The 60948-nt window shown below is 32.7% G+C and overlaps 2 protein-coding genes, 1 long non-coding RNA gene and 2 other non-coding genes across 5 annotated transcripts; all 5 read left to right on the top strand.

Moving 5' to 3' along the window:
* The first annotated feature begins 1127 nt into the window (after positions 1–1127).
* LOC148619512 (4-aminobutyrate aminotransferase, mitochondrial-like) lies at positions 1128–15348 on the top strand. The gene is made up of 13 exons (XM_088579479.1): positions 1128–1349; positions 3745–3866; positions 6006–6123; positions 6834–6883; positions 8480–8560; positions 8763–8855; positions 9517–9643; positions 9929–10077; positions 10341–10478; positions 11111–11278; positions 11641–11787; positions 13535–13646; positions 14278–15348. The coding sequence occupies exons 1-13, from the start codon at positions 1283–1285 to the stop codon at positions 14439–14441; spliced, it is 1536 nt and encodes a 511-aa protein (XP_088435605.1). The 5' UTR covers positions 1128–1282; the 3' UTR covers positions 14442–15348.
* Positions 15349–15496: 148 nt separating this feature from the next.
* Positions 15497–21580, top strand: LOC148619513 (uncharacterized). Its single transcript, XR_015921606.1, has 5 exons — positions 15497–19397; positions 19861–20069; positions 20288–20364; positions 20684–20771; positions 21133–21580. It is a non-coding gene; the product is annotated as an uncharacterized LOC148619513 (long non-coding RNA).
* A 3207-nt stretch (positions 21581–24787) lies between these two features.
* LOC148619514 (H(+)/Cl(-) exchange transporter 7-like) lies at positions 24788–60467 on the top strand. Its single transcript, XM_088579480.1, has 23 exons — positions 24788–24885; positions 27818–27943; positions 28623–28688; positions 35544–35676; positions 36720–36829; positions 37239–37382; positions 38648–38731; positions 39196–39354; positions 41633–41743; positions 42647–42701; positions 43135–43195; positions 43934–44075; positions 47121–47214; positions 48121–48290; positions 49038–49089; positions 49781–49908; positions 50421–50506; positions 51801–51930; positions 53596–53679; positions 53941–54033; positions 56051–56134; positions 58013–58093; positions 58381–60467. Exons 1-23 carry the CDS (start codon positions 24817–24819, stop codon positions 58480–58482), a joined length of 2364 nt encoding a protein of 787 aa, XP_088435606.1. The 5' UTR covers positions 24788–24816; the 3' UTR covers positions 58483–60467.
* On the top strand, positions 30672–30790 carry LOC148619515 (U5 spliceosomal RNA). Its single transcript, XR_015921877.1, has one exon. It is a non-coding gene; the product is annotated as a U5 spliceosomal RNA (small nuclear RNA).
* On the top strand, positions 34597–34714 carry LOC148619516 (U5 spliceosomal RNA). The gene has a single exon (XR_015921876.1). It is a non-coding gene; the product is annotated as a U5 spliceosomal RNA (small nuclear RNA).
* Positions 60468–60948: the final 481 nt, after the last annotated feature.

Raw genomic sequence — 60948 nt, forward strand, 5'->3', positions numbered from 1 at the left:
TATCCACAAAACCTACATGTTTTATAATTTTTAATTGTTGATCAGTTCTGAGAATAGATATCTTGAGACGTGATCCAATACTTTGGAGCCATCGTAAATTGTTGAAGTTCAGAAGTCTGTGATTACCTTGGATATATTTTAAAGTTGTATAATTATTAAAAAACACGAAGGAAACAAACAAAAAGTTGTGATTCCAACGTCTAAGATAAAGGTCACCAATCCTGGCATGAGAAATATTGTCTTGGGGCCTAGACCTACTTTGTTACAGACAGGAGGACGCTGACGCATGGACAGACAGACTGATCTATAGAGCGTCCGCCACTTTTTTATTCGGGGCCCTAATTTTACACACAAAAAGTATGATCTTTCTGAATATCCTTGTCGAATTTCAAATACATAATGTGACTACATCATAAGGCACAGACCATTTTCTTCTTAAGGTGGGGGAGGAGGGCTGGGATTTTAAGTAAGCTAGAATATTATTTTCACCCAATCATGAAAATAATTTTTATTCAGAAGAAGACAGAGCAAACAAGCGTTATTTGAAAACCCACACTGTTAAGTACTAGGGGAAATATGGAAATATTGAATCATATTTTTTTTCTATGGCTGAGTAAAAAAAAATTGGTTAAAATTTGGATTAATTTTTTTTCCAAAATAATCCCAGTCTCCCCTTTTTCAGTATAAAAATGGTCAGTGCATAAGCTACATACGTAACATTACTTTTGATTTTATATTTGTAAGAATTGTTAAATCAATCCCTGTAATCACTTTACTATAGCGAGAAAATTAACACTATATCAGCAATTTCCCCCCAAAATCGTTCACGAAAAGTTCATTTAAAAGGATTTTCCATTTCTGCTTTGGTATTCAGTAAGTAGACGATTTTATAATCTCGTATAAATCTCTTAGGCTAAGAGCTGATACCTGGGGCGGATCCGAGATTATAGAAATAAATGCCGAGCGAAGATAGTCAAGTTAATTGGGGGTATGAAAAATTTCGGCTGTATGCAAAAATATTTTGCTCCAATTTCAGGATGACGTACGCCCGATACACCCGTCCTCGGATCTGCGCATGGTTTTGTCATAGATCTTTGGGGTTAGGGTGATATCAGGGTCGATATGGATCCCTTCTTTCTCATTCTACGAGTTAAAGATAATTTAAATAAAGTTAAGATAAAAACCCGTGGTTATACCATTTTGTAGGGGTTGACAGGTTTGATTGTGGAAAACAAAAACAACTGTTTGTCTTATTATACGCATTATACGAACATACGAAAGAATGATGCGCTCGCTTTTGTACAGATACCTTCCTGGAGTTAAATGCAAACTGTTTCAAAGTAGTCAAGGTAAGATGCATAACTTTGCATAACAAAGCCTCTGATAGAAGCCTAATTTATTTGCATGAAACATTATAATTAAATATAGATTCTCCTTCATACTTCTACACTCGAGATGGTAGAATTAAAATTTACAACGTGCGAGTTTTAGCGACCTGTTATGAGCTAAATTTTACCATAGAGAGTTGAGAATTGATTAATATCAAGAATAGACTTAAGGAACAGCGGTTTCTCCCATGCAATCTATAGAAAACAGAAAACGTAAAATGGCGGGAAAATTTAATCACCACCCAGTGATTTATAAAAATGTCAGTTGTATTTTTAATCACCGTCATAGAATGGGAGAAAACTGTAAAAGCTGTGAAACAATCATAAGGTTATTTTTTACAATTATTAAAAATCATAAAAAAAATGATCATAATTATAATGTTGGCAATGGATAACAGTCATTCATGAATACAGTATGAAGTTGTTATTTGGTATATGATATACCACAATAGTTCTAGAATATTCAATTAAGTGAAGTCGGTTCCGAAATTGTCAAGCAAAAATGAAAAAGGTTTGGAGGTAGAAGTATTTAAACTAGTATCTAACTATAGTTGTAGTAAAAATAGGAGACAAGGACAAGATAAATAAGCTAGTTCTAAGGAATTCGTTGAATGAGAAAAACAAAAAATATTGCCCCAAATGCCTGGATGGCATTTTAGAAAATAAAAAAAACTTTTAAAATGTAAAATAAGTACTTACTTCAACATAACAAGCACAAATTTGGGTAAACCCATATCCTTGAGTAATTCGTTTTTAATTTTAATAATCATAAAAATTATTAAATAAATATACGACAGGACTGCAAGCACGTTGCTCTTTCCACGTGCAACTATAAATATTGGTTGTGATAAGGCGAAATCAGAACAGGCCATCTTCTACGCCCAGCAAAGAGAGCGGCCCAAGGGTTTCCCTCTACCGGACCGATCATTTAACTTCAAAGACAGTGGATTGGTGTTTATAAATTTTTGAATTTTTAGATTATAATATTCGTGCGCAACACGCATTTTTTTAAATTATTTCCACACTGCAGCAAATAATATTTTTCTATATTATCATAGCGTTCAATAGAAAAATTTTTGTTTCACATTATTATTTCCAACCCTTCTTCTCAAAATTCATGATACTCAGAATTTTTTGCCATACACAGGTTTGTACTTTTTTTTTTTTGGTGTCAAAATTTTTAATTTTAGTATTTTTGGGGGTCAAATTTTTGTTCGTGGAAAGTCGAAAAAATTAAGGTAATTTTATGGGAGTAATATGCATTTTCAGGTCGTTTTAAGGGTTTGTAAGAGATTTTTAAGAGTCGAAAATTTGTCCCTTGACCTAGCCTACGTATGGGTAAGAGATGAGTACCCCCCAACACATACACACTAAATGAAATGATCATCTGGGAATCAGGACAAAAACAAAACAATAAGAGCAGTTCATATTTTTTTTTCACACAAAGCAATATTGTTTTTCCTAATCTATGGAGCTAAACGATACTCCAAAGTTATCATAAGAAGAAAAAAAAGCAACCGACCGCAAACTGTACCCCTTCCAGAAACGAAGTTGTAATCACGTTTTTCACAAATTGTCATGCTAATATAGACCAAAGATCACAGCGCATTAAAATACATTGGCGTTTGTTAGTAAACATAAGAAAATATAGAAACATGCGTTACCCACGTGTGGCTTCGAAAATGCAAACCAAACTTTTATTAAAACAAAAACATACATGTGATAAAAAATGAAGACAATTGTCGATGAAATATATATTATAAGACATACAGAGTAGACTTTTTAAACACGAATCGATGCATTCACAACTTTTTAAGAGCAATCATGGCTACCAAAATAAGTAGTGGTAAAATTAAGCATCAAAATAAATATTCAATAGACCCTCTTGTGCTAACACTGGGGTAGTCGATGAGCATGCGTAGAGCATGCTCAATATACACTTCCGCGAGGAAAATTCTTTTGTTCTACCCAAGCTCTACCTGGCGGAAGTGTATATTGAGCATGCTCACCAACTTACCACAAAAAGGTCTATTAAATGATTTCTTTAAAGTTTTTTTCTTTTCAAAATTAAATACTCATGACAAATCATCATGTCTAAATGAAAAAAAAATACATTTCAGATCAGACTGAGTCTTTATCATCTACAAAGAACCATCACTATGGACTATATTTGTGTATGCATATTTTAATACCACTCAGTAGTTCGGTCATGAAAACAATTGTAATCCTTTATTCGCAACGATACGAATTACAGTAAAACAAATTAGGAAGTTTTGATCATACGCATCCGCTATCGGGTGTACGAACCCCTCCCTCTTAAATTTTTAACTGATATGAAAAAAAACTTGTATTTCAGGGTTTCACCAGTCAGTCGCGTTACAAAGAATTGCCTCAGTTGAACCGGAGGCTCCTATAATACGCACAGACATTCCCGGACCCAAATCACAGGCTCTCATCAGTGCTTTATCTGCAGTTCAAGTACGTTTCAAATTAAAATGATAACGACCTAAAAGACATTTAGCCAGTATTATCTTGGTTACCATTTGATTTTAATTTTCAACTAACATATGCTCTATAATTAACTACATTCGTCGCTTTTTGGTTAAAGCCTTAACAAACTCTGCCTGACTGTGTTCTTATGTTGCCCATTTCATGATTGTGAAATAGGTCTTTTTTTCTACACTGTACGGGGGGGGGGTAAGAGTAGTGCTGGTCGATTTAAACCAAAAAAATCATGAGAATCACGTGTATTCATATCATAATCAACATTTTTAGACTACATTTTTAGACAGTGCACAAAATTGTTTTGCTATTGGGTTCTTAAGTTTTAAAGTACAAAATGTACATTATTGCAAAATTACAAGGAAGGAATCAGTGCGATGAATTTACTATTGTAAATAGATAATATGGTTTATCTAACAGGGCCCTGTATATTGGTACTAATGAACAAGAATTACAATAAAAGGCCAAAAGTTCACAGCAAGGCTGGGACATAGGTCAAGTGTGAGACCCATTCGACAAGTAGAAATTCGTTGCATAATTCTTTTTATTCATTCCTACAAAATATACAAGAAACTAGGTTTTTATTTGAAAATTAACTTACGGTTACATACGACAGTCGTGGGATTCAACCATTTGTGGAGGCTTATACCTCTTGATATAGACAATTACTTATGGATGCTAATAGACAATTATATCACAAACAATGTAGAGTAACTTTCAGTAGGCCACATGCAAGGACAGGGCAAAGGTTATCAGGGTTAGCAAACATCTATTATTGTTGTTATTGTACTTTATCTCGATGGCTTATCAATGAACTGTAGAATGTCAAGGTCTGATAAAGGACTTATAAACGTTCTATTGTTTATCAAAAATGATAACAATTATATTTATGTAGGACAAAATTGTTAACCACAAAATATAGTTTCCCCAGTCTATTAATAAGTTTCGATAGTATATCCTAAGGGAAATGAATTCAGTTGATTATATCATATTGGTTACTATCATATATAACCTTATGATGTTTTACCTACATACCCAAGAATCAAACAGGCTCTGGTATTTTGTGTGGAACTTTTTATTGCTGAAATGCATTCAGTCGGAAACATTTCGCCTTATACGTGAAGATATTGTTGATGCAGAGAATAGTCCCAAGATCGCGTGGTAAAAGAGTGGTGAATAGTTTTGGACTAGTTATATAGGAAATACAAAACAGCTTCATCTTAGTTTCTAAATAAATGGCCCTAAAATGCGTCGATTACAATGGCCAAAATAGGGGATTTTACTTCAGTGGTGTTTTACCACGAAGGAGGTGCACGTCGGCTCATGTTGAGCTTGTGTATGTGCATTCATTTGTGGGTCTTTACCCAAATTCTAACATTTGTAATGTATTGTCCGCTCTGCTTAACATTATATTTTTCAGGTGACAACGATCGCAGTCAACAATCATTAGAACTACTTGAAGTTTTCAGGTGATAGCTATGTAAAACGCTACGCTGTTTATCCGCTCTTTAGGTGTTAAAATGATCATTTTAATTTCCGTGAGGACCGTTTCTGTGTACATGTATAACTTTATTCATAAGTAGATAGCAGGGTTTTTACTATCGTAATACAGAACTTTACCTTCTGACGTCAAATTTCGGGTTCTTCACATTGCAAAATGCTCAAAAGGAGTTTTCGGTTTCTTTCCTAAATTATATTATTTTTGGCGCCAGTCATATAATGCTCGAGTGATGTTGAGTTCGTGGTTAATTAAGTGGTTACTTAGTGCATGTCCAATCAATGCACTGTTATTACAAGTACTTACTTCGTTTCCAGAAATAAATGGATCAAGTCCTAGCTACATTATACCACTATTTTAAGGACTTACTTTTGTGGAAAACAAACGGAAATTTAGTACCGTTAATACCTTTTCTGTTCTGGAACACAACATAGTCGATTAGAAGCATAAATTACCTCCATCACAACGGTGAATTTAGCTGGAAAAAGGGGGCACTTACAATACCTAATTCGTTCTGGCGTTTCATTATTTTTATTTCATTGTTTTTGTCTGTTTATTAAAGTTTTTCAATTTGAATTAAAGCTCATTAATTTTTTTATATTTTTTTTTTATTTTAGAATTCAAAATCAGTCCAATTTTTTGTCAATTATGACAAAAGTTATGGCAACTACCTTGCAGATGTTGACGGGAATGTGCTGCTTGACCTCTATACCCAGATAGCCTCTATTCCAATTGGTATGTGCGCCCTGTACGTCCCGTGAAGGTTTAATGATATGCATTACAAGTCCTTTACCACAGAAGCTAAGTCAACAGCAATAAATGTACAAATATTAATTTTGAAAAAGTAGTTAAAAAAAAATTCTTTAAACATACATAGGTTATTAGTTTACAGCTAGACACAAAACCGCTGTACGGAAAAAAATGTTATAAAAGCTTTGCGTTGTGGCAAAAAGGCAATAACCAAATGACAAAATCCATTTAGCAATTGTATGAGGGATGGTTAAACAAATGAGTGGTCAATACGGCGGTCAAAATCATGTGTACACGACCGGATAAAGGCTTTCGAAATTTGTTACGTGGTTTGTTGAGAAAGAATTAATGGAGAACCAAAGCTCTAATTGACCTTTCTCTACAATTTTGGAGTAAAATCAATCAAGATTAAATTATGTCAAACCCACCGTAACACAAGTAGATCTTTTTTACCAAGATTCTGCTACATTTCACGTGTTTTTATGTCCTTTACTTCTTTGTTGTTCTTTTGTCGCATAGTTCTTTTTTTTTCATTTGAAACTTGAAAATTCATGAGCAAGTCTATTCAGCAACTTTATATTCTTGTAGACTTTAAAATCCGTGGAATGTTCATCCAGTACCAATTTGTAAGAGGTGTCTGTAAAAAGGTATTGGAAAGAAACAATTTTTATTTGATGTATTCAAATTTCTTTTAGGGTACAACCATCCCGCCTTGATTAATGCATACAGGAATGAAGAAAACATGGTAAGAAAAGCCGTAAATATATATATAATTTGGAAAAACATTTCCGTGACGAAATTAATTGACAACAATGGCAATGCCACGGGTCTGAGATTCTGTTGGCAGTTCTGGGTCTTACCTAATTCCGGATTTATATACCAGTTGAGCAACTACTAATTGCTGCTATTTTAACAACAGAAAGTCGGTATTAAAAACATCTTAAACTAGATGTCAAAGTTTCTTAAAATTTATATAGAATCAAAAGGGAAATTAATGGAATCAGGATTCGATCGGTAATCAAAAGAACTTAATCCAGGGATACTGACTAAACTAATAAAAAAGTGCACACACAGCAAAGAACACGAAATAATCAAATAACATGCGCATAGAAACGGAAGTAAATGAGAACAGAGGTTGTTAACTTCAACATTTAATAACACGAAGCCTGGCATTGTGGAACTGTTCCAATAAAACATCGAATAAAACGAAGCACCGGAACGTACCGAGAACTGAAATAAAATATACCTTGTACAATTAAACCAGATGCAATGCATATAAATAATTAAATACAAATAGCCCATCTACGCAGTAGCAAAATTGGTATTGATAAACATGAAACCGATATATGCTTATTTTAATTTCCATCAAGTATGGCCTAACATTCCCTACTTAGTATTCTGGACAGTGTTCATGGAATAAAATTCTACTTCAAAAGTCATGTGTTTACAATTAAAGAGAGTTAGGCACAGTTATGTATTATTTTTAGTTAATCTCTAAAACTATTAATTTCTGTCGTAACAGGTACATACTGGTTCACATTCATGCGCATTTCGTTTTCAAGGTCGGTGAACATTGCGATAACTTATATATAATGTCCTTGTCTTAATACAGGATTTTGCATTTTTGCATGAACGGAACAAAAAACCTTAAGTACTCATGAACTGTGGTAAATAAACACAAAGAAACCATAATTTGAACAAGGGACAAAACGTACTAACACCATAAATAACACAACTTAACTTCAAGAATACACATATGAAATAAAGAACATATGTACAATTCAGACTCCACCAAAAACCAGGAGTATGAACTTGGTGCACTGGTGAGCGTCTGCAGCTAGCTGAAATCTCCAGAAATTGTCTTAGCTTGAAAGATGCATCGCGCAAGCCGCTAAAACTTCTTTTAATAAATAAATGGTTTTACAGACTATGTGTATTTTAACTAAATTACTGACTTACAATTGTAATGATTGGCGAGTTTCAAAATAGGCCTATTCTGCTGGGAACAGCTTGAATAATCTAAATACAACAATCGAGTAGTTTAGATAACGGAACAATCTTAGTGGTATAGACATCATAAAGTGAAAAGATGCAATAGTGATACAATCATAAAAACTTAAATACTGTAATGTCTGTGATGAAACACAATTGCAACGGATCTGGGGTCCCGAACTCCATTCAAGGGAAATGTAAAAAAAAATTAAATAATCGAGCCAAACCAAAAATAAAACCAAAAAAAAAGATGAAGCGAACTCGAAAAAGGAGTCTTATCCGTCACTTGTACCAAGTTTCCTTACTTGAGGCTTTTGTATCACCAATTCGTGACTTTTAACATTTCCAGCATGCATTTATCAACAGACCTGCCTTGGGTGTTCACCCACCGGGTAATTGGCCGAACAGGTTACAGTCTTCCCTTCTGGAGGTAAGGAAAAAATATATTATATTGTCTTAGCATGCATTTATTCTAATTTACTCTGCAAACGTTGGTGCATAGTATGATTTTTTTAAATGACACAATTTAGATGTTCCAAAATTTATGTATGCATGAGTTGTAAATTAAAAATCTTAATGGCGACGGTGAAGAATTTTGCAAATAAGTAGTCGCTTATCTTTTTATTTTTCAGGTTGCGCCTACGGGGTTATCAGAAGTACAAACTATGGCTTGTGGAACATGTTCCATAGAACATGCGCAAAAGGCAATGTTTATTGCCTACCAGGTAAAATTAAAGGGGTGACCAGGTAAAAATCAGGCAGTGGGTGGCACATGACTAATTTTTTTTCACTCATTTCACATCATAAATACATACTTTCTCACATTTGGATATTGGTTTTAGATTAACTAAAACAATAAAAGAGAAATGAATTACATAGTGGGATAAAATTTACCCTGTGCCGTACATAAACTGATTTTTACATGCACAGTCTCTTAAAGTTTTGAAGGAACATCAATTCAGATTTCTGTTGGTCTAATGCCCGTCATAGGAAATAATTCTTAACTTTCTCTTATCAGTAATTTATCGTCATAAATGTTTATTTTTCTTCTTTATTTCTTTTATTTTACGGCAAAGAAAGGTTCCTCCTATTCTAGTTGACATCGTCTCGTCTGTACCGGTGGTTATATCTCCAAACTTGTGTGTATAAAATATCAAGTATCATTAATTTGAGAAGGTGTATATACAAAATACAGGTAATATACAATTAATCAAACCATTCGGCTTCTTTGGTGTTGTTTTGTTCACTTTGTCTTTGTTACTATACTATAAGAAAGACATACAAACACAACACAGATTCACAATAATAAACGGTGTACACTTGTGAATGTTAATAATTACCAAGAATAATATTCGTCTGCATTTATTTGGAATGAAATGTTTTCAGAGAAACAAAAGAGGGGGTTCACCTCCTACTCAAGAAGAACTTCAGACGTGTTTATCAGGAGTACCCCCGGGTAGTCCCGATCTCTGTATACTGTCATTCACCAATGGACTTCATGGTAGGACCATGGGTAAGTACATAAGGGGGTAGGAAATTGTACTTTATCTAACGAAAGGCCCCTTGTTTTTTTTTTTTTTTTTCGTTTTTGTTTTGGGCTGCTCTCTTAATTTCTTTTACAAATAAGATAAATTGCTGTCTATCTGGTGGATAGAAACTTAATTACATGTAAAGGAGTCTGGTGTTGTGTACGTAAATTTGAAAGTGTATGAAAGCTTAATTATACATAGTTCGTAAAGACGTTTTGGAAACAATCTCGAAATAAGAAAATTAAATAAGACACCTTTCCGATTTTTAGGTGCCTTAGCTATGTCACACAGCAAATCCTTTCACAAACTTGATTTTCCTGTACCGAAATGGCCAATAGCACCTTTCCCAGCGCTGAAATATCCATTGGAAGATTTTGTCAGGGAAAACGAAGCGGAGGAGAAAAGATGTCTTGAGGAGGTACATAACTAGTATACATAAGAAAGAGAAAGACTAATGTAAAATTTAAAGCTTAAAGCCTAAAAGGATCAAAGAGTCTAAAAGTGTGGCAACTTAATAATTTTTTAATTGAGTATTTGAAACTTATAAACGTTAAGAACGTGCGTGTTAGAAGGTGCAAACACAACATGCCTTCAAAACGGGCACCTAGTTTAATGAGCAGTAAAAAAAATGCATCTGTGCAACATATATCTATCAATTTACTATTTGATTAATATACATAGACAGAAGATTTGATTGTGAAATGGAACAAAGGAGGGAGGCCGGTGATTGGATGTTTTGTCGAACCGATACAAGCTGAGGGAGGCGACAATTTCGCATCGCCAGAGTTCTTCCAGGGACTACAGAACATGTGTAAAAGGGTGAGATTATAAGATCATGCTGCTGACTTATAGTCACAGATTTATGGACCAATCGGATAATCTACCATCGTCGGTGCTTAGCTTCCGAGTGTGCTAGGTAGACCATTCGGATAATCGAGTGTTTCTTTAGAGTTCTTATCGAAAATTACTGGTTCTTGCCTCGATTGACATATCATTTTCATACATTGTACATCGTCTGAATTCAAAAATACAAATCACAATAATATCTTTTAAACTGTACACATGTTTCACGGAATAACCTCTAATCGACAGCATTTGATATGACCAAATACGGAACTTATCGAAAAATTAATTGTATACATAAAACAATATCGATTTGGAAAGCCAAATCCAGCACCAAGAGGTTCTACCATGTGTAAACAATGAATGGTCCCTCAGTGCTTAGTAAGGCTTTCCCTAGGTGATTGCGCTGCCAAAGTTGGAGATTTAACCCTAAGCTTTTATTTCATTGATTAATACCTCAAAAATAGTACAATTCGAGCATTTGAATGTATTTTGAAAACGAAGCATTGTTATAGCAAACCATAAAAATCGGAACTGAAGCTTGCATATATTTTCATTAAAATACTTCCTTGCTTATTGTTGATACATTAAGAATCTTTCTTTTCCAGCATTACGTCAGTTTAGGAATGGATGAAGTTCAAACGGGGTGTGGTTCTACGGGTAAAATGTGGGCACATGAACATTTCAACCTTATTGAGCCTCCTGATATAGTTGCTTTCAGTAAGAAAATGTTAACAGGGGGATTTTACTACAAGACGCACTACAGACCACAAGAGGTAAACTCATGTTGTAGCATGCATAGTCTGGAATACATATTCCAACAAATAATTGTAACACGAAAACAACTTACTATTAGCAAGTCTACTTCTCAATCGACGAAACCACAAGCTTCATTTTCATAAAGGTACATTTAGTTCATCTCCCCACGAACATGAAAGGGATGCAAAGTATTATTTATGAGAGATCCTATACTCTGTTTACCAGAAGGGACAATGAATTATACTATTGTCCTTTTTCCCTGTCTGTTATGGATTTATTTCGCTTCATGGTGTCCATTCTACACAATTCAACATTAACACAAATAGTTTCGTTGACCTTGAAATTTACTGATCCAACATCAAAATATCTCAACTTGCAGCCATTCAGAATTTTTAACACATGGATTGGTGACCCTTCAAAGATCATTTTGCTGGAGTCTGTTGTCAAGGTCATTAAAGAAGAGAAGTTACTGGAGCGTGTCAATGACACAGGAAATTACATGTTTGCTGGATTGAAAGATCTACAGGTAAAATGGGTTGATTGTAAATGGTATGTATACAAGGGCTTGCTCCCACTATCAAATATGCAGCCACACAAGTGTATCTATACTACTTAAGAAAGAGACCGATTTCTTTGAGCCGCAACCCCTCTGAAACCATACAAGGTCGAATATATTTGTGATATGAGGTATAAATGTAGCGTTCAGTGCTTCCTAAATTTGTCTTTGAAACAATCTTTTTTGTGTTTTAATATGTCGCGCATGCAAAATCGACGTACTGCCCGGATCATGTGTACATGTGTTACACGAGTATTGTATGTTCATTATTTTGCTTAATTAAACGACATCCACCATTTTTCTGGGATGCGAAACATCTGCACCCGAAGTTCGGACCCTCCCCCTTTTTGTGTGTAAACTGACATGACTGGTAAACCCCGTACCCATTGTTTTGAGTGATTTAAGAATTTATTATGCACCTTATAACTGGGTGGAGTGGAACTTTCAGAACATTAAAAGGGTGTTCAATCCAGCTCCCCCTTACAAAAAAAAACACTGGATCTTCAAACAAACAAACAAACAAACAAACAGGAAAAGACATTTTCACACATTTAGAACGTGTCAAAGTAAAGTTTAACCTTCCCCTTATTATGTGTAAGAACACCTGCCGCCGAAGTCCGCGGCTAAACCTTCCCCCTTTAATGTGTAATAAAACACATGCACCTGAAGTCCAGGGGTAAACCTTCCCGTTTTTTATGTGTTAAAACACCTGCACCCAAAGACAAGGTCAAAGTCCGGACCCCTCCCCCTTTTCATGTGTAGATCCCCTACCCATTGTTTTGAGAAAAATATTGAATAATTTAAAATTTACGATTTTATTTTCCAACCTTTTTATACTGGGTGGAGCAGAAAATTAAAAGGGTATTCGTTACCAACCTGATCATCTTATCCCTCCCCCCAAATAAAAAAAACAAAAACAAAAACAAAAATAAAACAAGTACTATCTTTGAATAAAGATATCCGGCGCAGTAATTTTTTTCCTTTTTATTTATAATTTTCTACATTTCATTCAGGAAATAACACATGGCACGCAATTTAAATTTTTGATACTTTTTTCGATCGCCTGTAAGTTATTAATATTGGACCAGTCAGGAAACAGAAATTCGATCAGGTAACTGGCGTTTCCATGGAAGAGCGTCTTTAAGGTCAAAGGGTAAAAAAGCGAAACTATACCGACTGCGTCGGAAAAAAGACTGGATCATTGATAACAAACAGAGTCAGAGGATGACAGTCATGCCAAATTTCCCCCGGACCCAAAGCAATGTCATTTTGTTTGATTCCGTCAAATTAGTAGTGTGTTCACACTTTGCTCAATAGACCGTGATTTCGCGGGCATCCTCTAGTAGGTTATTATTATACTAGTAAGGCTGCATATTTGATAGTGGGAACAAGCAACTGTGGTATATCTTTATAATCAAGCAATGCAGAAAATGTAAATGCAATGAACAAAATCCTTTGACAAGACACACCGGGATCACAAAAAATACAACACACAGGCAACAAAACGTACAGCAAATACTACTTGACGCGATGCTGGACGACAAAGAAACATACGTATCTCTCATCATGTCGGATGTTACTATTAAAAATTGAGTATAAATCTGTATTTCGATTTGAACTTCTATAGAACATTTTATATCGCTATGTTAGATGGCTACACTTACTTGACGAACTTAAGGTATATCGTTTATAGTAAGTTATGTGGATAATTTTGTAGAATAAATATCCTGATTTGGTCAGCAGGCTTCGGGGCCTGGGATCCTATGGATCATTGGATTTGCCTACTCCTGAAACGAGAGACAAAGTCATTTTCAATCTCCGGAGAAAGGGTAAGTCTTTCATATTTCTGTGTATATATTCCGACAGGTAATTTAAAAAAAAGCTGATCCGCATCGAGTGACTACTTTTCATCCCAATATTTTATTTAAATTTTCATTCATATTTTTCATTTAAATGTTAATACGTTAGGGAGATTTCTGAATACATATCATATCTAATAACTTATAAAGAGATCATCTGTGCTGTGACAAAATGACCTCATCCTCAACTTTGTCTAATGTACAGTACAGACAATTTCTATTTTAAGTTTATGTTTATGCGGTTTTTTTTCTGCCACTCGAAAAGGGGTACCAGCCAGTTTCCACCTTTAAAGTATGACCACTTATTCTTATTTAAAAATCGAAAATAAACCCCTTGCAATTTTCTTAGAAGTTTGCTTGTCTATAAACAACAATCTCTTTTGGGATTCGGCACTTGAAATATCATTGTTTTGTTTTAACCGTTCCAGTAACGAATCCAAAGTGGGTTTTTTGTAAACAAATAGACAAGTTTGGCTTCCTAATTTCCTAATAAAAGAAAACATGGAGTTACATATTTAGTACCGGGTAGTATTTTTTCGTGTACCATTTTTTGTTTAGTAAATGAGTTTGTTAGTGTGTTATTAATTTCATACTTGTTTAGGTGTTCACACTGGTTCATGTGGGACAAAGTCCATTCGAATTCGACCCACTTTGACTCTGCAAAAATATCATGCCGACATCTTTCTGGACAGGCTTAATTCAGTTTTGCGTGAACTTGACGAAGAGAGCCACAATGAGGAGAGAAGGAGTCACTATGCATTGTAAAAGAAAGAGCAAAAACAAAAACAATGGATGGCAGACTTGAAGAACTTTAAGTGTTGTGTGTAAATATCTGACTGTTTTATTTGACATAATTTACAATTTATATTATCACAAATGCTTTGGTTGTTCGTTGGATAGAGCTATTATACTTTTTTTAATGGAGTCACTGAAGGAAATAGGGAGGGCAATTTCCAGTTGTCAATTGAATGTCACTAAATATTGGGACAAGTTTGAACTGACAGCTGTTGCAATTTCCAAAAACTGAATGTTTGAAAAGATTTCACAGAACCAAATAGATTTTTTTGTGATATTGCAAAATTTACAACTAAATTTAGCCAGATTATTACAATTTTTTTTTTAAATAAAAAAAAAGCAACAGAAATTCTTGTATTTTTAACTGAATCACACCATATACTCAGTTTAAAATCGTGATATTCATGTAGACTTTTGCTCAGGATGGAGAGAGGGCCCACTCGAGTGGTTCTCAGTATAGTTAAGAGTAGAGTGAGTTTAGGTACATGTATGATCATTTATTCAGAAGCACTTAGTTGGATGTATAGAAAACTAGCTCAAAGTTAATGGGTTAAGGGTAGATCAGATGAAGAACACTTGTTTTGTTGTACTGAAATGAGATGTATATACTAATTCAATGGTGAAGTACTCCCTTGTGATGTGGACAATAGTTACTCAGCTGTGAGCACAAGTCAATTAGTAAACAAGACTTAGTTAGTGGTTTTAAGTTGAAGAAAAAAAAACATTGAAATATATTACGGCAATACTTTGATATTTTATAACTTTATTGCACAAGTTTTATATGTGTAAACATGTTGGTTTTGGTTTGCAAATTCGCTGTAAAATCAACACATTTGTTTTATGTGCGCCATGAATAATAAAATGCTCCAGAGCAAGACATTGTTTTGTTTTTTTTTTCTTTTTTTGTATGCGTGTGTGTATTTTGGTATATGTTATATTGGAATGTGATGGAATTATGCATTTATCTGGAATGAATATTTGATTTCTATTTTCCCTGTTTTCTGTAACAATCAGCCTCGTGTAACTTAAATTTTACACAAACAAAGCTATAATTCATCTTTTTTTTTCCTTTTTTAACAGAAGTGACAAGAATGAATTAAAAATATAATTGAAAGAAAAATATAATCCATATTCGTATTAATATGTACAAACAATTCCAATGACTTTGTGTTGAACGTGTATCTATATGTCCCATCTTTCTTTTCATCTCTCTCTGCACTGATCTCTTTTGGTTCTACCTCTCTCTCATTTTCCCAGCCGGAGTCCATTGTAATACTACATTTGTGATGGCGGTCGATTATTTCCTAAGGTAGCATCTCTTTTTTGTTTTTCGTGTGAGATTGTATTATTCAAGTAGATGCATGTTGTATATTGTGGAGGCACTGAGTCAGGTCCATAGAGGTCTCAAAGTAGACTTTGGCAATGTTGATTAATTTATGACTTCCGGATGTTATGACGAGCAGCATATTTGTAGGCTCTTGTTGCTTTTGTCGAACTTGCATATCGACCTCAGTCTCCATCAATACCGATCTTTTCTTCACAAGCAAACAGAACTAGAAACATTTTCAGTGTTTGTTCCTTGTGGAGTAATTGGAGCGTCTGCTCATGAATTGAAAAAAAAATGGGACCATTGACCTGTAGACTTATTTTTATTGCTGAAGAATCTAGTTGGTTCGTTATAACTCATATTTCGATGTCAAGGTGACAATAGTGTGATTCGATTCCAATTTCAATATGAGTCAGCTATTCCTGTCTTCAGTTTATTTCTGGTAGGGGTTATGAAAGCTCAAAGTAGATCTAATTAATATCTGAATGTGTGTGCGTTTGAACATCTGATAGATAAAATTAATTGTTTTAACTTGAGTTAAAATTACGAATCTAACTTTGTAAAACTTAAAATAAAGGAGTATGTTCAGAAAATGTCAAAATCAGCCCCCAAAACTAAAGTGTTTCAAATAAATTTGATAATTGCAAAATTTACTATTTGAATATATGCCTTCGTTGAAAATAAAGTTTCATTGCTGTTAATAACAGTGTTTCACTAAAATTGTAGATGAAAATAAAGCAAAATCAGAAAATAAAGCCGAATTTTGTTAAAATAGCTTATTTAATGAGACATTTTTATTTAGAAAATATAGAGCGCATTTGTCGAACTCTTTGATATTAATGCAAAAATAGCATTCACAACTTCTGACAAAAGATTTTGTTGTTCATAGCTTGCGCTCTATATTTATGGATTAAAAAACTACCCCTAATCCTCACGTTTTGTGAAAATTCTTTGAAAACTGTGTGGAAGTAGAATATTGTACCCTCCTTGTGACTAAATTATGACACAAGAGCTTGTATTTTCTGTATATTAGTATTCAGACAATATTTCAGCTTTAAAAAAGGCAAATAGAATATTTCAAATAGTAAGTTGAAACTTTGGGAAAATAGTAGGCCTGAAACTAAAGTTAGTGAATTTTCTCCTTTTGTAAAATTTAAAAACAAAGGTGAAACTTTGTGGAAATATTGATTGTTGGTAGCAGAGCATTCGTACATATATGGATGCAATACTTATGAAGGTAAAGAGTGTAAAATCCATGCTTTAAGCTATCCGGAAAGATTCAGGTCCTCGCCGGATTAGGTTCTTTTCCGTGTACCAACTGGCTGTTTTTCAAAAATGCAAAATTTAGCGCGAACTTTAAGAATTAAAATCATGAACAAATGAGACGAAAAATGTACACTTTTTATTTGTTTTTTTTACAATAATGCCATACCGCTTACTTTTTCTAACAGTTTTTAAAGTGTCTGATATTTTAGGAAACTTGTTTTTGACAATTAATTTTGGGAAGGCACACAAAATTTGTTATGAAAACTGATACATTTTTTTTATTATGTTACCATGGCTACGGATATTCATGACACAATAGAAAAGAATATTTATCTTTTTTCTTGGATCTCCATAATGTATCGTTTTGAAAAATATAAACTTTTTACAGGAAAAAATGATGGATTTGCTTGTTTAAGTTTCTCAATAAAGTTTTATTTCCACAAATTGTCATAAAGTTATCTGCAATGACCAATCTAATAGTATAAAGTGGAACCAAGAAAGATACTTTATTGTATTTTGGGGCCGATCCTGGATTTTGAAACCTATTTATCCTTTACGCGGTAGAGGGTCGGTAAAGTTGAGTTTCTGATTACAATTGTTTTTCCTCGGAACTTTCAGAGCAACGTTTTACATTGTAGTTGTTCCAACCGGATATGTCTCCTTAATACGTAATTTAGTAGCAAGATTTTTTTCTTCTGTATTTAGGGGGTGTTTCTTCTAATTTGTTAACCCTCTTAAAATATACGTGAAGATGTTAAATTCTTTGTTCTTTAGCCCTGAAAGAAATATGCATGTATCTATTTTTGCTCCTATTTAATTTGCCGTATGAACTTAACGAACGATTTACTAAGACAATTCTTAAATATTTCTCAACCCGAAGACAGTTTCTCAAAAGAATGTTCAGGAAGAAAAATATGATCCAAGCCACCCTACCATTAAAATCAAATGATTGCTCTTTTTAATATCTGTTTACACCTTTTAGCCATAGATTGGATTGTTCTTCTATCCTTTGTGCAAAATATTCTGGCTATAATTAAGTTGTACAGTCTCTGAAAGAATCATGCAAATTCTGTAATAAGTGATACACCCCAAAAAAGGCTACATATTTTTATTTTTTTTTATTAAGTTGCTTTATAGGTTTACTATGATGAAATGAATAGTTATTCATTCCAATCTATCTGCTCTTAGGAGATAATTCAAATTGAAAATCCCACAGTTTCTATTGTATTTTAGTGTCAGTTACAGAGTTATCTCCCTTAATTTTAAATTCGACTGTGCATTCTCCCAAGAACAAGGGTTATATGGAAAGCCGCATGTTCATTTCTGTTCACTATAACAAAATATGAAAAATAAAAATATGTAGGCTTTCCAACCAAGAATCACATTTTGTATGATTCTTATATGGAGTGCTATTAAAAAAAAAAACAAGTTCATAATTCCAGTCAAAATTATATTTCTTGTATTAAACGCACATCTAACAATAGAGTGAATTAAGAGACTTAATTAAGCCAAAAAAAATTAGATACGCAAGGTTTCTGTGGTAAGCCTTGAAAAAATCTTCACTAAGTTGAAGGTGTATGACGAGTCCGATCTTGTTTGGGCATAGGGACTTGCTCCTCCTATCAAATATGCAGCCTGACTAGTAAATAAAGATGTATTTTTATACTAGTCGTGCTGCATATTTGACAGAAGGGTCAAGCTCCTGTGGTTGGGGTTATTGTTCACAGAAGTTAAACAATAAATGGCATATTTGCAGTTTAATGCCAATATCATGAAAACCATAATAGATAAAATGGAACTTTCAATTTATGAAATACCAACAAAGGTCTAGCTACAGGTCGAAGTTCTCGAGGACGTTTACTTTTGACGCTGGTGTTTCCGACGTCCACATGGATGAAGTTTTTTTCTGTGACATTTGTATTTCCATCATCCAACGTTCTGCTTCACTTTCCTTCGCAACGAGAGAAAGACCGCCACTGCTTTTTTCGCTCCGCTAAGATTTTTATTTTCTGGAGAATGGAAAAATTTGGAGTTGTCTGTATTCCAGATATAAGAAGACTTAATGCAACATTCAAAGATTTGTAAGTTTTATGTTTAGTTTTCTGCTTAAATTTCAGAGTTCTGAATGAAATATAAGTTGAAGTGATATAAGTATAGTCATTTCTGCGTAAAATATTTTCAAAAGTAATCAAATAAAACTTATTTTAAGTAAACACATTTTTTGTAGATTTGAAAAGACAGCCTTCAAAACATTCAAAAACAGAATTAATGAAATTTCGATGAAGATAAAGGAACACCAGAAACTCTTGTCAAAGATGCAAAAACAACAAGACGTACGTATGGATGATACTCAGGCAGGTGATTTTTTTTGTTCAGTAAAATTCACAATGTTTTACACTTATTTTACTTGCTCTCCAATACAACTCCTCTTCCACATATTGCCCACATTCAGTTTGTTGAATATACTTTTAGACATTGCATTTTGTAATGCTCTTATAGTCTAATATAATCTTAATAATTGGAAATTGTCGGATTTTATTTGCATGTTTGTCTGCCTGTCTATTGTTGTTATTGTTACGTTTTTGTTTTGTTTTGGTTTTTTGTTTTTTTTTTTGTTTTTGTTTTTTATCATGTTTTGTTTTTTGCTTTAGTTTTGTTTCATGAATGAACATCCGTCTGTAGATTTACATAAATAGTTACATAATTATTTCGAAAATTTCTGTTTAATTTTCTGTTTCCTTTTTAATTTGATGTCATTTAGTTTGAATAAAATTAAAGTGCTACATTTTTTTGAAGATATATATTACTGCACAGAGTGATATGAACAAGGCTAAAGTTCGATTAACTATAGAAATGAGCGACTTTGATCATCTTAAAGAAAATTTGAAAAAGAAACAAACAGAGGCTAGACTGAAACTGATTAAGCAGTTAACAAAATTAGAAGAAAACGGTAGAAGCATTGGACGAAATCAACAGATATAAGACGTTAATGCAGGATCAAGTTTGTAAGTCTTCTTAGCAAAAATATTTTGTAATACAGTTACAAATTAAGATATACATGAGTTATTGATTATAGAACATTTCCCATGAAAAAGAAAATGAAATCAAAAACAAAAAAACTTCTTTGAAAACAAGGAAGACATGTCGATTTAAATGGTGTGACAGTCTCCGTATAAAACGAATAATGCACAATGATTATTTGAGACCAAATCTTCTGTTGCAGGATGAGCACAAACTAGTGTGCGACCTTCAATACCAGTTTCTTCAGAGGAAGTCTGTCAAACAGAGTGAGTTCATGAGGTTAGTTTTAATACTATATCAACGGTTCAGTGGGAAATCATCTTTGGTTTATGCAAGTTTCAATTGTTGCTATAATCATTGTGCAAAGAAATGCACGACCGGAATAACGATATGAAAAGCCTGCCAATTACGCCTTAGAGAATCTTTTTATCCGTACAAGATCTAGTTTGTGCTGTATTTATATACGTGGTGGATCAAAAGGCCAGCGGTTGGATTTCGGCAAAAATGAGCACATCATGGGACCCCTTTTTCTGGACTCAATCTTCTCAAAGCCTCTTAATTCCAGTCTGTACGTTCATTTTATCATTTTTTTCTATAGTGTCCCGAGTTTATGTCCCGTGAGGTTCCTGTCATCAGCCATGATCATAAAAAAGATGAATGAACATAAGAATCTGACATAGCTAGAGGTAGGTCTGGGATAATTGTTCTTGAAGTTAACTCTAGTATTTTGGCGTCTGAATAAGTGAGAAATGTTGGTTTAAAATGCATTAAAGATAGAAACATATAGGACTATGATGTTAATTACTCAAAGAAAAATGTTTATTTGCATATTCAGATTCTCTGTTGTTTTAGTTTCGCTGGAAGCTGTTTTATTCTTTTATGCTAAGAATGCATATAATTCCAAATAATTGTAGGATACAAAGCAACTAGTGTATTATATGTTTAAAAGAATCTGGAGGAAATAGTTCATAACTGTATTGATAAGTATGAAATTCATCTTTCGTATTCATAATAACTATGCCATATTTGAAAATATTTTTATTACAGATTTCACTGAACAGAAGTACGAATTAGACGTTGCAAACATTTGATGTATGGCGAAAATGTGAGGAAACTGTGTGTACATGCGCGCGCGCGTGTGTGTGTTTATGTGTGGAGAAATATTACAATTATATAAAAGCAGTCTATAACTACTCATAAAAGACACAAAGGATGGGCAACGTTACCATTGACACCTAGCCCTTGTATGTGTGACTTGCTGGCACGGAACGGTTTGTCGCACCAGACTCTAGATTACGATAAAACATTATAAAATTATCAAATAAATGGCTGAGTCTTTCGGATTCAACCTCTTCCCCTATATATTATATCTCAATAAATACATACTAAACTGACATGTGATTTTCTTAATGTATCTATGGCATCTTCTGTATAAAATATAACGATGCATAGTAGTTTATAGACTTCCTCGTTCATTTCATGTTTAATGTAAACTTCCCGCTGTCATACAAGTAAAAAAACGCACGTATAACACGTGTGTGGTATTTATGAGGTACATTTTCATCTCGTATGAAGCTAGAAATGACGGTTCAATGGCACCTATCTGCAACATAAGTTGGTGTAGTAATATATAATAATCATATACGAATGTACAGTACCGAAATTACGAGCGCAAAAAGTTGCTAACAATATTAGCGACCTAAACAGAACGTAAAGAGTTCCGATTGCTAAAAAGAGGGGCAATCACTCAGCCTTTCTAAGTACACACAAAAAACTGTGTTAATGACCGAGTAAATCCAGTTGCAGGGAGGCGTCTTTATATACCTTACATGCGATGATGGCAAAATGACTTCCTCAACTCAATTTAAATTCACCTGAGATTTTTTTTATGAAACTTTTTTTACCTAAATATACATGTGTATTATATGTCTCTGATATTCATTAACGTTTGAATAAATATGTCACATTTATTTATATAAACAATAAATTCTTAATATCAATTATTCATTTCTTGATATGAATTACACAACAATTTGTCATAATGCATCGATCACCTCAGACTGAGCGAAATAGCATAGCTCAGCGGTTTGATACTAAGCCAGGGTAAATACAGTTCACTGGTCTTGACCTTAAGTTATTCCATTAGGCCTACAAATAAAAATCAAAGACTGAAGTAATCGTCAAATATTCTATGCTACTGATATTGGCTTACTTTCAACATTATTGGTCGATTTTCTCATTTTCACCATAAACCCTGGCGTAGATATATCTAACTGTACCGGCTTGGTTCAGAATTTAAAAAAAATCGCAAATGTTAGTGAGATTTTAGGTCGATTTAAGGAAGACTATGCAAGGTTGCATGATGATCATTTTATTATCCATTTCACGTCTTTTGACATCGTACATTTACTTGCAAAATAAATGTATTCCTTCTACGAAAATATGATAATTGGGTTTTTTTACGGTCTGCACTATCCTTACGGATCTCGCACGACCGCCCTTACGGGGATTCTGTTAGTAAATGTCTGTTAGTAGTTGCAGGTAGCGGAGCCCAGCCTTCGGGATACCCGACCGAAGAACTCAGTCAGAGTATGTCCTACTAGCGGCTGGGCTGCTCTGTTGACGCGCTGGCCTACTCCCAGATCCCTACGTGGGTCCGAGGGCGTTTCCCCACTCTTACTGTTTGGGAGTATGTCAACGTGAAGAGTGTACGGAAATGTACTAAACAATTTAAAACTATATTGTGTCGGTTTTTATGTTTTATATATACTGACTTGTGTTACGCAACAGTTTGTCAATCGGCTAAGGTCGACAAACTTCGAGTAAATCCGAAATGGTACGAACTCAACCGAAGTTGCGATTTGCTCTAAAATCGTTAACCGTGATGACCCGAATAGTTGTTTCTCAGCTATATTACAGAAAGTTCAATGCTCACCGTTCATTTCATGTTTAATGTAAACTTCCCGCTGTCATACAAGTAAAAAAACGCACGTATAACACGTGTATGGTATTTATGAGGTACATTTTCATCTCGTATGAAGCTAGAAATGACGGTTCAATGGCACCTATCTGCAACATAAGTTGGTGTAGTAATATATAATAATCATATACGAATGTACAGTACCGAAATTACGAGCGCAAAAAGTTGCTAACAATATTAGCGACCTAAACAGAACGGATATGGTGAAACGTAACAAATGCACCCACCGCGTAACCTACATACAAAATGTATACTTTCACAGATCACCAATAGGTCTTCAACAAGTGTACTAGTAATCACACGTCTGAAATGCGCCAACAAAAAAGTAATAAAATTCACGGTAACAGATCGATGTCACTTCTTCAAAATAAACTGAACAGCAAAATAACGATAGTAATTGACCATCGTCTCCTGACTGTGGACAGGCATATGTCTGCAGTATTTATAAGACCTTTACTATACACTTATAATTAAAGACAAAAAAAAAATGAACTGAAATAACAAACAATCCCACCATAAAATTTACTCAACAATACACCTAATACCTCCAGATATACCACTTAAACAAAATGAGACATCCACTTAAAGAACCATTGCGGTTGTTTCCAACTCAGTTCCGGTGTTTGCCTGAAAAATATTACCATTTGTTATATGGAATTTCCTTCTTCTTTTGACTTTACATTTTGACTTATTGTCTGGAGTTTGCCTGTCAGTTCAGATGGGTTGGTTAGGAAATACTATAGAAGAGTATGTGTAAACCTAATATTTTTTTACCTGTATAATAGCTGTATGATCTGTAAGGCTCGTCTATACATAAGAAACTTAACTTTATCCTATTTTAGCCCGAATATTTTAGTCCCGCTCCGTATCAGTTTCTCTCCACTGGAGATATCGTAGTGAGCGAAATATAAAGACGACTGGGTTATTCGCGGGTTAATACAAATATCAATTCTGCATCATTATGGTCACACATTGCGTTGCACAAATCCACTTTTAAGACAAATTCTTTTACTATATATATAACATTGTTGTTAACAACAGTGGTAAATATATAATATATTGCATTTGTATTATAATGTTTCTGGTACAACCGGGACTAATAAAACAAAAGTTATATCTAATCTCAACAAGGAGTGTATATTATATCGTATGTTATATAAAGTCCCTGATCCCAGGTTACAATAACAGGTACATTTTCCCTCTAATCGGATAATTTATTTAATACAAAATAGCTCATTTCCTCATACACAGGCAAATGTGCCACACACGAGAATCATACGGTTTGCATCATACGATTATCATATGAATCGAGCACCATATGATAATCATATGTTTCAGTTAACATATGACAATCGCATGGTTATCATATGATAATCACATGTTTTTCACAAACATATGATTATCATATGTTTTCAAGCCCAGATTATCACATGAGAATCATATGATAATCATATGACTACCACATGATAAATATCATATGATTTTCATATGATTACCATATGATTATCACATGAATCGAGCATCATATGATTATCATATGTAGCACATTTGGTTGTGTAGGAAAAGCCTAAAATCATATTAATTCACAACATATGACACCATGTCATTCATCTTTTTTTCATTTTAGGTTTCGTTTCATGAAAAGAAAAAAATTTTAAATGTTTTTGTTTCGTTTTCTTCGTTGTTCCTCTGCATCGTTTCGTTATTTATAAATACCAAATTGTCAACAACAGGCACGTGAGCATCATCAGATGGCGGAAGACGTCAATGAAAAATCAGCTCTGCTCGGAGAACGAGACAGGTTTCAACAACAAATTTCGGTAATAATCTTTGAATAAGAAAAATGCACTTTATACAAATATACTATAAACTTCAACCGAAGCTATAACAAACAAACAAAAAACAGAGATGTCAAAAATTTAGCCTCTTAACATCAGAAACTTTGTTTGTTTCGATAGCATACCAATTACAATGCGGTAAAGTTATGATTTGAACATACATAATATTTTTCATATTTATTTCTTCCCTGACACGTGCACTGAGCCAAAGCCACAATGGTGATAGGTTTACAACTATTCATGTATTAGATCATCGTAGTGTGTAGTCCACTTTCGGTTTCAGTTATACATTCTATCATTTTGTTTTGATCAGCTACTGATTTAAATACTGTTCTGCCTTAAAACCAGGCTGATGCTTATAAAGGGTGATTCATGCATTTCTTTATACCAAATATGCTTTATTGCAAATCTTTCTGTAGACCCCATAGAAACTTCATTTGGAAATATAAGTTCTAATAAAAATAGTCAACTGGAGATATTAAAACACTTAAAATTTGGTTATGTTCTACTACAGAGAAAGTATGGGAAAATTTCCCACCAGAATTTTAAACTGTAACCAGTCAAAAATTATTCCATAGCAAAACCCAAACATTTTTTGGTTGAAAATCCTTCAGTAGGCCTTATAGAAACTACATTCAAAATAAAAGTGCAAATGAATTGCTGACTGGAGATATTAACACTTAAATTTTGGTTATGTTCTACTACAGAAAAAGTACAGATAAACTTCAGCCAAAATTTTTACATTACAACCTGTCAAAAAATATTTCACGATATGTAACGGATCCCAGCACATGAATATATGAAGAGTTGTTTTTAAAACCTAAGAGTGATTAAGCTAACCAAGGTTACAGTGGTAATCAAAAGAATGCAATCCAGGGACAAAGACATGGAAAACAGACATACACAATAAAGAACATAAAGTAACTAAAATTATACATACAAAGTTACAAAAGCAAATGAGCAACAATGTATTTATACATTTTATTTGATTATCTTGAGATATGATGAATCACCCCTGCCAGGTTTTTAGGCAGAACAAAACTTAACTTTTGGTAGGAAGTTGCTACTAGTCAAGCAGTTTTCATAACTCTTGAAAACAAGGAAATATGAATTGCTGATTGCTGTTAAATTAGGTTTAAATGCATTTAAATTTATCATGCAATCTATTTTCACAGAAACATCTATACAGTCTGCATACATGTATGTGTACATGTGTACAATATATATTATGCTATACTTGAATTTTGTGTCTAAAAAATTCATTTTAAATGAAAGGAAATACATGTTTATCTGAGTATTCCGAACTGCTTGATATTAGCAGAGTATCTTATAGGACTTGTAATGAAACTACATCTTTCATCAATGTAACACCAGTACATGTAGGTACATTTTTTACTTGTAGCATTTACAGTCCATAAGTCAAGGAATATCGCAACTTTGTACTTTGTGCATGTGTGTGTAAAAAAGAAATTTATGTATGAATAAGAATTTTCTGTGTTCAGTACCTGTATATTAAAATAATGAGATGATTTTTTGCTTTACACTTACAGAATGTACATGTATGTAATGTGATCTTACTCTAAGTCATATTTATTTAAGTGATGGTTTCAACTGAAAGCTACCTATTGCAATTTTTGATAGGAAAAGCAAACTTTTTAGATGTTTTTTGTTCCTTTACAATAAAGTTTCTGGGGTTCTAATAAGTTCTTTAAACAAATAATATTCAGAGCCCTTTTACATGTATGTAAATATGTCCCAACTCCAGCAGTCCTATACCATCGGTGTAAATGAAATAAAAGTTACGACAATCTCAATGGTCCCTGTCATGAGAAGGTACATGTAGGCCTCGGGCCTTAGACAGTAAGAGACTCTTTAAGAGCTTTCCTATTTGACACCATTGAGCTTTTTTTGAATTCGTGGTCTTTGGGTCTTTTTTTAACCCCCCCCCCTTAGTTTAGTTTTCTCTTTTTAACACCCCTTAGTTTAGTGTCCTCCTATTAACACGTCTTAGTTTAGTGTCCTCCTTTTAACACCCCTTAGTTTAGTGTCCTCCATTTATCAGGCCTTAGTTTAGTGTCCTCCTTTTAACACCCCTTAGTTTAGTGTCCTCCATTTATCAGGCCTTAGTTTAGTGTCCTCCTTTTAACATCCTTTAGTGTCCTCCATTTAACACGCCTTAGTTTAGTGTCCTCCTTTTAACACATCTTAGTTTAGTGTCCTATTTTAAGGAATTTGATCTTTTAATCTTTCATTTTGAATCCCACTATATAATCACCTTTATTTTAGGAATTATGAGAGTTAAACAGACAATCACTTTGAACATTTTTGTATAGGGCTCATAATTATTATGACAGTGTGACTACGAGAATGGCTCTCATGGAACTCTCATTCATAGGCACAGAAATGGGTTGTAGAGAAAAGACTACAATTTCATCAACAAAAACCTCTTTCGAGGAAACACAATGACAAAAATATAATGCTGAACTTTTCTACACTATAATAAATTTGATAATAATTACACAAAATAGAAAATTCTGATAACTATTCAGTGTTTCTTATTGACATACAATGTACATGGAAGTAACAAACTAAATACAAACTGGTCTTCGATTTTGAATTCTATCAGAGTAAAAAATCTGGAAAAAAAGAACTAAGTTAACAAGCCCTATTGCAGTGTGTTTTCTTTTAATGGATGTAATTTTTAATATTCCTTGCTAAGCTGTTAATAAATCTTTTATGAATACATTTGTAATCAACAAGCAAAAGCCACTCAGGAAATTCCTTCCAGTGTCTCCTTATAGTTTGTTAACAGACATTTCAGATATGGTACTAGTTCATTCAAGTGTACTCTAATAGGTGAAATATAATCATGGAATATTAATTAGGTCATTAATACTTAATTCAATATTTTTAGGTGTCTTCTCGGACTTCACAACACCATATAAACAGTGTATCAAGTAGTATCAATGAGCATGGAAAACAACGAACTCATGTACCCAAACACATCCCTGACCAAAAAATACTGTCAGGACAATATGAGGTAAGATAACATACTGAAAGGGGGATGTTGAAATTTTCAATTGGGCAGGGAATATTGTAATTACAATGGGTAAATATGTAGAAACTACATGTATCAAACAAGACAGGGTTCTATTAACATAGAAAATATTGTTTAAACATTACATTTAATACTTTACTACATCTATGGCGCTGCAATTAAAATGTTGAAGTAGGACTTCATTGCTGTAGTATATATTCATGTACATGACGTAACATATTTTTTGTAGTTGTAAGGTAGGTTTTTGAATACACAAGTACATGTATATACATGTACCTATTGACAATATGTCTGTACAAAGTCATGTATAATGAAAGTATATATTAGATACAAGCATGTCCTATCTCATACATATGTCTTAACAAATCCTTTGCCAGAATATACTGGCTATTCAAACTTGAAAAAAAAAAATGTGAAACCTGGACTTTAAAATTGGTTCGATTTAGACAGGTGTTTGGTTTACATTGTACCAAGATATTTTTATTTACATGTAAATTTTAAGCCCTTCTCTTTCCCTTCTGAAAAGCCAAATGCTAAATTGTAATGCAGTACTCTTTAGGAGTTCCAATTACACCACTCAATAGGTTAAACAATGTTTAAATTTTGTTGAATTGTACCTACAAATCATGAATGTATAGTGACTCTAGCTTTTATGTTTCAGAGCTTGGACTATGATATTTGTGAAAATGATCTGCATGAAGATATCATAAAGGAAACTACTAATAAGGTATTGTAAAATTTATTGATCTATGTTGCCTGACCATTATTTTCTCTGGATAGAGCTTCCATATTTTGACCAGTTTTCTTTAATTTTTTGTGAATATAGATATAAAAACTTGGTTGGGTTGTTTTTCACAGAAATTGGTCAAAAGATACTACTTTTTGGAAGGGGGCATATATAAAAAAAACTAAATTATTAATTTAAGAGTTTTTATTAATTGTATTTGAAGTATCAAAGTAAGGCCTGAGGTTGAACCCCTCAGGTCATGGAGAAAAAGGTTTTAACAGTTTTAATACTTATTCTTTTGGAATTTGGTGCCATATTTCTCTGTTAATGCCATCAAACTATGTGAGATCAGTTAAGTTACTTTGCATATAGTGGGGATAAAAAACAAAACAGCAGTTCTAAGATAAGAATTTGTTTTAAGCGTTTTTTCTTCTATTCAAAAGTCAACATAAAATATAAAAGGTTAGTTACACCGGGTATATGGGATTTGTAAATACTTGTTCCTTGCCAATCAGATTCCTAGAAATTTACTTGGACAGGGATAATATTTTATAACTCTTTTATCTCTAAAATAACTTAAATATTTAGGACTATGTTACTGTTATTGTCTTTGCAAAATTTTAAGTGGTGCATGTTGTTCATGATATGCAATTTGAAAAATCAAAAACAGTTTCAGGGTTTTCTATAGATAAATGTGATGCATTCAGATTGTACTATTTTTGCAATAATAATTACAGAACATTCACAATTGGAACTACTCGGCCATTTCTGCTATACTAACAAATAACCTTGGATGCCGAAAGGAGAATTTCTTCTTGTAAAAATTGCAAGCATTGTAGTCATACATAACTCAAAGTAGTTCTATCCATCAGTTGACGTTGAGAAAAAAATGATTAAATATTGCTACAGTTTAAGAACAATAACAATGTCAGCAAAGTTAGTGGGAGGAGCTAGGAAAAAAATAAAGGTGAAAATTTCAACCAGTAAAACTATAATTTTATAATTGGATTGGTCAATTTCTGGACAGATTTTTCCACCTAGTGTCTCTGAGGTTTTTCTTTTGTGTAACTAGAAAGGCCGAGGAGTTACGATTGAGGACATTCATTGATTAATCCTATTTTAAATCAAGAAACCAAGTAGTATATTATTAATTACTGATCCAAAATAAAGATAATTTAAAACATTTGGTAGTCTACATTATCTGTTATGTGCAAATATACAATTTACAAATCTATTCATTATGGAGTGATCAGTACTTAGATTATTGCTCAGTAAAAACAACAAGTGGTTTATTTCATTTGTTTTATTTCACAAGTGATTAAATGGTTTAAGAGGTTGAAGTTCAAGACACCAAATCAGAAAATTATAAGCATTGCTGGCATACAAGTACTTGATTCTGTACTATTTTAAAAATCCTGACCCAGTTATGTTCCTAAGATAAAATGTATCTGACTTATAAAAAGATGTGTACTTTTAAATTTACTGTTTGTTAGTTTTCACAATATGTAAATTTTAATCATGAATGTACAAGACAACTTTCACATGCATACATATAACTCCCCTGTTATATTGTTAAATTAATTCACTGTATTGCAAACTATTTCTTCGTCAGAAAATAATGTTGCCATGGAATTTTTGTTTTCCTATGCCACAATGGATCCTTTATTTCATAAAAAAAATAAATTGATATTATTTTTTTGAAAATTTTGAATAGAATATGGAATAGAGTTATCTATAAGTAGGGAAATCTATATGTGCTCACAGTAAAAGTGTACATAGCATCCAATTAATGTCTTGTCCTTTTAACACGTTATACCATGATGTATAAAATATATTTATTATATATCCTATATTATTTATAACTTGATTATTTGTCTATTGTTGATTTTTTTTGCCATTTAAAGCAGGGCTATCCCCTCTTCCTAATACCTTGGTTAAAGAAGTAATCTTATTTAGCTGGGTGGTTATGTAGTCATAGAAACTCTACTCTGGGTTTCTCTTCATAACACGAATAAATCTTTCGCCTTTTACTAAAGATTTCTGTGGAGAGGAACAATTTAATGAGTCTATAGACTAGTTTTCCAGCCCTACGTATGTAGGGTTACATATTTTTTGTATTAAACTGCTTCATGCTTGTATGGTGTACTTTGTGAAGTAATTCTCAACTCTCCAAGCATGTGCTTTTCAATATAATGCATATATCCCCTTTGAAATAGCTACAAATATATCATACGAAAGTAATAAAGATAGGCTTAATACTCTGTGTTCCAGAATAGCGAAAGGCCAGCTGTATTACTAAAATTAATTAACTATTTGTAATTTTGAAAGGAAAACTTAACAGTTTATTTAACTTTTTACCAAAGTTCATAAATGAGACTAGAGGGGCTTTACATTCTCTCTAGAGTAACTACCTTATTTCTTCATTGCCCCGTGCAGGTCCAGGTGTTAAAAGAATAGACCTGCAGCAGCGCTAAGCTTGTCGTATAAGGCGACTTAATAGTGCTCAGAAACCTAGCCGGGGGCTAGGCGCTCTGCCCACAGAGCAACTGGGATGTGTGCCCCAGGTGGTGGAATGGGGTACCCCTGGTTACATGCTGGTGTTGTCTGGCTATAATACGAAAAACCTGACCGCAAACCATAGTGGTGCACCGTGTTGGGAAAGATGCCACGTTCCTCGCATGTTAAAGAACCCTGCTGTGGTATTCGATAGGAGTAGGAACCTTTGCGCTCCGCCACTGGAGGCTAAATTGCCCGACCTTACCCAACCCCGGTATATCCCCCACAAACAAAGTTGAGGGTAAATAGGAATCACCCTGTCTGTCCGTTCGTCTGTCTGCCCACATTTCTTGTAAGCACCGCTCCTCCTAAACTGCTAAAGGGATTTCAATGAAATTTTTAGGAAGGTTTTGCATCATATGTAGATATGCCTGAAGGAATAGTTATGTGCAAAGGGAGATAATCCAACTTAGGAGTTTAACATGTTAAAACCACGTAAGTGCAACTCCTGAATTCATCAAGGGATTTTGATGTATTTTTATAGGAAGGTTGAGCATTATATGTAGATATGCAGGAAGGAGTATAGTTGTTGTTGTTGAAGGACTCCAAAGGGAGATAATCCAAATTCACACATTGAAACCTTGTAAGCTCAAAACTCCTACAAAACCTCAAAGAATTTTGATGAAATTTTATAGAAGGTTGCACATCATATAAAGATGTGCATGAAGGTACATGTATATAGTTACCCTCTGAGTAATCCAAAGGGAGACAATTGAACTAATAGGTTATATATTTAACTCCATTTAAAGCAGGGGATATTCTTTTTGTGAACTTTCTCATAGTATTTCTAGTTGACCATTGACAATAAATAAAAGTTTGTCAAGGCTGATGTAAGAAGTTATAGGATTTTAGGCTTTGCCTGTGAGGGCTGGAGCTATTTGTTCTCTAAATAACATTTGACTGTTGATAATATACCACCATGATGTTGTCTTGACCAACAGGAATGTGTGAAACTTCCTATAACATACATTCCAAAGTTCTACAATCACTTACCAACTTCATATATCATTTTCACAAATAAATCACTTCTGACAGAACGATTTTTAGCCATTCATGTCAGAGTATCTACATGACACTCTGCCCCTACAGGATGAACTTATTGGAGTTTACATCCATGAGAAAATTGTACCCCTCAATCAACAATTAAAATCACTTTGTGCATCCTCAGTCTGACTGCCCTAAGGAGAAGGGTCATTAAGGGCCATTTTTTGTCCAATCTTAGAAGTAAATGATTTTATGGTTTTCTCTTTGTTGCAATTTGTTTATTACCATAAGTAACCATTTTTTAACATTCAAAGCATTTTTTTTTTCATTTTTGGGCCAAAACTAGCAAAAAAAGATTTCTGGATTTTTTTATAAATAATTCAGTTTTCATCGTACGAACATAATAATTAATGAAATGTTAAGAAATAATGTTAGTCATACTTGGAGCTAAAACAAAACACAGAAAAGAGCATTATGAGATCCATTTTTGGGTAAAAACATGAAAAAAAAACAGAAAACAGGTGATTTCTGGGAATTTCGAAATAACAATTAATAGAACATAATAGGTATGGTTGAAATGATGGATATATTGCATAATGCTGTACTTTACAATTTAGAGAATAGAAATAAAATTAAATATGTTTATTTTAGCTATTTTGGGGTAAAAAACATGAAAAATACAACAAAAATGAAGATTTTTGGGAATTTTTAATAGAAACTCCTGGTTACTTAAAATGATTGTAACCACATATCAGAAATTTAATTTATAATGCATTTTACATTTAAATGATAGGAAATATACCCAGAATGCATAATTCAGTCTTTTTTCAATCCAATGAGGCTATACTGAGCATAACAGCCCTTGCCACTTTAAAGTTTCAATTTCATCAGTTCAGGTTCTTTTTTCATAAATCCATAGGTTTTTTTCTATTATTTAGAATATCTGATATTTTGTGTTGTTGGTTTCGGGGTATGTATGAATCACTATGTCAGTTTGTCTATCTTTTTTTTACTCTCATAAAACTGCTTTTGTTGAATCTTTATATGAAGTTTGAGCATCATATGAAGGCTAGCTAAAACATTTGCATAATATAAGTGAGATAAAATCTAGGTAACTGTCTAAATTCTAGATCATGTACAAGTATTATTCAACCTGAGGGCTATCCAATTTTATTACATGTACAATAATTTACAACTAACTGCATTTAAGGGGGTACAAAACACCTAAGGGAAATAACCCAGTAAAAATCAGCAAAACATTTGATTTTGTGACATTCTGATATCAAACTCAAAGCATCTTAGTGATCAAAAGTTTTGTTTATGAAACTACTATATGTTCATTGAAATTATCCCATGGAACATGTTTAAAATTTCTTGAAATTTTTATATTTTGCTTCATTTATCGAAATAAAACACTGAATAAAATTTCAAAAAAATTAAAAAAGCCAAATATATTTTAGAGGAGATGTAGGGTACCCCCTTTATATGATTTTACATATAAATTAATAAATAAATGAATTGATATGAATGTAGGGTTTGGCCTACCTCCACTAAAGCACTTTTAGATACTTTCTAGTTTAGGTGTTTAGGTTGATCTTTTTAAATATTTATGGAATTTCAGAAATCGAGAATCCAATCTAAATTTTTGGAGCCAATATATACATGTATATATATGTGCATGTACATGTATGCACAAAGTATTGTTTTTATCATAGGCAGATGACTCATTTTGTAAGAGAGTTGGGTTTTTTTTCAGTATTGTTTTGAAAAGGGATGGGATGATGATGCTCAAAGAATCCTTATTTATTTTCAAAAGTCAACTTGCATAAAATTTTGTTATGTTATGTTTCTGAATTCTAAAACAAGTCTCACAAAATGCAGATAGGAAAAAAAGTCAACAATTTAATTACTTCTTTCATTTTGTAATTAAATTGTTTACCATGCATTTATCACATAAAGAAAAAAAAAGGAAAACTAGAGAAATGCCCATACACCCCTCTAAATCTGTAGCTGAATATTACTGATAGTACTACAAAAATTTTTACTGATAAAATTTACATGTACATGTATATGTTATTATGTATAATCTTTGTTTACATGTTGAGTTATCTCCACTTGACATAATAGGGACATGACAATTTTGTAACATAAAATTATTATTTACATTCAATTTATTTCCTTAAATACTTCATACAACAATCCATAATTAAGAAACATTAATATTCTTTTTCTGAAAGTAATTCAAAATTTGATAAAAGTATTTTTTATGCCTTGTTTTGCTGGATGAATTAAAACTAGTTCTACTTCCTGATACCTTAAGCAAATAAATGATTTCATTTAAGTGGTTGATTAAAATCCCATGGTTAAGATACTCTGGTTTCTCTTCAAACCACGAATAAATCTTTCGCCTTTTACTAAAGATTTCCGTGGAGAGGAACAATTTAATGAGTCTATAGACTATTTTTCTAGCCCTACCATAGTAGGGTAACATTGTAGATGATATTATGAACCCCTCAACCTACTTCAAATTCTTATACCTACCACTGTTACTCCCAGAAATAAATTCAGATATCTCAAGGGATAGCATTTGAAAAGGGCGAAAAGTTCTAGGTTGTATTAAGCTGTCCTTCAAAGATTTTCTGATGTCCCATATGGCATATGATATTGGCATTACACCATTGGTACCAATGATAAGTTGTCCATTGTCTAATGAATAATTTTGTATACATGTAGATCTATGAGACTTGAAAACATGTTAGATCAGTAGTTTACTATTAAGACATTTAAGACATTATTCTTTAGACATTTTGCTAGTAAATACTTCCACCAAATTTGTGTATTTTTACTGATGGTTCATTCACATTCAAATAATGCATATTCATTTCACATTTAATGCGAGTTCTAATCCAGTTATACATTCACATATAAAACAAATTTCTGATGTGAAGTGAAACAATGCCCATTATTGAATATCACTTCTGGATAGTTTTTCGATAATTTGGATTCAGATGCATGTCTAAATGCTAAGTTAATGTTTTAATGCATGTGAAAGCAGTGCAAATTCAAATGCACTTTGATGCCATTTGAAAATACATGTGAACATTATCAACATTTTCAATGCGCATTGACTCAATACAAATTGGATTATTCAAATTGAATATGAAAGTAAATTTGAAGGACTTAGAACAGTTTGCATATCTTTCTGGAATCACTTGTGTGAAAAAATGACACATAAATCAGCCATGAATGAAATACATAAAAACTGTGTAAACGCTGTACATTTAGACTGTACTTTAGGATCATTTTTTTTTTCAGGATTACTTACGAACTGAGGTTCTACGATGGTTAATTATGGGATTAATTGGTGTTCTCACTGGATTGGTTGCCTGTTTAATAGATGTTTGTGTGAAACAGACTACAGAATTAAAATTCAAATACATAAAGCAATGTATCCTTAGAGTAAAAAGGTTAATTAATTAACACAAAAGTCTAGGCTTAATGGAGTGGCAAGGTATTATGTGATACTGTCCTAAAAGTTACGTGTCTGTCTGTCTATCTGTCCGTCCCCCAACGGTTTCCAGATGATAATTTGAGAATAGATCAGTGAAAGTTTTTAAACTTTGCACAGTTGTTAAGTACCATAAAATACAGGTTAAAAAAATCAGCAAAATCCAAAATGTAGTTGTCAAGTTAGGCCAATTTTAACTTGTTGTCATCCCCCCTTTTTTTTGATAGCTCATTTTTGAGTACACAATGTTAGCATTATATTTGACCTTGAACTGTGAGCAGGACAGAAGGTACTGAAAAATCTAGTGGCAAGAATTTCTTGCTAATGAGGAGTACTAGGATATACTGGAACATTCCACTTTTAAAGGTTGTTGAAATTAAGATAATTAAAGGATATTGGTATAACCAAAATATGATCACGAGTGTTGATTGAAGAATGCCCAGATTTAATGACCATGTTGACAATATTTCGAGCTTCCAAGCTTGAGTAAGATCTTCGAGCGTTTTTGGCGCATGTAGTTATACATAGTATATTGTCTTTAGTATATAGTAAATATAAAAATAGATGTGGTATGATTGTCAATGAGATTGTCATCCTACAAATGCAAAGCAACGAACAATTAAACTTCTATAGGTCACCATAATATTAGGTTTTTCAATGATGGGAAAAACCAATACCATAACACAAGCTGTTAAAGACTCTAAAAGAAATGATGTGAAACTAATCATAAAAGATGAAAATTGACCTAATTTACAGAAAAAATGTGAAACAGACAACAGTGAGTATGAAAAGCAATGACAACCACTGCACTACATACTGGTAGTCTGGATGATTTATATTGAACTTTAAACTCTACCATCAACCTATTCCCTTACTTTTAGAATACAGTTCGATACTGTTTCTGTTAATTCATAGGGGTCTTACCAATACCCATAAACCCTAAAGCCCTATAATCTTGAATACTTTCCTTAACACCTATGAAGATATTATAACTTGTGTAGAGAAATACTGTCTAGAAGTACCCCTGTTGATATGGATAACCTTTAACACCATATTGATCTGTGTAGGGGCAGCTATGACCGCCAATATTGCAGTGAGTAGTCTACTTTTGCTTGGTTAAGAACTCATTTTCAATTTTACTTTCCCTATGATGGCAGTTACAGTAGATCCAGTTAGGGGTTGAATACTAGCTAGTAAACTGACTTAATGTAGAAAGATACTTGATGAAGCATTAGACAAAACTTGTTTATTGCACCTGTAGCGCTTGATATATGTCTGATTTTGTAACAACAAAAATCTGCCATATCTTGTTCAGTCATCTGTATAGATGATTTCAATAGTCCAGAAGTTTTTGCCTTTTACACAAATGCTTCTGGTTGGACATAGTATTTGTTGCTTTAAACTTTGGCTTCCAGTTTGTCATTAGCATAGAATGACTGGCTTAGTATCAAATAACAATACCAATAGTTCATTTTTTTAGTGTATGTTTATTTTATTGACAGCCTGTAGCAGCTGGAAGTGGAATCCCACAGATCAAATGTTTCCTGAATGGTGTAAAGATACCGCATGTAGTTCGCCTTAAAACAATTGTGTGTAAAATAATTGGTGTTATTTGTGCTGTGTCTGGTGGTCTAATTGTTGGAAAGGTTTGTTTCTAACATAGGGCTTCTTAAATTAACACTGTTTGCAATGCTTCATTTAACAGCATTTCAGTACAGCTCTGACTTAAAATCAGGCAGAAGGTTATGAGAAGGGATTTAATATGCATATCTTTATCCAAAAATCTTTTTATTGTAAATCCTTCAGTAGGATTCTTGGATATTGTATTTGACAATAAGAGCACAAATTATGGTTGGCCACTGGAGGTATTAACACTTTAAGTTTGGTTACTGTAGAGTAGTACAGGAATATTTCCTGACAGAATTTTTACACTATAACCAATCTAAAATTATTTTACCACATATGGCACATCCAAGGAAATAAATGCCAGTAGAGTTACAGTTTCATTATCTTCAGATACGATGAATCACCCCTGCCTGATTTTTAGACAGACCCATACTTAATTAATAAAATCTCAATTAGGATTATTCAAGCAATACTTAATAAGATTTATTGTACCATTTGAATTAACCAAAGCTTCATTTTATTTTTTTGTTTTGTTTTTTGGGCAACTGCACACATTTAATAACAATGATAAAAAAAATCATTAATACACAAAAAATATTTAACAATCCATAGTACTATGATGAAAGACAGGATTTTCCCTGCAGTGTTACATGTACATAAAACTAAATATGGGTGGTTTGTGTTCAAACTTTGAGTATGATTCACCCACAAATTTAGAAAAATAGAACTTACATAATCCCTACAGTTAAACATTTTATGTTTGAAAAATCTGAAAAACAAATGTCCAATGTGTGCCTAATTGTAAAATAAATAGTCTTATTTTTTTCCAATTCAATTCACGAAGGAATTTTTTAGGTGGATTTTTGCAGTTTAGAATTTCTACAATTTTGTTGAAAAAGCGACATCTTTTTTAGAATACTACATGGATAATACCCAGTCTAATTAAAAAAGTGACTGAATGGAACAGTTGATAGGTTGAATTTTAATTCTTCTTAACTCCTTCCTCAGCAACAACTAATCAGCCTTTTGATATTTGGTATCCAGCATCAGGTATGGGTCCCATATTGTGGGATCTGATTTTAGGCTTGTCGAACATCTTTTTCCTGTTTGCCGAATTCAGTCATTTCTGTCTTTGACCCATTTTTTAAATATCCCTTTTATAGAAATTAAGTGGCTTTGTAATTGATGAGTTAGGAAGTAGTAAACAACTAAACAGTTGAGTCTGGTTATACTGTTTTTGTATTCCCCTTTTATATTTGATATAATGCTCTCATTTGTATTGTAGGAGGGGCCAATGATTCACTCTGGAGCTGTGATAGCAGCTGGTATCTCACAGGGCAAAACTAATACATTTCTGCTAGATTTCAAGGTTTGTTACTGAACTGTTCTACTTTCACAATTTAATTAAAATGGTGACTGAATGGAACAATTGATTGGGCTTGTTTTAATTAGAAGGCTATTTTCATGGAGGTTGAATCAGTGTGAAGCAAAAATGAGGAGAAACAAATGAAGGAATTTTACAAATTCAAGTTTTATTAGTGCAACTTTTGTTCAACAGTTAATGGATTATGGTGAAACTTCATAGAAATGGTAGTCATTAAGTGAAGGTGTGCACAAGGAAAGATAATTATTGTCATTCATTTATATTTTTTCTGTGGCAATGCAAGGCAAGGAAAGTCCTTGTTATGTAAATCTTTAAGCAATGATTGTGAAAAAAATGTTCATACTACAGTTGTTATTTAATTGAACAATAATATAAAGCACACCAAAATAACATGATACAATAGCAATCCTGAGGAAAACTTTTTATTTACTTTAGCCATTGCATTTCAGATTTTTGAGATGTTTAGATCTGACCGTGAGAAGCGTGACTTTGTATCAGGTGGTGCTGCTGCTGGTGTGTCAGCTGCCTTTGGGGCTCCAGTAGGAGGTGTTCTATTCAGTTTAGAGGAAGGGGCCAGTTTTTGGAACCAGGCATTGACTTGGAGAATTGTAAATAAAATTATTTTTTTAACTGTCCAGCTGTTATCCTAACATACTAACTACTTGTATTTGTGATATATATATAGCACTACTATATAACATCATTATTGATATTTGGGTGACCTCTATTTGTCATAAATGTAAGTATAAGGTTGTATGAATAATCCTATAAGGCAAGCCCTAGGTTTCACCCTGTCTGTCCATCCATCATTTAGTCTGTCTGAACTATTTTCTTTGTAGCTTGCAGCATTGTCATATAATAAGATGTGCATATTGTCAGGAATTTATATTCGGACAAAAATTGTAGAAGTAATGGCTGTTTGAAGAGTAATCTAGGGAACCAAGGTTATAGCAGTAATCAGAAGAATGAAATCCAGGGACGAAGACCAGACATGGAAAACAGACATACACAACAAAGAACATAGAGCAACTAAAATCATACATACAAAGTAACAAATGAGCAACTCGCACTCCTAAAAACTGGGAGCATGGACCAGGTGCACCGGTAGGGTAAGCGTCCTCTGCTTTTCTAGAAACACCCGCTGAATTGTTCATTAAAAGTCAAGTTCAGGGTAGACGAAAGAGGAAAGGAAAACTATGACACATTGAACAAATCAGTTTTCATGGCGCAGATGGATACACTGTAACAATCCATGAGTTCGTGATGACGGCCATAAAACCTTTGTAGTGATGACTTCAATCTTGTAGCAATATAACCCTGCTCCAGAAGCCTATTTGTTAGTTTGAACATAGGCATTTTTCAGCAAAACTTGGTCCGATGTATTGTCTGCAACTCCTCCATAATGACTTGCAAGATTATAATGTGAGTTCAAACTGAATGGAATGTATGATATGTGTATATTGTCAGGAATTTTTGTATAAAGTAAATTTTAGTCTTGTTCTGTCATTATGTTGTTTACAACAAAAATGGAGTTGGTTGTGGTTTGGAGTTGTGTGTTTTAGAAATGGTAGCAAAATGCTTAGTTTATCCTCCATATAAATTGTGTCCAATATGAATCATGTGTCTACATTGGTCCCCAAGTGTACAGGGTTGAACAGGCTATCAGGGGTATTAGTCCCCTTGTGGGCAATGGCTAGTTGTACTTCACTTAACCTTGTCCTACACGTACCATTGTGCTGTGCAGATTAAACATTTGTCGTAATCTCTCAAGAATTATAAAAAAGATGTTTTTATAAAGGAAAATAATCTTTTGAAACTTGTACTTTTCCCTTTTTCACATTTTAACCATATTGTCATTGCAAAAACAGTGGATTGGTATTTGTTTTTATTTTATTACATACAAATTTCATGAAATGGTATAGCATTGTCTTTGATTTGTTTGTGTCATTGTTAAGTATAAAAGTATTACATAACAAATCTTTATAAAATTTAGACACAAGGTTCCTTACCATCAAAATATGGATTGGATTGGTTTTTGTTTGATTATTTTTTGTCCCTAATTAAAATGAAAAAAAAGTGAGAAAAAAAGCATATTGCTGGTAGTGAAACAATCATTTATCAAAACAAAAGTCAGTATCAGAAGCAAGTTGTTTGACATAAAGTTAAATAGTTTAATGGGAAATCTACCAATGTACATTGTACTTTCGACATCCCACTTAAAAGCGTACATGTTAACCCTATCACATTAGGGGAGAGTCCCACAAAGTTAATGGTAATAAAGAATATCCTACATGAAAATGAAAGAGTTATCAATGGGAGGTTTTTGAAATAAAATACTACATTCTTTGTGAAAAATACTACACAATTGAATTTTAACCTAAAAAAAATGCTTTTACTCAAAAATCCCTGTATTAGATAGTGTCTATTGTGGAGAATTAATCTCCCAAATTATCTGTTCCATAGGTTAACAGGTATGCTTAAAAGTGATTGGCCTTTACAGTTTGTAATCCATTTCTTACTCTATCACTACAGAATATCTGTACAAATTTGCAAGAAACTTTAAATAAAAAAAAATATCATGTAAAATAAACATTTGGAAAAAAAAAAAACAGATATCATTGTACATTGATTGTTAACCTATAGATTACTACTTAAATTTTCCTGTTTGAAATATACCTTGGACACTCTAGTCAGTGCCAAATACCTTTTTAACTGCTAGTCCAATCCATAAAATTCAGCATTATACTTTATAAATAAACTAATTCAACTTCAATTGAACTAAATTTTCATTAGGACAAGTGAGTTATACATTGTACTTGACTTGGTCATAGGACTAGTGGCTGAAGTCACAGATTATTGGGACATGATTTTGTATTTATCTTTCAGTTCTTTGCCTCTATGTTATCAACCTTCACACTCAACGTTGTACAGAGTTTTGTCAAAGGACATCCTTTGGACTTGTCATCTCCTGGTCTCTTCAACTTTGGCAAATTCAATGTAAGTTGAATTATCCTCAAGCTTAGTGTATTGAAAATTTATAAATTATTGTGTACAATAACTTTTGCTATTGTTTGACTGAAGGTAGGAATTTGACAGTAGTTTTTATTATACCCCCATACAACAAGTTGGTGGTACATTGGAAGTACCTTGTATGTCTGTTGGTTCGTCCATTCAAACTTCATCACAATGATCTCAGAAAACCAATAGATGGATAAATTTCAAATTTAGTGTGTGGCTTCATGCTGCATACATTGTAAGTGATTTGTAGTGCTGTCCAATATCTATTTCCAGTTTTATGGGACTTCAATATATGGAATTATAGAGAAAATTTTCTTAACAAAAATCTCACCTCAAAATAAAAGGATTGATTTCAAATTTGGTGTTTGATATCATATAGATGGGGTATACATTTTTTAGTTGCTCTCAGATGTCAGTTACCTGTATGAGTAGGGGTATGCCTAGCAACACAAGGCATGCCACTTAGTGTTAATTTTCAACAGTGGAACATCACGGAATTGTCTAAGAATCAAATCAATATTTCAATTTAGAGAATCCGAAATCTTTATGAAGTGTCAATGAAGAGGGTTGAAAGTTTAGGACCCAGGTTAATGAAAGTTCAAAGGTCCAAGTTCATAAATAGAGAGTCTCAGACCTGGGAGCCAAACATAGTTGAACCCCTGACTGGAGATGTGGTAGAAGGTTTGAGTGAATACTGAAACTTTAATTTTTGTGATAGGCAGAAAGGTGCAAACAAATGATACATGCAAAATTGATATTCAACACAATAGAATACTTATCATTTCTTGAAACTGTTAAAAATCGACACCCATAAATAATTTAGCACTGCAAAAATTAATATGTTTACAGTAAAATGTAACTGATTACATTCTGCCCTTTCAGACAACAACTTATGGTGGATTAGAGATACCTATATTTATTATTATGGGTATAGTTGGTAAGTTTATGGCTGGTTGTTAGTTATATTCAAATTACCGATTCTAAAAATCCCTAACAATTGTGATAAAATATTTATACTCTGTAATAACAATTGTTTTCAAAACTTTTGTTCATTTAACAAGCACAAGAATTCGCATAATCAATGAGTGACAATATTATTGTATACAGATTTGCAAAGTTAGTAAAACTGCCATATTTGTCATTTCAAGCTACTGCAAAAAATGTAATTACAACAATGAAAACCTGTATTATAGACTTTTAATAATACTGAAATGCAATTTCCCATGTGGTTTTAAAGTTATATTTTATTTAAGTCAAAATATTAAATCAATTTACAGTTTTATCAGAACTGCTTGAAGTTGCCATTTTGCATCTAATTAAATGAACATTGATGTTGATAAAAACTTTTTTTAACCTTTTCTTGTTCACAGGTGGGCTGCTGGGGGCTCTGTTCAACCACATCAACCACAAACTGACGTTGTTTAGAAGAAAGTATGTATCAAGGGAAAAACTTGACTCAGATTGGTACAAATAAGGAATGCATTACATTATTGTGACATTTTCAAAATAGGCATTGCTATTACATATCCATACTAATTACTATAACAATATAGTACACATTACTGTGACATTTAGATGTGTACTTGACTGCAACGATGCTGTTAATATAAGCCAGTGTTTTTAACATGGACTGTTATACATCATAATATGTAAATTCATTAGTGTTGTAAACAACAAGAAGCTAAATATATAAATACATTCCTTCCTCCCACCTATTAATTGTTCGGTAGGTGGATATTCCTAAAGCAGATTTATCACCAGACCAGTAATTGTCACATGTGTAAAGTTTGTTCTCTTATATTCACCAGATATACATGTACCACCAGACTAGCAGTTGTCACATGTGTTAAGTTTGTTCTCTTTTACCCTCCAGATATATCACCAGATCATTAGTTGTCACATGTGTAAAGTTTTTTCTCTTTCATCCTCCAGATATATAAGAAGACCAATAGTTGTCACGTGTAAAGTTTGTTCTGTTTTATCCATCAGATATATCACCAGACCAGTAGTTGTCCCATGTGTAGGGTTTGTTCTCTTATATCTACCAGATATATCTCCAGACCAGTAGTTGTCACATGTGTAGTTAAGTTGGTTCTCTTATATCTACCAGATATATCACCAGACCAATAGTTGTCACATGTGTAAAGTTTGTTCTCTTTTATCCTCCAGATATATCACCAGACCATACATGCAGGTTATAGAAGCTGTATTGGTAGCTGTCTGTACTGGTACTGCATTTTACTTCTGTTTGTATTTTGATAATGACTGCAAAGTAATGGAAAGCAGTGAAACACAGGAAAATGGTGTTCAGGTTAGATAACTCTTGTTTAATGATTTTCAAATAATATTTTTGTCAGTCTGCAGTATATCCAATTATTTATGCCTGTGGTTTAGGTTAATTATTGATACAAACCTTTTGAAGTATATAGCATGCAAATATTCAACAATACACTCTTTGATATGATGAAGTTAAGGTACCTTAAAACGTTCAAGGCAATATGGCCTTACTGTAGGTTGTAATTCCCATTTACAGAGATAATTAAAACATTTCTGGTATGTCAGTCATTTGGAATTACTTATCAGCACTAATAGTGAAACATGTTAATTAGTTACAGATAAATTTTTATCTTTATGTTATAAACACACCTATTGGTCAGTGTAAACAAATATGTGTTAGCTTATCTTTTCAAGAACTTTGCATATATGTTACCAGGTAGAAACCTACTGCTACGAGAACAATAGAAATCGTGCTCTTGTTTAGTTGTGGCAGAAAAGTTAATCCTGTTGTTTATTGCCAATGCTAATGACTTTAAAGGTTACTTTAAGACAAAAAAATTATTATTTTCGATTTAGATTAAGAATATCATTATTACATTAAATTATCAACAAAAACTGTATCAAATAATAGAAAGACAAAGCCACGACATTTAATTAAAATGATTTTCAGTGGGGGTACGTTTAATCAAAAATGGATCATACCTAGTGTTTGGTCACAAAAAAATCAGGAAAAAATAGACAAGTCTGTCAAATGTGTATCTACTAGCATGCCAAATTTTGGATTTTTTCAAGCCGTAATAAAAATAGAAAAAAAAGTTTAAGTGAGTCGGGACATCGAACGCTTGCCAATGTACACATCACGTACATTTACCTGTATAATCATGTCAATAAGCTGGTCAACAATTAAGTTCAAGATTACAGGTACTTGTATATTGGCAAATTGATTATAGATGGAAAGTGCTTTATTAAGATTACTACAAATGTACATCTATTAGTGATATTTTCTCAAATATTATTCGAGTAATTTATATTATTTTCAAATTTTATTAATTCTTGCTTTCTCACAATTTTAGTCCCGAATTTCTTATGTTTATGTTACAATCACACTTTCTCTAATTCTGTGGTGTACAAATTTTAAAACTATGCCCTTTTTTTTCAATAGAAAAGGCAAACGCTACACATGTGCACACAGTGTATAAGATGCAGCACTGAGAAAACATTCCGATGCCGACATAACTTTGGTTGATCAGAGGACTCCACCACATTCCTCCATATCCCCCAATACAAACCTTCTTTTTCCCTAGCTATTATAAAATTATATCAAGGTCAACCCAATTTCGTGTAGACCCAGATCTTTCCATATAGCTGACAGCATGTATCTCACACCTCTTTATCACCAAAAGTATTGAATCTATCAATGTACATGCATAAATTCTATAATAACTACAATTGAAATTCCATTAGGTTTCATCCTTTTTGTTGAAGTTTACTCAACTCTGTCTAACAAAAATCAGGGATAAAAATTAACAGTCACTCAGTAGTCAATGGGTACTAAATTTTGAGCTACGCTACCAAATTTCGGATAAAATTTAGCTAACATACAGAAAGTATAAAAAAAATATATGGCCTGGGTTACCAGCTTGTACTTCCTAATTTTTTACCCCTGCAAATAACATCGAATGTAAAGCTTTCCAGGTTGCAGTTTTGATGCGACCATATGAAATTGGGCAAGTATCAACACAGCATTCAAACTTGATACAACTGAACTCTAAATTTTTCATTTTAGTATCAACACAGCATTCAAACTTGATACGACTGAACTCCAAATTTTTCATTTTGTTGGTAGTAACTTAACCAGGATCATAGCGGAAATCATTGCAGTAACAGCATGATAATAATGAATTTATTTCATTTTGCATTTTATACTGTTGTTGACTTCTTCAGATATTTGATAAATGTCTCCTTATATGCTGTTCAACTAGGTATAACACATGTTGATCCAATCTACTTGAGCTGTTCAATTACACTTATCTGTACTTTCTCTGTAAAATAACATTGGAGACACTTAAAGAAAAAATGCTAGTTCAAAATAAAACTTTGGATTGGGGCTTGGATTTGATGTTAGAATATAATATTTTTCATTCAATGAATGAATGATTAAAAAAATTTGGAACTCCTTTTTTTTCTTTTTCTTTTAAAAAAAGCCCTTACCTCACTTATAAAAAATAATGCTTAACAAAACTTTGTGACGAATTCAAAACTAGCTTTTTGGGTGTCATATGCTCACAATAGAACATATAGCGTCTTGGCATAAAATATGCACAGAACCTTTCCCAAATTTGTAACATGTCATCGTATGAAAACCCTTCATTAGTTATTATTATTTCCTACTCTTTATTTTAATACATGGTTGCTGTGCGATGATTGAAATTTAGAATGAAGCTATAGGACAGTAAATGTGCATTCTACATCACCACCTTTGACCCTATTTGTTTACATTCACATATATATTAATAATGTATGTATGCTGTGTCTTCAAGTAAAATTGTACGTTTAAATGGCCTTCTTCTATATGTGGCATCGGAGGAAAATAATTTTTACTTTTGAGGAAACTAGAAACATTTACCATAAAATTAATGTACATGATCCAATTTTAAACCAAGAAATATCATTAGTGCACCACAGTTTACCACCAGATTACGAATTTTTCAAAACTTATCCATCCCAAGAAATTCTCGTTTTACATATCTGTCAAGCAAACTGCATGATCCACACTAGCTGTTTTCTATTCATCATACATGTAGAAAGCACTTTTTACAAGTCCTATGTTATCAACACGTGAATGCATTCATATTCGATCATTTTCTGTATCACAATGAAATGGGAGATAATTTAATTTAGGTAGGGTTCTGCCTGTGACCTATGGCAAGTGTTTATTACAACTGAAGTTATAATTTGTAAGTTTTGCAGATTGATTTTTTTTTTGGAAAGTAGAAAACAGATCATTTTTAAAATTTCAGTGTGTTCGAAATGCATTATTCATGTTATTTGTATCCTTATGTTCCATTTCTACTTTCAGTTTTTCTGTCAGGATGGGAAATTCAGCGCTATGGCCTCAGTAATGTTTAGATCTCCTGAGGAGAGTGTAAAGGCATTATTCCATGATCCACCTGGTATGTTGAGCAAAATTCGAAAGAAAATGTTCATTGATACTTTAAAAATATAATTAAAATTAGACCTATCAATTGATCCATTCAGTCACTACATGTACTAGGATCTAACAACACTCCATTCTCCTTTCTGTTCAGATGACCTTTTCAGAATCCTCAGGTTTTTCCCTTTGAATAGTGCTTTCCAAATCATGAAAGATGAATTCTGATTGGTTGATCAGAAGGTCACTTGCAGTGATTGAATGGAACAATTGATAGGTCTAATTTTGATTTGATTAATACTTTAACTTTTCATAATAACTGAATAATTTTTTTTAGAATTGTCTTTAAATAGTCTTAGTTAATTTAGTAACTGTGTTTGCCAACCCTGATACTTATCTACTGTGAAAGTATTATTGTTCATGGGTTACCAATTTTCGTGGGTTTTATAAACCACAAAATTTGCTTCCAAAAAAGAAAAGGAAATTTTCCGTTAGTTTGTCTCATAAAGTTTCAAATCCACGAATTTAAAAATCATTTTTTTCTAAACCACAAAAAATGGTACCCACGGATAAAAGTACCCTCACAGTATTTAAATAACAACCCAATTAGATTTTGGAGCCAATTCTTAAGAGTTTTAATAGTTTTGAACCTGTTTTAGTCAAAAGATCTTCCCAAATCAAACAAGGGTTTATCTGAAAAATACAGGTTGAAATGAACCAATTATATTGTTACTCACTTTACTTTTAGACTAGACAATATGATGGCCAGTTCACATCCTTAGATAATATTGTTAAAAAATTGTAAAATTTAGCGGTATTTTTTTTTTTTTGAGGGGGTGGTGATTGTTGAGACTTTGAATAGATTGACTTTTTGTTACATATATCATTTATTTTGATTGTTGTTTCAGCATATTTTTCATCATTTCAGAAACCTACCAATCCGAGACCTTGATAATTTATTGTATCCTGACATTTTTTTTGGCCCTCTGGACATATGGACTGTGTGTTCCCAGTGGTCTATTTATTCCTAGTCTTTTGATTGGTGCAGGTTGGGGAAGACTAGTTGCCATGTTGCTTCATTTGATATCTCCTGATGCTGTAAGTTAAAGAGAGATTATCATTCCAATCCAAATAATATCTTCAGTGTAACAGATTAATTTGATCTCTTTGGAGTCAGGGGTATGAACTGACCAATCATATGATTTTCTAGACTAGGTAGTCAATTTATGGATATGATTGGTGTTGATGTATAAGAGAACCTTGTAGGTATTTTTATAGTACAATTGATCTTTTTTACCAAACAAAATGTATTGACAGTATATACATAGAAGATATATGCTCAGTATATAACACTTTTGCTCTGCCTACTGTCGTACCCTTGCATGATCAAACTATCTGTTTATAGTTGCATCATTAAAATGATTAAGATTGCAGTATAAGGAGGATGATGGTATATTGTCTAGGAATGAAAATGATATACAAATTTGACATTAATCAGAAAAGTATGGCTGGCATAGCCTCAGGTTTTATCCTGATTCTAAGCCTCATCTGTATATTGTTTTTATTTCAAGTCAATACAATGTTATTGTCGTTATGTTAATCCTAAAACAAATGGACTGTCTCTCAAGCAGATGTTATAAGATTTGATTTAAATTAGAATGATAGAGTTACTATGGTAATAGTGGGGTACATATGTAAATATTTGAGAAAATAATTGATTTGCTTAGAACTTTTTGCTAAAATATCAATTTGACAATGAAAAAAAGTTTGTGACAGAAACTTGAAAATACCACCTGCTGATACATATAAATGAATTAATTTTGATGTTTTTGTGGTCATTTTCAGAAATGGGTTGATTTTGAAAAGTATGCTTTGATTGGAGCAGCAGCACAGCTAGGTTTGTACAAATATTGATTCATGTCTGAACCATTATCTTGCAAATATTGAGTGCATTGACATATTCATAATCATTAATTACCGAAATTCAGAACTACCCAAGGTGGTCACACATTCAGCATTATACATATTTCGTCTATATGATATAAACTAGTTTAAAAGAAAAACTAAAAATAAAAAAACGAAAATAGAATTGGTAACTGACCGTCTGTGTAAAAATCAGGCAGGTCCTGTGATGTTTGTGGCACAGGATAAATTTATACCATTGAAACTTTTGTTCCAATGTAATGTATATATCATATGTATGTCAATAAGTATAAAGTTTGTTTTGAAATTAAAATAAATGGCTCAGAAAATGATTTTAAAGTTCCCTAACAAAGCAATTAATTTTTGCTCAAATTAAAGAGTTATCTCCCTTCTTTCAATGAATTTCAATGCTTTCTCTGTAAATTAATGCTCTTTCATTGTTGCAGTTAACCAAAATTCAACTTTGAGAAAGGATGTATTTGTGAAATGAAATGGGTGGAGATTTTTTTTAAAACAAAATTTGCCATGTGCCACCCACTACCTGGTTTTTGCATGGAACCCCCCCTTTACTATATGTCCCATGTGTTGGACATTGCCTTGTGTCAATCAAAAATGTATACAGCACTATCTACCGTAGAATAACATTAAGTTAAATTTTATAACAGGTGGTATAGTTAGAATGACCATTAGTCTGACAGTCATTATAATGGAAGCCTCTGGTAACATTACATTTGGTCTGCCTGTAATGATTGTCCTTATATTTGCTAAATGGGTTGGCGACTTATTCAATGAGGTAATATATTTTAGTGTAAGCAACTGTCTAGGCTTTTATTTGATGAATTTTGCTTTCATCAAGAATTGGAACAATGTCATTAATTTCTTCCTCTATTTCTTCACTCTAAAGAGGAGTTCTGCTTTATAAAATTTCTTTTTTATTTACTGTATGTTTACTTCCAAGTTTTGGCAATTTTTGCTTTTTTGTTGGTTAAGTAAAATCATGTCTGCAATTACAATGTATCTACAATAATATTTTGAAAAGGACATATTAACCAACTTTGTACCCATTTTGTTGACAAGGATATGAATTTATACTGTAAATAACGGACAAGATTTTTTTCTGATCCAAAAGACAAATACATCTATAAAATTGAAAGCTGCAAATAAAGACTGTGATTCTTTTTTAGTGTATATTAACTTTAATTTGCATTGTATAAACAATTTTCATATATAAAGACATTAAACTTTTATAGGCTATTTGAATATTGGCAATTATTAATCTAACTTTTTTCTAAATATGTATTTTAGGGTATTTATGATGAACATATTCACATGCAAGGAGTGCCTATCTTAGGATGGGAACCAGCAGACATGTTGTCTAGTCTAAAAGCAAGGTGGGTAGCTCTTTTTTCAGGCCTGTACTCAAAAGGGAGGGGATATTGACACCTTTTAAAAACAATTTAGCACTAATAAAGTCAAATTTCCTATCAATATTGATCTTTTTATAGCAAACAGGGACTTTTCACATTGTGCAAGAACATGTTCATACTGTTACAGCATTGGAGAGAATATCATTTCAAAATTAGACATGTTGCCTGTATCTACATGGTGGTCGTGTATGATTGTCATTATTGTTACTTTTATCATTCTTTAATTAAAACATTTCCGTAGCCAAAGATTGAACTTTGGCATTATCTGTTGAATATATTGTGTAGTACAGAAGTACAGGGCATAATCATGCCTGGTAATCCAGTTTACTGTCCATTTGACAGCCTCTTGTTTTTTTCCTGATGCCTATAACATGGAATAATCCAATTTAGGAGTTGTATTTCCAACTTGTGGACTAACATGTTGTCAACATTTATCTCCCTTTGGAGCAGGTGTCCATTCGGAACATGTAAGGTTGTCCATCCGATATCGACGATACTTTAGAAAATCTCGAAAGTTAAAAGGGAATTTCTCATTCTACTGACCCTGCCATAAATTTTCTTTTGGGATACAAATGAAAATCATCCTTATGTAACCTATTAACAAAATGAAATACCCTGTAAATTTTAGAAACACCGCTGTGTTTGTCTGCTGGGGATTCCATTTTCATTCGAGTTACCTCTTTTTTCTGCACCGGAATCCGAACATCGATTAGAGAGACTTCGAAATTACACATGCTCTTATAGGTGGTAAGTCTGCAAAAACAGGATAAAATATGGCTGCATCCTGAGCTCCGCAAGTAGGGAATAGGTTAAAATCTTGTAAGCATAACTTCTCCTTTAATGACTACTCTAAGGATTTTTATGAAATTTTAATTGAAGGTGATCTTCAAAAATGGAATCACCTGGTTGGTCCTCCCATCACTTATCTGCACACATTTCTTGTCAGTCCAACTTTTTTTTTAAACTATCCAGTTGAATTTTGTGATACTGTATAAGATGGAAACCATATTTTGTATAGATGAAATTTGGCATTAAAATATAGTTAAGGAAAACCGGTAATACAGCATATTTTTTCCCAAGATTTGCCTTCACTTTTTGATGTTTCCCCTACAAAACAATTGTAAAATCATGCACAATTCCAAAAGAAATTATAGTTAACATTACATGTTGGTTAAAAAAATAATTTAAATTATTGATAACAAAATCACTTCTAGAATTACTCAATTAGCATTTTTAATTCCATTATCTGCTGTTTTAGTTCTGTGATGAGCCATCCTGTGACAGTACTAAGGTGCAAGGAATCAGTTGGTAGAATTTTTGACATCTTGAAGTCAGAAACCCATAATGGCTTCCCTGTAGTTAGTGACTATGATCCATATACTGAACAGGTGAGTTAGATCCCAACTATTTACTTGGCTTTTTGGATTTTTGATCCTTTAGGATCAAAATACTTTATGTCGCAGGTTCATGTCAGGAACTTCCCTACTGTTTCTTAACACTACACAAAAATATAGTCCAACTGTTTTTCAAAGCACTGTGGTAGGGATTTTTGATCCATGGAAAAACATGGCTGCTGTTACTAAAAATAGAACAAATGGGTCAGACAGTAGTTTTCGCATGTATCTCCAAAATCATTAGTTTTAGCAAAATTATTTCTATAGCTGAAATGACCCTTATTATAAGGCCTTCAAAAGTCTTCAGGGATCAAAGTTGGCAGGTGACCTTGAAAGATGAAAAATGACATTTTTTTTTACAGTTTTTGGCCAATATCTTGAAAACTATAATAGATAGAAAGAAACTTTCATTCACTGAAATGATCCTTATGTTAATCCTACCAAAGTCTTCTTGAGTCAGAATTGTTGGACAAGGTCTCACTAACCACTTCTAACGTTTCCATTACTTTACATGTTAAAAAAGTAATTTTCAAAGTCTCACTGTGAATTCCCATGACAAATGACATCTTAAAGTTGCATACCATTGCAAAGCTTGGAAAATAAGGCTTCCAAAATCATTATGCTAATGGTACGATGATAGTAGAAATTCTTCACAAAATTTACTTGAATAAATAATACTGAAAATCCACATTTTTACCTGTTCTGCTAACTGACAGCATGGAGGCAAATTACTCACACATGTAAACAATATTCATACACTTTTGTAGTTAATTACATATATGATTTTAAAGTACACATTCTCAGCTTCATTTTGACTACTTTTAATCATAATACACACAAATAATGCACTTACAATGAATATGTCTAGGTTCAATGTGTTTTTGGTACTACATAGGCTGGGGGGGTGGCCATTTGTCCCGGAAGTGGTTAGTGAGACCCAACTCCTTGTTAGATTTATTGCCCTTGAAAGACAAACTTTCACCAAGTGAGTGATTCAGGCTCCTGGGAGCCTCTTGTTTTTTACAACCTTGAAAACTATGATGGATAGAATGAAACTTTCTGTTGCTGAAATGATCCTTATGGGGATCAAAGTTTTTGGACAACTGCTTGTTAGAATTATTGTCCTTGACAGACAAAAAATATGTTTTTAGCAGTTTTCAGCCAATATTTTGAATACTATAATCATTAATGAAACTTTTAATTGATGAAATGATCTTTATGATAAGTCCTACCAAAGTCTGCTTAGAATCAAAATTGTTGGACAACTTCTTGTTAGAATTATTGCCCTTGAAAGGCAAAAATTTAACCAAGTGAGCGATTCAGGCTCCTGGGAGCCTCTTTTTTTACATTTAGTAATGGAAGCATTAGAATTGGTTAATGAGACCTTATAGTGTTGACTTATTCAATAGTATTCTTCTTTTAAACCCTTAGTGGGAGATCATGTGGGAGGGATACACACTAGCACAAGATTCTTACCTTAGGAGGCTTCACATTAGACGGAGAGCAGTTGACTTAGCAGGAGACTGAGGCACAAATCATCAGGATTTATATTTTACATCAATGGTTATAGTTCCTTTTCATAAAGAAAATTTGAAATGTACGAGTGTCTGTATTCACCAGATCAACTTTCACTTTTACAATGATTTTACGTCTTTCCAGGTTTTCCCAACTGAAGCAGAAAGTTTTGGCACTTATAAAGGTGTAATACTCAGATCACAGCTCATAGTTCTATTAAAAATGAAGGTAATTTTATATTTATGGAAAATGTGTCTTGAAATATTTCGGCTTTAATGTAATTAGTTTTATATACCAATGGGGCATTGAGAAATAGGCACTTTTTTTTGATAGTTTATCATTAACATTCATTATTTCAAAATCAATTTGTTCGTTGGAAAGTGTGAATTAGCAGTAAATTTTATTGAAAAAGAATATTTTCATATTAGAAAATTTGATATTGACTGTTACTTGTTAATTTCTAAAAAAAAATTTTGTTTTTGTTTTTAGGCTTTTGAAGAGCATGAAGATGTACAAGACATCAAATCTTTATTAAGCATCAAAGACTTTAGGGATGCCTATCCAAGGTTTATACCTATACATGTAAGTACCAAATGTTAATATAATATGACCTTAACATATGGAAACAATATTACCTACATCAATATTACCTATACATGTCTATATAATATTACTGTACATGTGAGTACCATATAACTTTTAAGTAAATACAATGTTACTTTTTCATGTAGGTACCACATCTCCTTTACATGTGAATACCATGTTACTTTTACATGTAAGTAACAAATTAACTATACATGTTATTACCATGTAACTGTTTCATGTGAATATTATGTTACTTTTACATGCAAGTACCATATTTCCTACACATGTGAGTACCATATAAATGTGTCACCTGAAGGTTCTGTTCGACAATATTATTTGAAAAATTTTGCTACATCTGGGGTGTTCGAGAGGATTTCTGAAGTTTGAAAAATCATGGATTAGATTGGTTCTATTCTTGAAGACCATCTTTCCATTTTCTTCTGGTGGAATGTTATTTGTTTTTCAAGGATAATCACTAACCCAGCACTCAAACTTGTCTGACCACAAACTATATGTCATATGTATTTTTTTTTTAAATTTGATGTAGGACAAAATTTGAAACCCTTAAAACACTGAGGCTTCTCCCCAAGGCTCCAGAAATTTTGACAGCCCATGTCAGTCATTTTATCAAACTTCAGCAAACAAAATGTTGTCTGTCTTTTGCATGCTGAGATCAAGAATAAACTATTAAGAAAAAACTTAGTAACAGGTATACAGCATGTCAAAATATGCAATATTTATATACATGTATATGATTGGTATTTTTTAGATTTATACAAAGTTAAATAGTTTTTTTACTGATAAGAAACCAGATGATCACCCCTGGTACTAGTATTTCCAGATTTCCCAATTTTTAAGATAAAAGACAGTGAGCTTCTAACCTTTTGGTTTTTGGTAGGTTTTCATACCCTCACAAACCAATTTTTGGGTGTACAAAAATGTATATAGGAATTATTTTGTGTGTATGTTGATCTGTTCAAATTTCTTGTAAGGACAACACCTACTATTTTGATAAAATTTTATAGGAAGGTTAGACATCTTATTTTGATAAAAGTTTATAGGCATCTTATGTTGAAGTGCATGAAGGAATGTAATGATTGTCACAGAACTCCAAAAGGAGATACTCCCAACTTAAACATGTTAAAAATTTGTAAGCCCAACTCCTCCTCAAATGAAGATTGGGCATCATATGTGCCAGTAGGTGTGCATGAAGGAATATAATTACTGTAGGAGTACTCCAAAGGAAGGCAATAGGACATAAGGGTTTGACATTAATTCATTTGAAGTGAGAGTATTCTCTTTGTAAGCTGGCTTTGCTCACAGTATTTCTAATTTAATAAGGACACTACAAGGAAGGGTTAGGATTGACTGCAGATAATCTAAGTGTCCTAATACTTGAATCAAGCTATTTATGCCCCTGAAACTAAAAGTAAGGGAGCATTTTGTTTTACCTTTGTTTGTTGTTTTTGCACAATTACTCAAAACGGCTTGCACAAATTAAATTGTAACTTTATGTTGATTTTTTGAAAAATTCCTTTTTTTTTTTTTAAAGTTACAGAAATTTATTTGTAAAAAAGGGGGTTTTATTCAGTTTTTTGCCCAATAACTCAAAAATGCTTTCACTAAATAAACTGAAACTATTGGAAAGTGTATATATCTATAGTGGTAAGGTCACTTTAATTTTTTTTTAAATACAGACATTTATTCAATATGGCTATGCTAATGGAGGATTGATGGAAAATCTACTTTGCATCTTAGCAGCTCAATGAAAAGATGTTTATTCATTGAGTTGCCCAAGTCAAGTGTCAATTGACAAATCTTTGCTGTGTGGGGGCATCATGTGTATCTCCCAGAAACAAAAATCTTTGTAGGGTAGTTTTAATTTGTGTGATTTTGCTGTACAGTCAGTGTGGAGTGTGGGGCATCACTTTGTCTAGTTTCTAAGTAGCAATCTCTTAAATTTCACAAAACTGGCTTGTCCCTCTGATTTAAGATCTATTTTTTCTATTTACAGCAAATTAATATTTCTCCACATGAAAGAGATTTCACTATAGATCTAACTTCATACATGAATCCAGGAGCGTATACAGTCTCGCATGTAAGTAAACAATATTTAGTGTAATAACATTTAAAGTAGTGGTTACATAGGGTCTGATGGAACAAAAATTGATGAAGGCAGACTCCAGTACATTGTTGTTATGACATTATGTTATGTACTTGAAGGTTTTGGTTGAAGTAAATATTGGCAAAAAATACCAAAGTATCAAAGATAGATTAATTCAGAGACATCAAATACATGGCCTTGAACAAGAAACAGAGATGATCTAGGTGCACAATGTAGTGACACAATAAAGTACAACCTGGTATATATAAAACTGAAGATAAGGAAAACAAGACATGACAAAAAAACTAAAGCTTTTGCAATATGAAGTCCCACAAAACAAACAAGAGTGACATCAACAGAGGTTTTACTGTAGAAAGTTTAAAGGACAAAACGCTGAGATCTTTACTGCATATTTACATATTCATTACCGTGTTGGACTGTTTAATTTGATATATCATATTTCTGTAATCCTTGTTATTGTCACTTAAGGAAGTTTATACTTTGAACAAGTGAACACTCATGATAAAAAATTGAAGTGGCTTACATTAAGATTAGGTGTAGTTAGTGACAGCCAAGATAAAGATCTTGCAAAATTAAGCTGAAGTGATCGCCATGGAAACATAGATGAATCTGATGTAATCATTCAAATAGATAATAAGTGATTATTTTAGCCTTTTTTTGTTTGCATAAAAAAATATTTGAAAACTCACTTTGGTGAATGCCTCCTGTGAATGCTTGAATTTTTTTTTGCCCTGCAAGTTTTTGCACTTTAACTTATCTGAAATTAACCACTGTTTAGATGAGAAAATATATACCCTGTACAGCTTTTTATGCTCAAGATGAAAAACTAAGGTGCATACACATTTTTATTATGCACCAGTCAATTAATTTATTAACCCCCTTTCTGGAATAAAGAAACATACATCGTCTGACAGATATAAAATAGATGCTCTCACTGAAAATAAGGGGCTGTAACTATACAACTGCTGATTTTTGCAGTTGTATAGTGGTAATGCACTGTTGTAAGTAGACTTTTTATATTTGTGTGATAACTTGAATTGTAGTTCGTAGATCTTGATATCCATACCAGAAAAGGAAAGTTGTTTGTTATCATTTTTTTTTGGTTTGTATGGGGGGTTTGGTCCCAACTGTTTAGTAATATAGGGCTCAAATGAGATTAAAAACTAGCATTTTTTCTTATTTCCAACTATGGATAAAAGTTTGTGGTTCTCTTTGAAACTGTACGACATTCCTCAAAAGGTTTAAATTGATTTTTCAAGGCTCTAGTCCACTGAAATTAGACTGAGATTTTGGTGGTAATGGCCATAACCATCAAGGTTTTGGGGGTCAAAAGGAAAAAAAAAACATTTTTCTGTGTTCTTTACCCCTTTCATTCTAACTAGAATCATATGGCATGTCAAAAATGTTGATTTAAAGTTGTATCAAGTAAAGTTTTATCCATACTTGACCAAGCTGCATGGTGTTCGACTGGGGTCAAATCAAGCTGACCCTTTGAAGTATTTTAATACAGGAATTGACTGGGCATGTTCTTTATCCAAAGAAATTTACCACATCATATTTGTTTGGTGATTTTTTTTTATGTCAAAATAAAGGACATTGCTCAATATACCTAAAAATAATACTGATTCTGCAGTTACTGTGGAATAGTCTAGTTGGTTATTAGTTTATTATGAACAATATCAAGACTTACTTTCAGATGCATTATATTTTTAAGTTTTAATCATCCTTTAATAATAGGATATGTGTATGAGCACTTTTAATTTTTCATCTCAATTATTTCAGGAAGTCATTTTTTTTGTGGAAGGGGGTGTCAAAAGACTATGTTGTTGATTATATTTTATTATCTTTCAGAATTCTTCATTCCCAAGAATATTCAGATTATTTAGAGCATTGGGTCTCAGGCATGTTATTGTTGTCAATGAAAGAAACCAGGTAATTGTTATAAATCTGGCAATTGAATCATTTCTAATGCTGAATTCATTTTATAAAGGAAAAAAATTAGAAAGTTGTTATTGAAATTTAGTTGAAAAGAACTCCTTACTTTGTCTGAAATTTTGTTGTGTTCTACAATGTGGAGGCTTTCAAAGAAATCAATTGATTTAACAGATAGTTACTTGGCAATAAAAGGGCACTCATTGCCGTAAGCAAAACTATTTTCTTAAATGCTGTTGTTTTTTTAATGTGCTAGAGACCATGAAGTGGCCATTTTCTACTTATAGGTAATTGGTATGGTAACCAGAAAGGACTTAGCCAGATTTAGAATCTCATCACCATTTGGGAAGACAGCTCATATAGAAGAACTGTATATCTCACAGTCATAAAAAGCTTGTTTGCTATCTAAAGTGCACTCTGCCCCAATTATAAACATGTTTTCCTTTATTTTAAGCAAGCTTGTTAAACATATATTCTAATAGCATTAATTTATGATGTACTATTATATTGGTTGTTTTCATCAGGAAAGCAAACCATGCAATATGGTTCCTGAATAAAAAGGAAACTTTACATTCATTTCCATGTTGGAGATGTCAAATCAAAGAAGTTAAATAATCTACAAATAAAAATACTCTAACAATATAGCACTAAGTTTGGTAGAAAACTGGTTTGAAAATGCTAGATCTTGATTAATCAAATCAATAATTGGTTTAGTGCTACTCAATGCATGAGCAAGGATAATAATCCAAATATTAACAGAAAAGCTATTATAACAATATTTACATTGTTTACATTTGTTACTGCATATGTTGGTATTATTGGGGCAAGTACGTGTATGCAAGAGATTATTTCTGTGATCTGATAGTAGAACTTTAGTAGCATATACTTCCTACTTATATCTAATGTCTTGGCCAGTTTGTAAAAAATGTAGTCATTTCTTAATATTGAAATTTTCTAGATTTCTAGATAGTTGTATTAGAATTTCACAGTTGTGAGAATGCCTTTTTCATGGAATTGTAGTTTAGGTCAAACTAAGGTCAGTGGGTTAGAAGTCAAGGCCATTATTACCCAAAATCATTTTTTTTAATGAAAAAAATTTTTTCTTACAGTTCAGCACTTTCGTTTGTCTTGATTATAGTTGGTTGAAAAAAAAATAAAAGTCATTTTAGGTCAAGATCAACATTGCAAGGTTGGGGAGGGAGACTTAAACTTCGATACTGTTAAGTTATGAAATCAGTGTGACCTCCAGTCCAGTTGCACAAGCTATTATCAGAAATGAACAATTTCTACAAAAATTCAAAATCACAATTAAAATTAGAGTTGTATAAAGCTTTGTTATTGTATTCTTAATTTTCCCATCGGTTCAGGGTTCTTTCCTGCTGTCATAATTATTTAGCTGTTCTGTGATACATATTATGGAGTTCTAAATTAATACATTACTTGGTCATTGATGTTTCTAGGAACTTTGACACTTCTTTGGGAATATGAATTTGGTACCACATATGATAATATTTTCAATATATTTTAGCACATTTTTAATTGAGTGTTTGTTGCTGTGTCTTGTGTACACATTGTTATACAATTAGATGTTCATAACTGTATATCCATCCTAGGTGCTTATAGTGCAATTCTTCTTGATCTGTTACAGTGAAATGTATATAAACAGATCATTATTTTTGTAGTACACATACCTGTACACATACAACTATTAATGAAAGATTAAAGTAGCTCTTGGTTCATACCTGTTAACCTTTGGAACAGTTCATTTGGGAGATTCTCCCCCATTGGTGCTGTCTCATTTTAGGAGATTTTCATTTAAAAAAAAATGATGTAAAAATTGAATTACTTAAGTATTTTTCACAATAATTCTAATCAAAAACCTCCCCAAGTCATACATTTTTATGTGGGAGATTCTAAATTTGTTATTGTTTTTTTTTTTGTGTCTCCCCCGTATTGTTGGATGGTTGGTTATCAGGTATGATGGTCAAGAACAATTTTCCAACATTGTTCTCAGTCCTGAAGAAAATGGATTGTTGCCATTTAAATAATAAATCATATTATGATCTAATCAATGTTGGAAATTTTTAGTGGGGGTATATTTGACAGAATTTTTCTGAATTTGATAGTGCTTTATACCAATAATAACATACTTTGATCCAAATGGGAGGAGATAATATTCTCCTGGCTATGGCTTGTGATATGTTTCAGATTTGAAGAATTTTGCATATGTTAGATATGTTTACATATGTTTTTTTTCAGGTTTGATTGTATGTGTAAGCTATATGTTTTTTCATGAATGTATTCATTTTGTGCAATACATTTAAAATGCTTTATATTTTATTGGTATTTTTGTGTAATAAAAACATTCCTGATATGTATTTTGTTATTCAGGTTTAGAATGATATAATCATAACTTGTTAATCATTGAACTGAATGTAAAACTGGAAATGTAAATCAGGTTAATCTTACTGTCTTGTTATGTATCTGTAAAAATCAGTAGAAAAACTGAGAGCTAAGCTTACTTGGTGATTACCCATTGCCCTCTTCCCACCAGAAGCCATATAGGAAACCCCAAAAGTCATTCAGATGGAAAAGCAAAGTGGGGTAGTAGGTGCACAATGGCATCATGTGATAAATGATTTGTGAAAGTTTCATTAAGTTCTATTCAGTGGTTTGGGAAGTCTCTGAATAGAAATAACCCCCTTGGTCTACCTATGACAAAGTCCATGTATTGCATCAGGAGATCTATGGGAACCTACAAGTCATTCAAATGGAGAAAAAAAATAGTAGGTGCTTAATGGCATGTCGTGAAGGTTTCATCAAATTTTCAAGGATTTTGGCAGATAAGAAGTTGT

This window comes from Perna viridis, chromosome 4 (assembly GCF_037379345.1).
Source record: "Perna viridis isolate PV_CMFRI_1.1 ecotype Kerala chromosome 4, ASM3737934v1, whole genome shotgun sequence".
In the NCBI taxonomy this organism is placed as follows: Eukaryota; Metazoa; Mollusca; class Bivalvia; order Mytilida; family Mytilidae; genus Perna; species Perna viridis.

Excerpts from the sequence above, each read along its gene's own strand:
- LOC148619512 (XM_088579479.1), top strand. The coding sequence starts at position 1,283 with ATGATGCGCTCGCTTTTGTACAGATACCTTCCTGGAGTTAAATGCAAA. Across the intron at positions 10,078-10,340 it reads AGAAAAGATGTCTTGAGGAG|ACAGAAGATTTGATTGTGAA; the intron begins GTACATAACTAG and ends TAATATACATAG. Across the intron at positions 10,479-11,110 it reads TACAGAACATGTGTAAAAGG|CATTACGTCAGTTTAGGAAT; the intron begins GTGAGATTATAA and ends TTTCTTTTCCAG.
- LOC148619514 (XM_088579480.1), top strand. The coding sequence starts at position 24,817 with ATGGCGGAAGACGTCAATGAAAAATCAGCTCTGCTCGGAGAACGAGAC. Across the intron at positions 39,355-41,632 it reads AGGCATTGACTTGGAGAATT|TTCTTTGCCTCTATGTTATC; the intron begins GTAAATAAAATT and ends TTTATCTTTCAG. Across the intron at positions 56,135-58,012 it reads GAGCGTATACAGTCTCGCAT|AATTCTTCATTCCCAAGAAT; the intron begins GTAAGTAAACAA and ends ATTATCTTTCAG.